The 72,089-nt window shown below is 39.0% G+C and overlaps 3 protein-coding genes across 4 annotated transcripts in view; 1 reads left to right on the forward strand and 2 right to left on the reverse strand.

Moving 5' to 3' along the window:
• Positions 1 to 749: 749 nt before the first annotated feature.
• On the forward strand, positions 750 to 45,446 carry LOC117290607 (glutamate receptor ionotropic, delta-2-like). 2 transcript variants are annotated; one of them, XM_033772067.1, is made up of 17 exons: positions 750 to 900; positions 25,700 to 25,957; positions 26,930 to 27,138; positions 28,141 to 28,194; positions 32,951 to 32,980; positions 36,061 to 36,111; positions 36,790 to 36,984; positions 37,298 to 37,459; positions 37,955 to 38,071; positions 38,332 to 38,442; positions 39,295 to 39,486; positions 40,168 to 40,492; positions 41,267 to 41,744; positions 42,549 to 42,810; positions 43,641 to 43,718; positions 44,071 to 44,143; positions 44,449 to 45,446. In XM_033772067.1, the coding sequence occupies exons 1-17, from the start codon at positions 753 to 755 to the stop codon at positions 44,466 to 44,468; spliced, it is 2,763 nt and encodes a 920-aa protein (XP_033627958.1). In that variant the 5' UTR covers positions 750 to 752; the 3' UTR covers positions 44,469 to 45,446. The 2 variants fall into 2 exon arrangements, with proteins under 2 accessions (XP_033627958.1, XP_033627959.1); XM_033772068.1 differs by lacking the exon at positions 32,951 to 32,980.
• Positions 45,447 to 51,310: 5,864 nt separating this feature from the next.
• LOC117290257 (tumor susceptibility gene 101 protein-like) lies at positions 51,311 to 69,745 on the reverse strand. Its single transcript, XM_033771551.1, has 12 exons — positions 69,454 to 69,745; positions 68,072 to 68,160; positions 66,779 to 66,863; positions 64,103 to 64,168; positions 62,930 to 63,093; positions 61,787 to 61,946; positions 60,985 to 61,218; positions 58,183 to 58,295; positions 56,867 to 56,959; positions 54,684 to 54,817; positions 53,048 to 53,150; positions 51,311 to 51,744 (listed from the first exon to the last, which is right to left on the reverse strand). The coding sequence occupies exons 2-12, from the start codon at positions 68,138 to 68,140 to the stop codon at positions 51,652 to 51,654; spliced, it is 1,314 nt and encodes a 437-aa protein (XP_033627442.1). The 5' UTR covers positions 68,141 to 68,160; positions 69,454 to 69,745; the 3' UTR covers positions 51,311 to 51,651.
• A 2,070-nt stretch (positions 69,746 to 71,815) lies between these two features.
• LOC117290256 overlaps positions 71,816 to 72,089 on the reverse strand; it is a 4,450-nt gene continuing 4,176 nt past the window's right edge. The window contains exon 7 of the mRNA XM_033771550.1: positions 71,816 to 72,089. This exon is cut by the window's right edge and continues 834 nt beyond it. The gene's annotated coding sequence lies outside the window, so the exon portion shown is untranslated.

Genomic DNA, 72,089 nt, shown 5'->3' on the forward strand with positions numbered 1-72,089 from the left:
ACGAGCTTTCAGAACAGTTTAAGTAAAAATTTGATTGCTCATCGTTTTCCGAGTTGAATTTCGCGTAAATTTTCGTAATTTCTCGCGGTCACTCTGGGAACTACTTTCTCAAATGTTGAGGGGTTATGTTGCCTTATCGTGGACTCTGGTGTCCATAGCTTCGCCTCCCTACTAAGTGCGTGGGTTCCCCACCCCATCACATTTCATGTTTGTTTTCTCCCACATCTAAGACAGAACATTTCTTTATCATCCTCTTTCCATCCTGCTATTTGGCACTTGCGTTGTTGGTGGACAAACAACAATTGGATACAATTTAAATACAGTGCTGTGTACTTTCCCCCACTCCCTCTTGCTGTGATATTTGATACCCGTTTTAAACCTTATTATATTATATCTGCTTCTAATGATATTCACGCTGATTACGTCACCTCGTTAGTTCGTGACGTCACCTCGTGACGTCACGTTCGCTTGTTAATGTCTGTGTTCTCATTAACCATCGTAAATTCCCAAACAAGTTACATACATTTCTAACAATTTAAATACAGTATTTTGTACTTTCCCCAAATAAGTGTTTCACCCTAAACCTATTTATATATCTACTTCTGATGATAGTCATGTCGATGACGCCATTGCATGACGTCACTTCATGAAATCACGTTAATGTATGTGTTCTCGTAAAACCATCTTTCTTCCACACAGTGCCATGATCTCAAGTCTCTTTTGTATTGTATTTCTTGTTTAAAGGTGTGATCATGGAGCAGCCGACCATTGTGGAAGAGGAAATGATCCGTCTTGCCTTTGACAATATAAACATTGATGACGTCATATTACCAGAGTCTCGCTTGGACTATACCATCTTTCGGATTACTTCTCCAGATCCGTTTGGTGCGGTAAAGTCAGGTAAAGTTAAACTTTGTTTTTTATTTGTTTTCATTGATAGGTAAGGTCAGGTAAAGTTTAAAATTCTTCGTTTCATTGCAGACATAGTGAGTGGCTCCACTCCTGGGTTCAGAGAAGCATTAATGGTTGCAATATGCGCATATAATATAAACGCAACTGTATGTATACGTACATGTATATTATATATGTGACCAGTTAATGAATAACAACTTATCTGTCTCTAAAGTTAAGTATGCTCAACATAATAATCAAATGTGACTTATAATTATAGGGGTTACAAACATTATAACATCTCAGGAAAGTGTTTTGGAGGGCATTGGTCAGCTAAAATTCACTTTAACGGTGTATCCAATTGACTTTCCCCAATGCACCGTCCCAAGTCCACATCCCTCAGTGCCCAAAACGGGCCGAAATGTCCGCAGTCTTGCGCTGAACTCCCACACATCATACTTGTCCGCAAAGTTGCATTAATTATTCACGACATTTAGACTGTAAACATTTGCAAATCACACAGAGATTCCCACACGTAAACTCCCGTAAGGCAAACGGATACCACGCAATGGCTCACTTAACCACTCCCCCACCAGCTACACGGCCATAAGTATACTCGATGTCTAAATACGGACCGGGTAGATGGTGATGGATGTGTGGAGACAGGAAGGAAGTCAGCTGAAGAGAACACGTCTTAATTGAGAAGTGCGGACAATATTTGAAGATATCATATTACGCAGGATGTTTCGATTGATGAAATGTACGTTGTGTGGACAGTCAAGTCCAGGTGCAATTTTTTGTTTTGTGTATAACAACAACCAACGCCGGATGAGTAGATTTTAGAAGTTCAAAATTAAGCAAATACAACATTTTTTAAAGACAGTACGATTACTCTTTGATTACAACCCGGTGTTAGAGCATGGAGGTATTTCTACCTCCATGGTTAGAGTCGAACCAAAGAATCACAAGTTCAACACACTTTTATCGCTGTATGGTGCGGGTATCCAATTTTTCTGATGTAGTTGATTTGTAAAGGATTTTATCACCTTTTGGTAATAGTCAATGACCAGTATTCTCACTCGGTGTATCCCAACATGTGCTCGAAGTTGCAAGGGGGAATAATTACAGAAAAAATAGACTTGTTGCACAACTTCGTGTAATGGTTAATAAAACGCTTCAGGCCTGAAAGTTTTTTTTCTTCTTAGTTTTTTGAGTGAGAAATAACTTCTTTAAATATTAAATATTCTTTCTTAAAAATATATTACTTCAGAGCAGCCATTTCTCACAACGTCTTATACTATCAACAGCTCTCCATTACTCGATACCAAAGTGTTATGCTAAACTAAAAATTATTTTGAGTAATAAGGGCCCACCAACAGTGTTCACTGCTTCTAAAGAAGCACCTACATCTTGGTACAACTAGATGCAAGCGTTCAATCAAATTTTAATACAAACACCCAACGCTCGGCCTTTGGCTATTTTTAATTGACCCAATTCACGTGACGTCATCGAATTATTGCTTGCGCCATTTTTGGATTTAGATTATACCCGGCCCACGTGTTTATGTGTAGGGTGGGTTTGTATTCGATCCCGTGCAGTTAGACACGTATACCACAATATCGTTCTTGAATCTTCACTTCCTTATGGCATAACTTGCCGCTGGGCAGTCCGCGAATTTTTTTTCCTGAACCTTTCGGGCAGTGTACGTGGAGTTTAGCCAATCATAGTACGAGGCTGTGTTGATTACGTCACTGAACCATTCGGTAAAGATTTGCTAAACTCCACGTACACTGCCCGAAAGGTTCAGGAAAAAAAGATTCGCGGGCAGCCCGTGTGTGACGTCTGTGCCGCACCATAATGTAGCCCTAAATGTAGCCCGGACCTAAATGTAGCCCAAACATGTCCGGGCTACATTTAGGTACATGTTTGGGGCTACATTTAGGTCCGGGCTACATTTAGGTACATGTTTTGGGCTACATTTAGGTCAGGCTACATTTAGGGCTCGGGCTACATTATGGTGCCGCACAGACGTCAGAGCAATGAGATGATGTGCTGCTTCTGATTAGAAACGTAGCCAACAATATCGGCCCGCATTTAAACAATGTGTGCTGTACACTACCGCGGTTGGTATCCTACGAAACTTTGGTCAGAAAAAGAAAAAGAAAAACCGTAATCAATATTTGGTGCTTGCAGCTTTATGAAATTGGCTTCCATAACTTGACGAAACAAGCAAACTTTAATCTAATCCTCCGAGGAGACCGTGCACCCGATCCATGAGCGGGACGCTGACGACTCAATCCATGGGTCTCTCAACGAAATGCCACCGGCATGAAATTATCGTCAGTTATAGGTATCCTCGGTGAATGCCCAAGAGGGGCCAACGAACAGCGAACAAAACATTGTCACCATTCATAACCTAGTGTGTTTGTGGTTTTTGAAACACAGCGCGGCAATTTATATCAGTCCGAAAGAAAAATTTTGAAGCAGTCTTGAGGATTTTCCAATCAAAGTCACTGTGGTTGCCTTGAGCTATGCCTAAATGAGACAATCTCTTAGTCACATGATTTGCTATTGTCAAACTCGCCGTTGGAGATCTTTAAGACTTGAGTGAGATAATGTCAGACTGACAAATTCGTTTCGAAACGCGAGCACAGTTTGGAGAACCAACTGTCGAGCTTTAGAGAGAGTCTGACGGAACAAAACCGCGAATACGGCTCGAGCTCAAAATACGTCTGCCCTTGATTCTATTTAAAGCGGATTGTTTCGGCTATTTATTCATTAAAAGGCAGTGGACAGTATTAATAATCACTCAAAATATAAATAATTAATAGCATAAAACCTCACTTGGTAACAAGTAATGGGGAGAGGTTGGTAGTATTAAACATTGTAAGAAACGGCTCCGTCTGAAGTGACTTAGTTTTCGAGAAAGAAGTAATTTTCCACGAGTTTGATTTCGAGACCTCGGATTTAGAATCTGAGGCCACGAAATCAAGCATTTGAAAGCACACAACTTCATGTTTTCTTTCATTATTATCTCACAACTTCGACGGCCAATTGAGATCAAGTTTTCACAGGTTTGTTATTTTATGCATATATTGAGATACACCAAGTGAGAAGACTGGTCTTTGACAATTACCAGTAGTGTCCACGTCTTTAACATCTTCGGACATAATTCATTGTTAGTAGCAGGGGCCGGCCAGAATAAGGCAAATAGTATTTAAAATAATGTCAAAGCAAAATAGTGCACTCCCAGCACCCGCCAAGAAATAACATACATAAACACAGGAAATAAAAGCCTGGAAGTGTAGATTCGTGACGAATCTACAGTTGTGAGTTGATTCGTAAAAATGATCTATACTTTCATCTTTAGAGTGACGTCACAGTTCAATTTCAAAAGCAAATAAGCTGTCACGTGGTCCATACACGAAGAAGTGACCACTGACTTCAATATTTATAAATAGATTAGATCAGTTACACGTCTTTTATGAAAAAAAGCAATATGAGATGTTTTAATTACAGTAGGCCTACACGAGAATGAATTCAGGTCTATTCAGGATTTATAGTTTACAAGAGTACCAATATGGCTGCCACTGGCTTCATTTCTTCCAGGCATTACCTATTACTATTAATGCAACAAAAGGAAAGCAAGATGTACCTATAGGACACGTTCTTTATATGAACTGCAACATAATAGTCCATTACAGTACAATAACATGAATTCAGGATTAGTTTATGAGAGCACCAATATGACTGCCACTCATTTCCAGGCATTACTTTTCAACCATCAATGGAAAAACAAGAAGTACCTAGAACGCGTTATGTGATCAGCAACATATGAAAGTTCATTACAGTATTCGAGAATGAATTCAGGATTAGTTTATGCGAGTACCAATATGGCTGCCACTGGCTTTATTTCCAGGCATTACTTATATTATTCAGCCGTCAATGGAAAAGCAAGACGTCCAAGCGCATAAGCCTACACACAAGAAAATAAATTTAGGATAAGTTTATGAGAGAGCAGCAAATATGGCTGCCACTGGCTTCACATCCAGCCATAGTTTTAACTTGTTATTATGCAGCCATTAATGGGAAAAGCAAGCTTGAAAGACATGAGGACGTTTTACTATAGTTGGTATCGTGGGCATTAGTGTTGAAAGTTCATATGAAAAGAATACGGAAATGAAATTACAACGGTGGCCATTGTTATCCTCCCAGGACAGAACGGAGACTAACGGCCACAGTGTATATAGCCCCCGTCCCCCTACGGGCTCACTGGGCCTACATGGGATGGAGGTAAAGGTCAATTATGCATAGTTTGCTCAGGGTGCCATCCTCAACTTCTCCCCCGTCTGTCTATCTCCCAGATGACTATGCCCCCATATTGTCCCGTTTATCAATATTTTTTCTTGGCTGTAGGTAAAGCTCAAACACTTTAAGACTGAAGGCATGGTTTATATTTGAGCTCGCTCGATCTCCTAAAAACGAGTATAGCAGAAAATCAAAAACAACGCTCTCATTTTCTCGAGAAAAAAATACGGGGCTCTAGCTCTGGAAGTGACATGTGACTTGTTCAGTTGTACTTGGCTAGGTAAAGCTCAAATACTTTAAGACTGAGGCAGGGTTTAGATTTGAGCTCGCTCGATCCCCTAAAAACGCGTATATCAGAACATCACAAAAAACACTCTTAAATAAGTTATACGGGGCTCTAGAAGTGTCATCCGAATTAATAATTGCATAGAGCTGCTTAAGCACAAACAGTAGCTAAGCACAACATAAGTATGCATCAGAATATGGTTACCAGCCAAACTACCATGTCACATGTACAATGTGTGACTGGTATTCTGCTGATAATTGCTAAGCAAAAATTTGTTATTTGAAATTGGGCACAGATCCTAAGACAGATTATGGGATGATAATATGACCACATCCCTAATAAAAGCAAAGAGCAAGGAACCTTGCTCTAAGATAAAAGCATGCTGTCCTAGAAAAAATACTATAAATAATTTAATGGCGGCCCACTTCAACTCAGAAAAACAGATACTTTTTCTCAATTCAAGACGCATCTGAAAACATATCTATTCGAAAACCATAGCTTTCGAACTTTGTCTTTGTGTATTAGCAAGGTTCTTGTTTTTGTGTGTGTTTTTTTTTTGCGCCAGGGGTGTCAGCATTGACATACATGGCACACTAGAAATGTTCCATGTTATTTGTTTACTAAACTTGCGTGACAAGCATGTTTCAAATCTCTTTTGCAAGTTTACTATAGTTTATTATTTCTTTTCACATAATGCAAAGATTCAAAAATCACTTGAACTGTCCTATTGATGGTGATCGACGTTCCAAATAGACAAAAACGGTCGCCATTCCGAGATAACATGATTTCAACAAGGATGGCACTTCGGGAACACCGTAAGTTTTGCACATATACAAAATGTCAAGTGGCGTTAGTGAAAATGAGATTTTGTTAAAGAAAGGTACTGGGTGGATGCTGAATGTGCTTTATTTCAATGATTCACCTACGACGGAAATGTTAAAGGTTGTGCGAGCTCAATGGGCTATAGTTTGAACTAGGGCTTGATTTCACAAAGAGCTCAGATTGATCTCAACTGCGAATCAATCTTAATTAATTTAAAACCACAATCTGATATTTATGTATTTATTAAATATTTTGTACATCTGTGAGACAAACTTCTTTGTTGACAGGGGCCGTCCAGGGTAAGGCAAAAGTACAGATCAAATCAATGTTCCCTCCCAGACAATACAAATCACTATGGTCATATATGAATCTTCAGTGCTTTGTAAAATCGCGCCACACAATCCCTCATCAATGATCATTGAATGGAGTTTCTTTAAAGACACTATTGGTAACTGTCAAAGACTAGCCTTCACACTTCTCAACATATGCATAAAATAACAAACATGTGAAAATTTGAGCTCAATTGGTCATCGAAGTTGCGAGATAACAATGAAAGAAAAAACACCCTTGTTACACGAAGTTGTGTGCATTCAAATGCTTGATTTCGAGACCTCAAATTCTAAACTTGAAGTCTCGAAATCAAATTCGCGGAAAATTACTTCTTTTTCGAAAACTACGTCACTTCAGAGGGAGCCGTTTCTCACAATGTTATATACTATCAACCTCTCCCCATTACTCGTTACCAAGTGAGGTTTTATGCTAATACGTGTTTTGAGTAATTACCAATAGTGTATACTGCCTTTAAATGGTGCTACATAGAAAAAAGGTCTCAAACTTCACAATATTGCTCCACATACCTGGAAGGAAAAACATACTGAGCGATTTGATACGCCCATATGGGAGATAAAGCCATTGAACTGAGCAGTGGATGCTCCTACTACAGAAGGCTCGTCCGTCTAGGACTATGAGTGAATGCATAAACGTATGTAAACAAACAAACAAACAAACAAACAAACAAACACACAAACAAACACACAAACAAACAAACACACAAACACACAAACACACAAACACACAAACACACAAACACACAAACAAACAAACAAACAAACAAACAAGCAAACAAACAAACAAACAAACAAACAAACAAACAAACAAACAAACAAACAAACAAACAAACAAACAAACAAACAAACAAACAAACAAACAAACAAACAAACAAACAAACAAACAAACAAACAAACAAACAAACAAACAAACAAACAAACAAACAAACAAACAAACAAACAAACACACAAACACACAAACACACAAACAAACAAACAAACAAACAAACAAACAAACAAACAAACAAACAAACAAACAAACAAACAAACAAACAAACAAACAAACAAACAAACAAACAAACAAACAAACAAACAAACAAACAAACAAACAAACAAACAAACAAACAAACAAACAAACAAACAAACACACACCCCAATAAACAAACAAGCACTCTTACTATTATAAATTGTTAACAAGAGGTTGCTGCGTACCGCGCCTGAACTAAACAAAATAACATGGAATCGCATACCAGCTCTAAAAGTCCTCATTAAAAACATGTATTGAAGGCAAATATATATGAATTTCAAAGTGGCACCAGACCCTTAAAGGTTGTCCGTAAAAAAGGCCTTCATGCTCAAAGATTCTTCGTTAATATTTGCCAAGAAGGGAAAGAAAAAAACCTGCCACTTGACACATGGGTTGCCCGAGGTGCCCTAATATGCAGCATTTGACTCGAACTTGTGTGGTTTGTTTCTTCAGCAATCTGCTAAATATTTACCTTACACTGACCGCACTAGTCTTGGTCTATCTCTTCCTCTTTATTTGAAGTGTTTCTAATATACGGAGTCTTAAAGGTCAAATTAAGGTTCGTGATGCACTCTTTTTCCAGTATACACTGTGTTGGACACCCGTCAAATCCAAAACGTTTTAAACCATCTAATGACGTCATCTCATGCGTCATCTTCTGACGTCGGATTTCTGCTATCATAAGAGCCGGTTTTTCGGTTTCTTCGCAGGGCCAGGAATTGCGCCATCATCGCATTGTTTTAATACTCGTGTAATAATTTTAATGGTAGCTCTACCCCCCCCGCCACACCCAAAAGGTACCTTAACACACACACACACCCCTATTGTACAGAAGGCTCAGTGAAATTCCTTTAAGGAATTCCTGAGATTTCTAAAATACAATAATACACAGTAAAGGTAGGGGTAGGCTAACACGATACCATAATGAGCACAAAATGTCTATATCAATATCAGTTAAACCATGGATGTATAAATATTTTAATAACTCCATTAAAGGTAACGGTCGTTTATAGGAATTCCTGAGATTCACAAGACACAAAAAGACACAATTATAGGAAGGGGATAATGAGCACAATGATATATACATCAGTCAAACCAATGGGCTATAATTAGTATACCTCCATGGTGAAACAAACGGGTTAAACCCAGGATTCTTCCAAACTTTCAACCTGTCTTAAATCAGAGACGATTTGACACAAATGCATTTTGACTCACACACGGGCGGTATTTCAGGCATGTCTCATTGAATACAGATGTCACTAAAGTACTGTATAATCTAAATGATCATTTTGATGAGATTGGGCTTAATCAATTGATGCCGGATATGACATTGATTTAAAGACAATGTCCTCATTAAGAAACCTGACATCAAGCTAATGTGAGTTGAAGAAGGAATCTGTCCTTGTACAGAAATACTGACGCTTTTATTCAAGCCGACGCTGGAATTGTGTGCAAAAGCAAATTCTTCGGGACAATATTTTGCAACAAAGACCAGTATCCACATAAATGACCCAATATGAAACAACAAACCATTGAAGTAAAATCTCAATCGGTCATCAGAACCACAAGAAAATAGTGAGGACAAAACCTTGTGTTTTTAACTCTTAATACTCAAACATCGTTTTTTTACTCACGGAATTAAAACTAACTGTTTTAAAGAGTTTCTCAAAGTAACAATTCAAGCAAACACATTTCATGGTAATTTTTGTTTGCATTGTATACTTTATACCATGGCCATGGTCATTTTTATACAATGTACAAGTCACGCGAAAATCTATGAACATTTACAATGACCTGCACACCCCCTTTAAATAGATACCAGTGTTCTAAAATGGTGTCATATTTCAAAAATAAAACCACTAAGTCACTGACAATTTTGTTTCTTGTGTTTTGCAAGGCAAAACAAAATATCCGCAATGAGTACGTCACAATGTATACAATAATAACATGTGGATTTCATTTTCAAGTTATCGGTGAAGCACTGCCCCAGACGAGTCTAATAAGGTAACTCAAAACGTTTCTTGGAGTTTAATCATCATTTTTGCCAGACCCCGTGCTTTTTTTTAAGAGAGGGTGACCTAGAGGTACAAAATCATAAGATTCAAGCGACAGCAATGGAGTTAATAATATTGTAGAGAATTCTTGAGTGGTTGACTGTGCACATTCAATAAAGATATGTGAAGGTTTGTGATCGTGGTTGTTGACACTTTTAGACTGCTGGGATTCACCTCTATGGGAACTCAATATTGTACCTCTCCTTAATGCATGGACGAAGACTTTTCAACATGTTTATTTTGCACAGTTCTTTTTTAATAGTGTCACCATTATTTGACTAAAGGATTTGGGTACGTTTCGAAACACAAAACACAATGTCCACAGATTTACATCAAACTTACACCGTTTGAAGATAATGATATATAGTAGAAAGCGTACCTGAAAATATTAGTTGCTGAGGTGCTGTAGTTTTTGAGAAATGAGTAAAACAATGTCATGAAAATACGTTTTTACATGCTAAAATAATTTTCGCCTCATGATCACTGAGACGAAAATTATTTTCATGACATTGTTTTTCTCATTTCTCAAAAACTACAGCACCTCAGCAAGTAATATTTTCAGGGAAGCTTTCTACCATTATTTTATTCAAACTGTGTAAGTTGAATGTAAATCTGTGGACATTGAGTTTTTCGTCCTACAAAAAGTACAAAGCCCTTTAACATGCCCCTGTGGCAGGACGGCTTAATAGAGGTTGCTGGTATCCTGCTCCTCCTCGCCACTCACTGGTTTTTTTTTTTTTAAGGGTTGTTTTTCTATTTTACTTCTTAGTATCTTAATGCATCGATTTGTATATTTATATCTTTATGCCAGTGTAAAGTCTAATAAAACTAAAACCAAACTAAAACAACCACAAAAGTTTCTTATAAACATAAGTCGACAAACTGTTTTGAAGTGAAGGTTTTTGAAACCAAATTTGAATCTGACACTTCTTGCCTGGACATTATTCAACCCACATTTTCGGTGAAATCTCAAAATTGCGAACACACACATTTGTACCAAAGTCCAATAAAATGTTTAAATCCATGGGGCACCAGTGATTGTCCATTCAAGTATACGGTGTTTTTAATATGGTCATTAAACTGCAACTCTGTTCATAGTTTCCCTTTAAAAAAAAACATCGGCTTCTTTTGTAAAATGTACACGACATATAAGGTCATAATTTTTCGCTAATGGCACATTCGGAATTTAATCTACACTTTCTTAACTCGGGACCTTAATCTGAAAGATTGCGAAATGAGATTCCACGCAGTTTCGCTCTACTATCAAACAATTGCGCACGTTACGGGGGCTCGAGTCTGGCCACTATGACGTAAACCCCGAATAACGTGCACGGGCACGTGTTGGTAGTCATGGGATGTGACACACAGAGGTCATTGCATCAGATACGTGATAAAACACCCTCTTGATCAATTTTGATCACAATCACACGCCACATGCGATGATAAAACACCGCTGCCGACAGCAAACCGATCAATTTCTATATATATTCCAGTGATTGTAAACGCTGATGGGGGGAAAAAATCTTGTTTACGTCTGAAAGAGAGGGAGAGAGTTATGATAATCAGTGGACTTATAATACATTTCCTTTTTCCATTCAACTGCAATGAATGCATCTGTACATAAGAGCCTGCGTTAGACAAACTTAAGTCAACAACCAGAAGGTGATTTGAAAACAAGTCGCAGACTTCTGAAATTGTTGAGTCAAAGGTTGGTTTTTTCCCTCTAACAAACACACTCTCTCTCTCTCTGAAAGGGCCATCACGCCAGCTGCCTGCTCTGTATCCTTCCGCGCTCTGGGCTATTTGAATAATTACCTGGTATTCGTGCGCCCAATAATAACGTCTGTTAAAAATCCCACGAAACCTCACCATCCCGAATATCCCTCAGGCAGTTTTGAAAATCTTTCGAATTTGAAATTAGAGCCTCTTTCAATGTCAATGTTCACTTTAGGGGAGGAAGTGCTGCATTTCAACTGACTTTTGAAAATGTAAACGGGGATAATTTCCATCAGGTATTATGCATGGATGCGACATGTCGTCTAAAGTCTGGCGTGGGTTCATCTTTATTTAGCATGCAGTAAATATTAAGGTGGTCAAGTTTGAAATTATCATTTTTAATCTTAAAGGGCGCGTGCATTTGGATGTTTAGAAAGTTTGTAATCACTTACTTTGCTTAAAGGCAGTGGACACTATTGGTAATTACTCAAAATTATTATTAGCATAAAACCTTACTTGGTAACGAGTAATGGGGAGAGGTTGTTAGTACAAAACATTGTGAGAAACGGCTCCCTCTGAATTGACGTAGTTTTCAAGAAAGAAGTAAATTTCCGCGAGTTTGATTTCGAGACGTCAGATTTAGAATTTGAGGTCTCGAAATCAAGCAAAATGAAAGCACACAACTTTGTGTGACAAGGGTGTTTTTTTCTTTCATTATTATCTCGCTCTTTCGATGACCAATTGAGCTCAAATTTTCACAGAATACTGGTCTTTGACAATTACCAGTAGTGTCCAGGGTCTTTAAAATAATTTGAATCTGAGAAGCGTTATTGTTATAATAAAATCACCATTTACACTTAGTCGACATCTGCTCTGTCAAGAACTTATAAATACAGTACGAGATGGGCAAACACTATGTGTCAGCCGAAGTATTTTAAGGAATCAAGTTAATAGGAGAAAGGCGCGACCCGCTTCTATGACCCAGGCACAAACTGGAGTCCGAGTATACCTTCGGGTGTGGGTACGACCAGCTATCACTTAACCATAGCATCTGCAGCCAACGGTCACAGCCAACGGTCGGTTTACTCTGACACACGGCCCAAAATGTTAAAGGGACTAGACACCATTGGTAATTACTCAAAATTATTGCATAAAAACTTACTTGTTAACGAACAATAGAGAGCTGTTGATAATTTAAAAAAACATTGTGAGAACAGCTTCCTCTGAAATAGCTTTTTTGAGAAAGGGGGGTTAATTTCCCACTTAATAAGAAAAGACTAAGGCCTGGAGCCCATTATTATGCATCTGAAAGCACACAACCTTGTTCAACAAGGGTGTTTTTCTTTCATTATTTTCTTGCATCTTTGATGACTAAGTGGAGTCCAAATGTTCACATAATATTTGCTATTTTATGCATGTTGTGGTACGCCAAGTGAAAATGCTGGGTTTATTTTAAAGGAACATTACAGAATTGGTTTTGCTAGCAAAAAAAAAATTGCTGGCAGTGTAAGCACTTTATGTAATCCAACATATACAACTGACAAACCTGTAGAAGTTCGAGATCGAACGGCCATCTGGGTCACGAGAGAATAGTGAAAAACCGATTACAATTTTTGCATTTTTTTTTTGCATTGCATCGATGCACAAAACAAAAATGAATAAAACGCTCGATTTCATACACAAATATTTCAAGTGATGTTTTACAACTATCATCATCATTAGACCATGTAAGTTTTATGTAAATCTGTGATATTCGAGATTTCAGTTTTTTGCCAATTCTGTAACGTTCCTTTAAGTTACCAATAATGTGTCCAGTGCCTTTAACAATAACTTGTAGATGTGTTACTGTTTATTTGGGTGATCCAGTACGGATAACCCCTGACTATAAAGCTCAGTTACCAATAACGAACCGTTTCGTGGGTCGATCTGAGTCAATAGAAAGTCCATTTGCCGGGAGGTTGCCCGTTCCAAGAAAGGTGTGATTGGTAGCCACCCCCCCCCCCCATCTTATATAGAAACCACAGAAGACCGGCATCCGGACTGTAATGAAATCAACCTTATTAAGAGTCAATCCTTGATCTGGCCACAGCCTCACGCTCCGTTCCATATCATAATTATAAGCACACCGCTCTTACTAATACATGAAACAAGATATAGAAGAAAAAAAGCGCCAAAATGTTGGCGGGAAATGTTGGCGCGCTTTTGGTGACAAACGAACACATCACTTCGGATCTGAGTAACTAGGGGCGATCGGGTAATACTAACACACCTGTGGGTTAAATTCAATTATGGGGACAACTTTTACACATCCCCTCTCGCGGATGAGCGCGTATCACGAGCGAATTTGCTCCAATTTTCTTGCAGCTGCTTAGCCTGGGCGTTACGTTTTTTTAAAGGCAGGGAATACACTTTCGCGGTAGTTCAAATCCGGAAATGCTAATGTGGGTAAATGAATTATAAATATGTATACGGAAACGGAAAAATTCAACGAAATTATTGTAACTTTATATTCTTTTTGAAGAGGCCAGACCTTGTACAAGCTTAGGCTTCTTGTCTGACCTCCCCATACAGTTATTAGGTTCCGATAAGTAGTTTCCCGTATAATGTACTGCATGATGGTATGGAAATAAACCTGAATCTGAAATGAATTCTTTCCGAGTGAGAGAGGGGTCCAACATTGGATTTTGGCGGGAAAAAACCCTACCAACTCAGTCATTTGTGTTGAATAATTCAATCGGAACAGCAACGTGAAGTCATCAGGATTTTTGTCCACTTCATTCTGCAATAAATTGCCATCGAGTTTATTCATTCAAATGCTGGTTTCACTTCACACCTCTTGACTGCCTAATATAAAGCGACCGGGTAAAGGGGAGTTAGTAATAATTTCGGCTTTGAAAAAAATGCTTCATTGAACCATATTGGACTGTCGTCGCGTGAAGCATTCATTGCACAAGGTGCCCAGACATGAGTGAACGCTACCAGAGATCCGTATGAAAAACAATATTAATTTTTGGTTTTTACCCATACACCGATGTGTGTTAGCACTGTATACTCAGTACTTTCCCGAGTCATGTGAACAAAATATCACAGGCGTGTTACTCGGGTGGGATTCGAACCCACGACCCTTGCAATTCTAGAGCAGTGTCTTACCAACTAGACATTTAACATCTATCGTATGAAAAACCTGAGTTTCTGAACATTTCACCGCCGTACATTATATTTTGTTCAAAGTGAATGTTAAGGTTAGTAAATGACAAGTGTCGTAAAGAGTTTGTGTTCATATGGGATTTAAGGCATTGCATGGCGAGGTATCAATATTTGGTTTGCGGTAACGCCATGTGTGGGTCTACTTGCCAGGTAGAGTTTGTTCTTTGAGAACTGTCTTGCTATATATTCTACTACCACGTAGTAGATTTTTCGGATTTGTCGGGAGACTTCTCATTTCTGAAAAGAACTGTCCTGCTTATTAACTATTACCTGGGCGGAAGGTTGAAATTCGGCTTAGACTACTACATGTACTTAAGCTTATCGTTAATAACTGCCCTGCCACGGAGTTTGGGTTCCTTTAGCAAGTATTAGCATAACGCAGAGAAGTGGTTAAGCAAACTTCAGCCGTCAGGTGACATTGAACCACTGTTAAATCATGGTTAACTGACATACTATATAGACACAGTAGTTTTGGCAACATGCAGTGTTGTACCTTATCTTGCTGCATGCAAGGCACTCGGACACTATTGGTAATAACTCAAAATTATCGTAAGCATAAAACGTACTTGATAACGAGCAATGGAGAGCTGTTGATATTAAGTATAAAACATTGTGAGAAAGGGCTCCCTCTGGAGTAAAGTAGTTAAAAAAAAAAAAGGGTAATTTCTTACTCTAATAATAAAAGACTTTAGCTGAAGCCGTTTATTATGCATCTGAAAGCACAAACATGATGTAAAAATTGTCTTTTCCTTTCATTATTAAAATTCTTGCAAATTCGATTACCAATTGAGCAAAATTTTCACAGGTTTGTTATTTTATGCATAATGTTGAGTTGCACCAAGTGGGAAAACTGGTCTTTGACAATACCAAAGATCTCCAGTCCCTTTAATTATGTGCATCTTGATTCGTGATGAGTTGGCACATCACCCGCAACAGCTATACCAACAATAACGTGCATTACAATTGATATAAAAATCCCAGCTCTCAAAAACCAATGTCCGCAAGAAGTTCAACTGAATACATTAACCAGACATTGTCCTTAGAAATAAATGGAGACAGCCCGACACCAAAGATGACGAAGCGATACGGAATTGAAAGCCGATCGATCCGGTGACTAAAGGTGGTCGGTTCCCGGACTCCCGGACCCGGACTTTGCAGTGATTGACGCACTTATAAATTATAATCACATACGGTGACACAATCGTTATTATCCCCACCACCATCCGGGCATCGATCGAGCGGAGCTTCCGGATTCGTCGTTAAAGGCAAGGTGCAAAAAGTGTGAATGGCTCAGCTGGTAAATTGTGTTGCTCATCACAAACAACACAAAATAGTCGTTTTTCAAACACACCTTTCTAAAGGTGGGTTTAAATTGGTGTGTGTCAACGTAATAATGACGTTTATTCCATATACTCTGATGAAGTGGCAACATTATTCCAGAAATTATACTAAAAGTCAAATGTGTAAATCGTTGTTGCTCGTCACAAACTACAAAAATTGTCATTGTACAAACACACCATTCAAAGACTGTGTGATTGGTTGGTGTTTGTCAACGTAATGATGACTTGGTGGAAAAAAAAATCAAAAGAAATTTACTGGCTTCTTGTATGTGCTCATATCCGTCAATCAGTGACGTTCGTGGCACTTCAACATTTAGTATTTTCCTGCGAGACCTACGACTTTTACATAGCTCACAAACAACAACAATGTTTAAGCAAGAGTGTGTGAAAGCTCAGTTGGTATTCGTGCTCATCACAAAAAAAAAAAAAAAAAAATCAAACACATATTCAACGGTATATATGGTTATAGATAGGTGTATGTCAACGTGGTGATGTTTTAGTGGCAACATTATCTAGAAAGATACCAGAAAGGTCACACGTGTGAATTTTGGCTGTCAATTGTTGTTGCTCATAACAAACAACAACAAGTAGTTGTTTTTCAAAACGTAGTGATGATTCAGAGCCAAAATTATCAAGAAACTATCAAGATAGAGCGCTCATATCCGTCACTCCGTGGCGCTTAAACATACAGTATTTTCTTGCGTTTTGAATTATGAGACCTACTCCTTTTACATAGCACCATGTAAAGGTTTACAAAGTGCTGCGGCAAACCAGCCAATCAAACCAGGAACACCAGGGCGAATCCCTTCTTTTTTTTTTATAAGTGCACTAGGTTACTTTACGTACGTTACACAACACACGGGACCAACGGCTTTACGTCCCATCCGAAGGACGAAACGTTTAAGTGCATTGGTTGAGGACACAGGTGTCACGACGGGGACTCGAACTCACACACCGCTGATCAGAAACACCATAGTTCGAGTCCGGTGCTCTTTTACGCTAGGCTAAGACACGTCAGATACAATAAAGGTCACTTATGAAAATGTCAGCTGTATTTGCTGAGATACAACATCAAAATTTCACGATATTTTGATTCATAAGAACGAAGAATCCGTCCACGCTTAGCGAGGTGACAGCGGGTACCAACCGTATAGCCGCAGAACAACGGGGTATTTTAGAAGAAATAACTTTGCAGGATGCCAATTACCATCTGTACAACAAGTAAGCTATGTAACTATCAAGTACAGTTCTAAACAAGATGTGTGTGTGTGTGGGGGGGGGGGGGTAGTGCGCCATTTGTCTGATGGGGCGATGGTTCTGTTTGAATAGTATTTTGTTTTGTTTATGTAGTACTTTACAGAAAACTAAAACTACCGGATTCTGCGTAAGTTTGACCTATTTTTGGGTCACTTTGAAACAGATTAAGGGATCAGAAATGGTTCAGGCCAAACGGAGACCGAAATCCAAGTCAAATCTGAAGAGTTTTTTGGTACGGGATGCTTTTTAGACATTGCGCAACATCGCCATTTTAAATACTATTTTAAATGGGTCTCAAACATTATTATTTGACGTAAAAAAGAGCTATTTGATAATTTGTATACGCATGTCAGGTGTGATGAAGTACAGTATTTCAGAACTGCGTGTCACAATCCTAGGCCCAATTTCCCAGCATAAAAAAAAGTAGCTGGGTAAAGCAAATGATGCTTACCACAATAAGGCCACCGTCTAATTAACTACTGTACCGTGTGTACAATTTGTGACTGGTATCATCCTAATTTCTTATTTGCTTATTTCTAAGCAACATTTTCTGCATAAGCAGCTTTATGAAATAAGGCTCTGGAACCAGACCCTGACTGTACATCTTTGTATGATTTAGTTATGTGTTAAGCAGAGGGGGTAGGGGGGGTAGGGGGTGTTCTAACCAGCAGGCTGCTATGCTGGGTATGACATTGGTCTCGGTCCTGACACTAGGGCATCACACATATTGCACTTTATACCCGTCATGTCAATTTTCGAATCCAGAAATCTAATTTGAAGTTACTTATTCAAGCTAAACGAGCGATTACTCTCGCTAGTCTCCATTCAGGCGTAAACCTTTTTGACAGCTTTTACCGAAGCGCCCGTCTGAATTATAACGGCTGGAAAAACGGCTCGGGATACGAGGGTTGGAGTAAGTGTAAGATCGGACACCTGGAATGGACCAGGTTGGACTGAAAATCAAAATTGAGTCCAATGGACGGTGCTATGTTATATATGAAGAAGCTTAAAGGTGCAGTTGTGCGGGTTTAACTCAAGTGACCTGCTTATTTGCTGGTGTATGATTATCAACGAGTGATAGCAATGCATGAATTAGGCCAGGGGTCGACAGGGCACGGAATGCCGTTGGGGACGAGGATAGAGCTTAAGACTGACTCAACCCCCCGGCTGTGTGGTCTAGTTCTTTTGAGAGGTTATTTGTGATCGCTCTGTGACGTAGCCACGGGTGTTCCAACACGGCGAACCCTTGGGGTGTTGGATAATTGCTGAGGAAACTTTTGATTGAGTTTAGGAAAAGCTAACCATTGCTGGAATACTGAGGGAAAGCAGTTTGATGTTAACAGCGTATTCGTGTCCCCCCCCCCCCCAAAAAAAAAAAAAAATCAAATTTTGCAAAATTAAATTGTCGTGCTTTTGAAAAAAAATAACAGTTGGGTGGTTTCGGTTTAGTTGAACGGTATCTAACGATATTTACAAAGTTATGATAAAAAAGTCGTCTATAGTTTTTTATTAATTAAGTTGAAAGACAAAACAAGACAACAAACTAAGAACCTGGAATTGCGCTTGCGTGAAATTTGTGACGAATTGTCGAATAAAAGCTCGTCCATTGGTATTTTTTTTTAAGACAGTGATGGGGCAGATGTAGGAATATTTTGGGAAGCTGCATACAGTCGGAGTATGCCACGACGAATAGTATTTTTCCGAAATTGGGCTGCCAGTGCATGTTACCCAAAATGTTTCAAATCTAAGATCAACCCGTAGCAAACTATCTGTCTCTAGAAATACAATGAATGCGTGTAAAATGAATGCATGAATGAATGCGTGTGCAAACAAAATTCATGCTCGTCTTCTCAGACTTTGGTGTGTGTTTTTTCTTGTACGTTTTATCGCATACAATTTGAACTTTTGGTCACAGGGTGATAGAATGTAAATAATAATAAAAAAAAAAAAAAAAAAAAATAAGAGTAACAACTTTAAAGGCAAAGTTACACCCTCCAGCATTTTTATTTATTTATTTATACTCATTCGACAGCACAATTAGCGCCAACAATAGGGGAAAAATGTTATAGGAAACGAGAAGAAATATGGGTGCCCCAAGGCCACCATAGTAGATTGGAATGAAATCTTAAAGGGGACTACCATTATCTAACTTGACGTCTATGCCCCCCCCTCCCCAATCAACCACTCATCATGTTCGACGTACTATTGAATGAAACAACTCGACCGGTTAGTGTGCTCTTCTAAAGAAGTGGAGGGGGGGGGGCGTGGGCAGTTTAATATTTCCAATCTGTAAATGATATTGTAAAATGATACCAACTCGATAATGGTAAAATGTCTACCTGGATATAATGGTTATGGTCTTCTGTGCCGATATCATTTCAAAAACGACTAGCTTTGAAATAATATCTGCTGAGTTGCAGCTACTTGGAGCGTCTGCCCTATGTATGCATTGGCTCAAAACATCTTATGCAATGAAGATCATCCGAACAGTGTAATCGAAACGTCCAGTGCAACGACCCCCATTCAGAAACTAATACAACTGTTACTACTATACAACTACAGCTTCTTGCTAGTTGCAGAGTGTCATAATATGCGTGCAACTGGCTCAAATTGTACTATAGACTGAATACCATCCTAGCAGTGTGATCGAAACGTCCAGACCAACGGCCCCAATTCAGAAACTAATACAACTACAGCTGCTACATGTTATAAAATGAAGACCATTAGAGCAATGTGATCGAAACGTCGAGCCCAATGGCCCCATTCAGATACTAATACAACAGTTTGTTGAAGAGTGTGCTATATGCATGCGTTGGCTCAAATTATATTGTATAATGAATACCATCAGAGCAGTGTGATCGAAACGTCCAGACCAACGGCCCCCCATTCAGAATCTAATACAACCCCAATCCAATCCACAATGCATTTATAGCGTTCCTTTAGTTTCCCCCGAGGTTTCCAGAAAGCAATTCAACTTTCATTCCCCGATTCAAATCAATCCGTTGAAGAGTACCACACTCATCTCGATAGCAACAACAAAAGTGTCAAGAAATAAAATAAATATATACCGAGGAAAATAAGCTGGACATACAACTACAACCTATTTCCAGAATTCATCTTCAACTACAATAATGATATTTTCATCAAGTTTTGACAGATGCTTTTCAAAGAAACACCAGTATAACCATCTAATTTAATACTGATAATCCTTAAAACCAAAATTCATTGTAAGATTATTGTTTTGACACTGTGGACTTCAGAGGTGGGCATTTAAATTATACTATAAATGGATCTAGGCACCACGAGACAATATCAAGAGTCTCTACTGCCTGGCCCAATTAAACTAAGACCGGTTATTGCCTTTGGGCGAGCTGCATTGTTTTCATGAATTTTTTAAAGGCAGTAAAAACAACTTCCAAAAAATCGATAGGTTGGCGGTCGTGAGGTTTTTTTGCAAGCAAAAAGAAAAATAGTCTTTAAGTACCGATCACGGTGCAAGATTCAAAGTAATGTTTATCCTTTAACCTAATTGCATACGTTATTTCATTTCTATTGATTGGCTTAAAAAACTACGGCATATAAAGAAGGACCCTGGTAGGTTTTTTTTTTTTTTTTTTTGCCGTGGACCGGGAGAGAGAGGGACGGCTAGCGTGAATCCCGATGAAGTTAAATGGGTCAATTGCGTCGCTAATCAGGCGATAAAATCGCAGCAACACACACCAAGTCGAGCGGAAGACAATTCCCGAATTCTTGTATCGCAATTATTGATCGAGCATGTCTCCTGGGAGTATGGCGTCTGATTTTGTGAGGTTTTTTTTTTATGTGAGGTTAAAAAGCTAAGATGGGACTCGTTGTCCAATGACTTCAGAAATCCCAAGACATAAATAGGAATTTTACAATTGTGTTTTAATTATGCATAAACTCTATTCACTGGATATAAACAATTACTGTTTTTAACTGTGCATGAACTCTATTTACTGGGTAGCATGAACTAAAGACAGTGCAAAAGTAATCACGAGTTCCAAAGATTTTTTTCTCAGGGGTTAGCTATAAAGTAAGCACTCGTTGTTCAATGGGTTTAAAAATCCCAAGACATGCAATATTTTCCCGTCTATGTATATATATGAATTATACAATACTTTAATTTAATCATGTATTACTCTATTCACCGAGTAAACGCTATGACAACAAGTAAGGTTAATGAAGAAATAAAGACAGGTGCAAAAGTAATCACAATTTCAATTTTGTTTTACGGGGTAAGCTAAGTAAGGACTCGTTGTACAATGGGTTCAGATATTTCAAGACATGCAATACTTTTCTCTCTTTCAAATATAGGAATTATACGAATGTATTTTAGTTCTGCATCACTCTATTCACCGGGTAGACCGTATGACAACACGTAAGCACAATGCAGAAATGAAGTACACGATTTCCAGATATTTCTTTTATGAAAAAGCACATGTGTGGCAGTGGTCATTATCAAAACAGAGAAAAGCAAATACCACTTTCTTAAGAAAATAGCATGTGCTAAATCCTAAATGGGTCGGTTTGATTTATCTCTAATTCCAAGTTTGCTTATTTCATCACTTCTATGGTCATTAGGCACCAAACCAAATCAAATCTGCAACCTGCAAAAACATTATCTTGACTGCATTTTCCATATACTAACAGCAGGTTTACCAACAGAACTCTGCTATTACACTGGTACAGTAGAGAGATCGTTTCAATGTTACATTTGAGACTGAATGTTGCGACATAATTTCCTTCACACGAGGTCAGAGATAGCCAGGAGCCTGTACTATTATATATGCCATAACTGACCATAGGTATTTCCGTCACCTATTAACAGCCTAGCGTGTGGGGGTTCGTGGCAATTCCATCCGATGATACCTTAATGGATTCGAACCCTCGACCTTCTAAAGGTCGCAAGGTTGTTCTCCCAAAACAAGAACCTCTGTAAGACACTTAGCCACGTCTGTCGGATTTGGGAGTCTAAGTGCACAAATCCCCCCTGAGCAGTCATGTTCACACGGCACATTAATGGTTTAGCAAACTTCAGGTTTTCCGCAAGTTCTAAAAAAAAAAAGTGCACGATCAAGGAAAATCCTTGGCCTTGAATAACTAGAAAATATATACAATTGAAAAGCTGAAGAAGAACAAGAAGAAGAAGAGCAAAGCTTACCAACCGATTTGTTATATATTTTGTTTAATTTCAATGCAAATCGCCAGACACACAAGGAAGGTCTGATATGAAAATCAAAATCAAACGAGTTTCTGCCCTTTTACTCTACGCGAGGTCACCTATTGTTTTCACAGGGGCTGTTGTCACCTACTCTGGCTGAAACAGGGTTACCCTCCTTTACAATCCATACGGATGCAGGCTTGGGTATCATCCATCAGAAGCCTGGCTGGCAGAGCAGAAAGTACTACATCCCCCAACTTAAAGACACTGGACACTATTGTCAAAGACCAGTCTTCTCACTTGGTGTATCTCAAGTTATATGCATAAAATAACAAACCTATGAAAATTCGAGCTCAATATTGGTCGTCGAAGTTGCGAGATAATAATGAAAGAAAAAACACCCTTGTCACACGAAGTTGTGTGCTTTCAAGATGCTTGATTTCGAGACCTCAAATTCTAAATCTGAGGTCTCAAAATCAAATTCGTGGAAAATAACTCCTTTCTCTTAAAACTACGTTACTTCAGAGGGAGCCGTTCCTCACAATGGTTTATACTATCAACAGCTCGCCACTACTCGCTACCAAATAAGTTTTTATGCTAAAAATTATTTTGAGTAATTACCAATAGTGTCCACTAAATAATGATGTTCATGGTTGTGTTAGGCATGTTTTAGTCTTCCTGGTTTTCTTAGCTAAGACGGTATAGAATGTATCCTCTACTGCATAAAGCAGCTGCGCCTGTGATAGTCCCATGGTGAAGCACAGATCACGTTTCAGATGCACCCACATTATAAGGAGATACCATCTAAAATATTAATTTAGAAATAGACGTACTCATGAGGAGACATTTACCCACCAGCGTGGATCGATAAACTGTTAACCCTCCTTAACCATAAAAACAAATTGCGCGAGCTAGAATTTATCTTAAGGTTCTCCTTTCCTGCCTTTTGACTTGTAATGTGATACCACAATGATTGTGGGAATATATAAAACTGACATGGAGAGATGAACGAGTGAAGGTGTTCAATAGGAGCCTACTAATAAACCTCAGAGATGTACAGGTGTCAACATAAAGTCCGGGATTACCTCGTCCTCGGGACATCCGCAGCTGGCCGTCCCAAGGGCCCTTCAGCCCCGGTGGTCGGAGCGAGGCCCACGCGGTAACGAACCGACCCACTGGATGCTGTGAGCGATGGTTAAAACGATCCTTGATTGTATTAAGATAATGTTTTTTTCTTCTTTAAAGCAACTGACATTTTAATCAATTTGGCTGATAGGATATCTTAACAGCTTTATGGATCACAGATCAATGTAAACAAAACGGGTTAGATCTCATAAACCACTGATATATAGGCTACATATAATTATGCATTGTTCTGTCTAAAATTGCTGACCGTTGTGCTACGTTCGAACTTGTTTGATACCAATAAGCAATAACATGAATAATTTCATAGCCATTTGACTCTACAACATTTTTTTCCTTAAAGGGTGTGCCCAACATTGGTAAAAGTGATAAATGGCCACCACTTTTATACAGTTTCCTCCATCGCAATTGTAAAATGAATATTATAGCAGCGTTGTGTGTTTTAGGGACGTGACGTCATGAAATTTGAAGTAGATTCAACATAATTCTTCTCCAGTGAAGTTTAAAACCCTTTTTTCACTTTCAAAAGCCTTTTTTTTCACTTTCAAAAATTTTCAATTGCCCAGAATTAAACAACCTTTTGTCAAAAAATAGTCGGTTAAACTTGATTCTAAGACAGGCTACAAAGAATAAGTAAATATCCATACAGTTGCACGCACTGTTAATAATGCAAAACTCAATGCAACCATTTTGGGCCGTCTTTAATATCCAAACGCCTTTTGACACAGAGCTCGCTTGCTTCGAAACGCTGACAGTGTCGGCAATTTAGTTTTTTTTTCTTTCTTCTTCTTTCTTTTGCACATCAGCGGTGATGTCTGGCGATAAACAGGCGGGGGGTTACAGTTCTTTCTCTCCCCCGTCGATGTTCCTGTCACTTTACCCTTCCGCCCCGCAGGGACGTATGGGCATCAATATTGAGGATCGGCCGACGAATCGGCCTATAGCGCTAATCCTTAATAGTGAGAGAGCACGTGATCTCGCTGATGACAGAATTCTATCTTTTTTCTTTCTTTTTTGACGTTTCTGTTTTTCATGTTTACTTGAATCAATTCTAAGACTGAAGTTATCGAGTTGACTGGCCCAGAGAGCGCTACGGGGTGACGTCATTGGAGATAACGATTAGCATATTCATGAGGATGTGCTCGATCAGTGCCAAGTCAACGCCTTCAATTGAGCTCTCACGGTGCGGCTGTGCTTTCCATCTGTGTCCAGCCCATTGTTGTAAACCAATATAGGCGAGAAGTAAACAAAGTCTGGTACATTTTTCTGTAAAATAAAGCTTATTGTAATGTGATTAGAGAAAGTTTGAAATTATGTGGTCTGAATCCAGATTCGGGTTTTTATATTCGATTTTAGTTTAAACACATAAGTGGTTTAAGATTGGCTTCTTCCGTTCTATGACGTCAGTGGTTATCAGAGACGTCACGGACGATCTCAACCATCCTACACGTCCGATGATGGCACCATTATTATTCATTTTAGAGTACACAAGTATATCACAATCATCCCGAAAGAATACTGAAAATAAAGCAGAAAAAAAGAATATCAGCGTTCCATGTGTTAATTTGCTTTTAACCGCCTAACATCACAATCCCATAACCACCCAGTTCAACTACCACCAGGGACACGCTGCCACCTACTCCTGGGGCTCAGAAACAGGGTTATAACCCACCTTCACAGTCCATAAGGATTTAGGCATCATACACCAGGAACCTAGCTGGTAAAGCACTACCTTCCAAACTCTTTATGAAGCAATATTGGTCAAGAGCCTTGATCAAGGGCACAAGTTAGTGCGATGACCGGGATACGAACACACACTCCGCTACTGAAAACACGTTGGCCCAATTTCAAAGAGGTGCTTAAGCAGAAAATATTGCTTAACAAATGTTTGCTTAGCAGAAATGAGAAGGATACCAGCCACAAATTGTACATGAGACATAGTAGTTTGGCTGGTAACCTTATCCTGGTAATCTAAACTGTTGAACTATTGTTTTGTGCTTAAGCAGCTCTATGAAATTTGGCCCAAAAAGTCGGCCATGACATGCCACAAAGCATACAAAACCAAATATTCGACCATTGTGCCCTACATTGAAAATGAACCAACCCAAACTAATGCCTTATCTTTTTCTTGTATCCTCAGCCTGCACAATGTTAAACTCAACCATGGTCGCAATGGTGTCTTCGACAGGCTGCGAGACAAGTCTCGCCCTCCAGTCGTTAACGAACTCTTTCGATGTGCCGCATATAATCGTGCCGAGCGAGGAGTGTCCAATAGAGAAACACAACAGTTTTACAGTCAACGTGCGGCCTAGTTTACTATACCTCAGCGAGGCAACATTGGAACTTGTATGGAGTCTAGCGTGGACTAAGATCTGCATATTCTACGATTCAGAAACAGGTATAAACTCACGGTACACAAACTCTTATAATTCTCCATAAGCATTTAACCGTGACACAAACGTAAATACATTACGTAATTAATTAACGTTACATACTTGGAATATCTAACAAACGTTTTACATGTAACGTACGTAACAAACGTAATACGTAGCAAACGTAATACATGTAATATTCGTACTACAAGTAGACGAACTTATGGGCCACCTCGTCACATTATCTAACAAAACGCCATATGACTTGTGACATACTGTGGTAAAAAAATAATGAAGCAACGAGTAAGCTATTTAGCTCCACCCATTTGATCTGCTGACAAACGAGAGCCGTAGTTTATGATTTACAAATCCTGGTTGGTTGTGCGATGGCAAATCAAAATCTTAACAGTGAGTGTATCAAACACACGCCTAGGGGCACGGGGTCTGTTTAAGGGCCCCGGAATTCAGGAAAAACGAGCAAAGCTCTCAATCAGCACGTCAGATCATTCGTATCTAATTGAATAGCATTGCAAAGATGAATGCTTTTAACATGTGGTTGCTGTTATAAGGGCCTGCAAATATCACAAAGACAATTACCTTATATCCACTATAACTATTTCCGCCAAGCTATATAGGATAACTAATAACCCATGCATTATTAATAACTCATCCTTAATTACCCACTCCGCAAAAAAATGAACAATTTTCTAAATAAATTGTCAGCTTTTTCCCACAAACAAAGTTAAACCTCACGAGCAGTAACCAACAGTTTCAAAGCTTTCTCTCTTCCCCCAAAAAAGCTTACACAAAATGTACAACAATTCCTGCACCTATCAGTGACAGTACCTTGTAGCAAGTCTAACAAAGACAAAGATCTGCATCTTCTACATTTCGCAAATTGTTCCTGCCAAAAAAAAAAGGGCCCCATGAGCAGCAACAACTAATTCAAATTCTTTTCTTTTTCCATTTCTCGCCAAAAAAACTTTCCCGCTAAAAAGCTTACAAAAATGTACAGCAGTTCCTGCACCTATCAACAGAGTCCGACGACAAAAAGCCACCGGAAGTGACGTTATTCCGGCTGGATGACACCGAGGATTCCAGCACCGTGATTGCCATCATCCGAGTCCTCCACAAGGCCAAAGACTCGGAAATTAAAAACATGATCACATTTTGTAACACAGCAAATAGTATGAAAATTATACGGCAGGTAGGAAAGATTTTACTAGCTCCAGTGCGCTATTTTGTGTGTGTCTTTTACGGCAGTTGATTAGTTTCATTCAAATGTTCACAAGATTACTAGCTCGAGTGTACAATGTTGTTTATCTTTTAAGGGTTCATTCCTAAAGTTCAAAGTTCATAGGATTACTATAGCTCCAGTGTGCTATGTTTTGTATCCTTTAGGCAGCGGATTAATGCCATCTTCTGAAAGTTCAAAGTTCATAAGATTACTAGGTCCAAGGCGCTATGTTGTGTATCCCTAAGGGTTTCAAAGCTCAAGTGCGCTATGTTGTTACCTTTAAAAAACAGTTTATTGGTTTCATTCTGAAAGTTCAAAGTTCATAATGATTACTAGCTCCAGTGCACTATGTTGTGTATCCTTTAAGGCAATTGATTAAATCCATATTTTTAAAGTTAAAAGTTCATAAGATTACTAGGTTCCAGTGTGCTAGTTGTGAATTCTTAAAGGCAGTTGATTGGTTCTACTCTGAAAGGTCCAAGTTCATAGAAATTACTAGCTCAAGTACGCGTATAGCCTTTAAGACAGTTTATTGGTTTCATTCTGAAAGGACAAAGTTCATTATCATTCAAAACTAGATCCTCAAGAGATATTATTATACCTTCGTCTGAAAACACTGTCCAAGTCGAGAACATCGAACTTGAAAAACCATTGAAACCATTGTCTGACCATTGCCTATTATTTCAATCGCTTGTAAACATACGTATTAACCAAATCAGTTCGCTGCTTTCACACTAAAACGGTTCTATACTACATTATGAAGATTTGCACACGTTTTTTACATAGTGTGTTTTGGGGACAACTATACACAAATGGATCTAGTTCTACTTTTTCAAAACTAATTATACTCCCACCATGTAAAGTTCAAATCCTACTTGAAATTACTAGTCTAATCCACGTACTAAACCTATTTGATTCCTCTTTTCCCCTCATCTGAATTATTAATATACTTTTCTCTCTCTACGTATCTAGGCTGCCCTTTTTGGGATGACTTGTGGCAAATTTAAGTGGATAGTCACTACACAGGTAGGATCCGACAATCGGATAATATGTAGACAGCTTTACGCTCTAAACAAAACACCTGATGGGTCAGAATTAACCAATGCTCCGGGTCCCATTGTGGCATGACCCATGCCTAGGTCAATGTGACCCGGAAAGTGGTCAACGCGATCAATTTTCTCTTAGTTTGACCCCTGTTTGGGTCATTTTGACTTAAACTCCGTGTCATATTGACCAAGAATGGGTCAGGCCCCATCAAATCCGGATCACTTAATTCTGATCCGGGAGTTTTGGAAGTGTCTTGTAAAATTATCTCACAAGTACTGGTTTGGGTATTATTGTTTAAACGAAAATCGGAATTCTTCACTCTACAACCTCCCGTGTCAAAGATGAACCGGACTGCGGGTCCAAGAGGGTCTGACCCTTTTTTAGTTCAGGCTGACTCGGAAACTGGTTTTGAAAATGCGATTTGAGCGTACTGTCGTTACGAGAAAAAAAAACACCTTTAAATTGTGCAAGCAAGAAACACTCCCATATAAGACCACTGCCAAAGCAGGGGTGTGCCATCGGGGTGTGGACAAACTATTTAAGGGTGTAAAAGCACTTTGGTGCAGCTTACTGAGATCAAGCTTTTCAGAGTGGTGCATAATAATTAAGCGTTGTAGTGTATTGTTGTGAATTGTGTCTTTGTTCTCATTTGCTTCCGCATAATTCTCAAAGCATCGCCCTTTCCCTCTTTATCTGTGCATATCATTTGCATAGTAAACCTATACTTTGCATATTATTTGCATATAAAATGTAAACTGAGTCAATTTTACTCGCTGCTAGCTGGCCCTTCATAATCATACTTTGGTTGCCTCTTATACTATATATCAGTTTCGTAAAAGGGAATCAGTCAAATTTCATGTCTCCATTTTCCCCTCTTGTTTGTTGGTTTTTTTTTTAAAGCAAACGGGAGTGGTACACAAGAAATTTGGGAAGATCTCTTATTTTAGAGACTTTTATAGAAGTCTGAATTCTTCGAAATAAATAAACTGATCCAAAAATAAGTCAGCTGACCAATAGTTGGATTTTGCGGTTATTTGTTATTTGTTCTACCCCCTAGTTTTAATTTTTTTTACAAAAACAATTATATTAGGGTTAACGAAATCGATTGTTTCTTCAAGACAAGTAGACGTCAGAATTTAAACGGAAACAGGATTTCGAAAAGGGGGACCTCATTTAGTTTTAATGCCATCATAAAACATCTGATTCCGAGCAGACATTTTAAAAAGTTCAAAACAAAATTGAAAGTTCCATTTGATTAACTTTCGTTTATTTCTTGATTACATTATATGATTGCAGACACGTCGTACAGACGCCCAAAAATCAAAATGAATGCAACATTTATGATTGAATGCACAAAACAAACGGACCGAAAATCTAAAACATTTTTCAATATTGGCGAGTATTCTTTCTGCCCCAATGAAGTTCCGTTTCTGCATCTACACCTTCAAATTAGTGCATTAGGGAATAAACAAACAGCCAAGAAGGCAGGCAATTTAGAAAATGTTATGAGGTTTCTGTGAAATGCAAATAGCCAAAGGCCCGTCGGTGAAAATCCTTATGGGAGAAATCTGTCGATTAAAGATGGAGTAGACATCCAGGCAAAGTCTGGCTAGGTTCCCTGTTACCTTAAGGGTTTTAACGACCATTTAACATCTAAGAAACCAGACTAATATTAACTCCAACCTCAGAGCAGACATCTTGATAAGTACCAACAAGAAAAGATTACATTATTTTTCAACCTAGAGTCTTGAGAAGCAATATACTGGAACAGGCTTTTGCCTAATGATCGCCTGGGAAATAGTACCGCAGCCATTTTGGAAAATGTTGTTGTTTCAGTAAAACATTTATGTATTATAAAAACACTCTCAAAGCTCCCGTGTCAGATTTAACCCGGTTTCTGAGTTCCAGGTAATTTGACCCACTAATGGGTCAGGCTGACCTGGAAGCTGGTTTAAATGGGATTACAAGTCGAAATCAGCGTCAGATTGACACTTTTATGGGTCATTTTGCCACGAAGTTCGTATCAATATTTGTATCCTGTTCTTCAAAGCGTAAGCAGAGAGCGATGAAAACTTTCCAAGCTTATTTTCTGACGTATAAACGTACACAAAAAACATTCACTTTAAAGGTAATCGTGCACGTACCATTCCCTTTAAATGGGTACATCCTTGTGTATAACTATTTTTTAACACGGATTATTGTTTTTATTTAAAACGTATCTTGTCAATAGCAAATTATGTCCATTGTCAAAGTTTCTATAATGAACGTGTAAAAATGATTTCTCAAATCATTATGCGGCTAGCAGTCAGTGTTTCATGTGATCAGCAACTGTGTCTGTGTATTTTGTACGCAATGCATTTGTTCTGGTAGCCATTGTGTGGCGTTCCCTCATCCCCGCGTATGTAAGTCAAGGACAGTGTTGTTAGTCTGTGTGGTTAGAAGGTAGTGTGCAGCATTCATAGAAAAATAACTTTGCAAGAAATCGAAGTTACGGCTTTTACGCATCTAAATTAATATACTTTTGTTGAGTAAATTGTTGAGCCCAAGTGCGGCCATGTAACCCACTTGGACTCCGTATTTGAAGTCCGTTTTCGCTGTGCTGTTTGAAAAGACATTGGAAGAAAATGGTGGTTGTATTAAAAAGAAACCATTAATGCTGCACAGTCCCTCTTAAGGCGTGTTCTCAAATCCCAATATCGCTACCGCCATCTTATACTTGGTCTCATTCTCTCTCCCAAAAAAAAACTATTCTGTTGATGCTCAAAAATGGGACCAGACTTATTTCATTTCCAGCCTCGATTTGGTTACAAGTATCCTAATGAGAAAGAAGAGAAAACAAGATGGTTGCACCATAAGAAACATCCATATACACATTTTGGTAGAAGTCGGTTTTTGTAAAACCATGCAATTGTGTTCTGGGCCTGATTTCCTAGAGCTGTTTGTAAGCACATCCAAAATCTTCACAATTTTCTAGGTTAATGATGTGACATGGCATCTTCCGCTGCAGGTAACCTTTTTTCTGGAGAGCACAGCTTTATTGTGCTTAATTGTACTTTTGTTTCTATAATAAGTAGCTCAATATGAAATTTGATATTGGTTAATTTCGACTGGTATTTTCCACGTATCTTTACACGCTCATGTTTTAAAAGCTAATCTTGAGAATAAGCACTAAAAGTAGCTGCAGTTTCAAGCATTGCTTCGTCCCTGTAAATTGACTCACAATCAATGCCCATGGACGGTGTAGTTGGTAGTTCAATACGATTACTTGGTGTGGTCCTTGTGGACCAACGCAGCCTCAGGCACGTTAGCAGCGTTCAATGACTTATCCTTCATTAAACACGCAAAGAGCGAATACACTCGAATGAACCTTGTACTAATGTGTGTAGGGAAGCAATTATGGTATTCTTCAATTTAAAACAAAGCTTAAAAGATGGCTTGTCTAATCAAATGGTGGAAAGTTTCGATGAACACCAAATGTGTTTATTGTTCCTAAATGTTTGACTGTTTCCTTGTATAAAGGCTATGTTGTTACTTTAAATTATTCAATCCTTTTTGAAGGGTGTAATTGGGTGCCTTTTTAGTTTGAAAGAAAGGTTTAACCTTGTTAGACCTACACTATGCAATTCTAATTTCCACTTTACTTTAAAATATGCATTTGCCAAGAAAATTGTAAGCTTTTGTGTTAAAGGCAGTGGACACTTTTGGTAATTACTCAAAAATAATTATGATCATAAAACCTAACTTGGTAACGAGTAATTGGGAGAGAATGATAGTATAAAACATTGTGAGAAACGGCTCCCTCTGAAGTGACGTAGTTTTCGAGGAAAGAAGTAATTTTCCACGAATTTGATTTCAAGACCTCAGATTTAGAATTTGAGGTCTCGAAATCAAGCATCTGAAAGCACACAACTTCGTGTGACAAGGGTGTTCTTTTCTTTCATATAGTTATCTCGCAACTTGGACGACCAATTGAGCTGAAGTGTCCAGTGTCTTTAAAGTAAAAATGCATCAAATTGTACGCAAAGTTATATGCATGGCCCATTGTACTAGCCATGCAGTTGTAAAGCGCCCAATCCCGCCCATTTCAAGCCTTCCTGTATACTTTCAAAACTTGTTGTTCAAAGTTGACCTGAATCTGACTTCAAGGGGTAAGCGAACTAGAATTGACATGTTTTTCGCATAAAATATACCAAGGAACGGGGTAACGCAGGGTCTTAGTACTGATTGATTGGAACCGACTCAAATACAGGTCAAATAGACCCAGACTCCGATCAAACCTGACCAATATTCAGTTCAAATTTACCCGGAATTGGGAATTTGGAGGGGAATTTTGTTAAAATTACCCAAACATAGACATAGATAGATAGATAGATAAAATGGTTTATTAAAAAAAACTGTCCTCGCAGCACAGAGGCTGAATAACGACACAGGGTGGTATCCGAAAACGATTCAACTCTACATTACAACTGACTCGAATGTGAGTAAACTCTGACTCGGATTGGAGTCAACTTTGTCCGAGATTCGTGTCAACTCTGACCCGGATTCGAATCAACTCTGACCCGGATTCGAGTCAATTCTGACCCGGATTCGAATCAGCTCTGATCCGGATTTGTGTCAACTGGGTAAGATTTGAAAGTGTACATTATCCCACACACCTACATGTAAGTGTTTTATGTGTTGTTTGCACCATGATACCACCTCAGTCTACTCGTTTCTCCTCTCATTTTGTATACAGATGAGCGTAGACAACGCTGTCGGATCGCTGGTTAGTTTGCTTGCTTGGCCTACTACTAACAATGCTTTCTTTGAACTAATCACAAATTCACCCTTGGATAAGAACCATGTCACATTTGAGCTGATGGGCAAACCAAGTTAAAAATAACAAATGGGCCTTTTGACTTTATCCTTGGTTTCCCTCACTCTCAGATGCTTAAAGGGAAGGTACACGTTTGGTAATTGTCAAAGACCAGTCTTCTCACTTGGTGTATCCCAACATATGCATACAATAACAAGCATGTGAAAATTTGGGTTCTATTGGTCATCAAAGTTGCGAGAAAATGATGAAAGAAAAACACCCTCGGTGGACGAATTTGTGTGCTTTCAGATAGGAATAAAAGACTTCTAGCTAGAAGTCTTTTTATTATTTTAGTGAGAAATTACCTCTTTCTCAAAAACTACATTATTTCAGAGGGAGTCGTTTCCCACAATGTTTTATACTATCAACAGCTCTCCAATGCTCGTTACCAAGTCAGCTTTTAAGTTAATATTTGTTTTGAGTAATTACCAAACGTGTACCTTCCCTTTAAAGTAGTATAAACAAGATTCCACTGGGGTGAAGGCTATGTACGTTTTAATAGCTTATGTTTTCAGGTTTCTTTAACATGAAACAAGTTAGAGCTGGGTTTATTTGCATCCCTCGTTATCGATAGCAACTTGGTGAAATCGGTGGATCACTTTGATAACGCTAGTATTGACCCATTTCACCCGACGTCATCAGCAGAAAAATCTTGAATGCGCCATACTGGTGGGCAACTTCAATGTGCGTTTTTATATTAACTCTATGCTGCGCGTTATGCAGTGAAACTGTGCATTTTAGGCGACGCGGCGTTAATACACGTAAACCTAACTGCCCACCAACATGGTGAGCGTGGCATTGGTCGCCGCGTGTGATACGCGTGCAAGGGGTCAATACTTAGTTGATTAAGTAACATCTTTAACATCTGACATTCACTCTGAAACTAATCTATTATACAAACTTCTTTGCACTGGTTTCAGGAGACTATAACCATTTTGATTTACGTTTACATTGGCACTTTGAAAGACAACCATTTTCACTTACATTTACCTCGGCATTAGTGTCCTTTGCTCTAGCTTAAAAAAACCTCCACTAATCCAACCACAAGAGGGAGGCCTGTGTTTTGTGTAATGACGATAACATTCTATTTTGGGTGCGTTCGTTTAGCTTTCCTGGGTCGACCCCGGTGTGTGGCGGTTTTTTTTCCAGGACGATAGTTATCTCCACACGTTCGTCCTATCCTGGAAAAAAAACACCACACACCGGGGTCGACCCAGGGAAGCTAAACGAACGCACCCTATGATTAATTTGTTGAACCACAATGTTCATTTTCCGTATCCATGAGTAAATTTCATAGAACTCGTTCATGATTCTCGTAACTGTCTGCCATAGATCAATGCTTAAGCAAGGCCTGCTTTATTGTAACTAAAATTCGAAATTCGTTCATGCTAAGCCAATTCATCAAAGTTCTCGCTATGAGCTTTGTAAAGCTATAAAAAAAATGAAAAAATCATGAAACTGAACCGGGATTTGATTGCGAACATTGTAGGTTTGTGTACTACAATAATTGTGCTTGGATATTTCGATTTGCTGTTGCATTGTACATCGGCATGGTCAGCATGACTTTTTGACTTATCATGTAAGTGATGGTATGGATATGTTCCGATGCATGTGCACGAAGTCCTGTTTATAATTGCCGTCCGGGCAATATACTCAACACACCCAAACGTTCCGAGTCGTAGAATGATTTTTCCATAACTATTATTACTATTATTATTTATTCGGCATTCAGACATGACAATTATACAATACAGAGCAAGACATTAATCAAAATGACAAGGGGAAATAGTAGAGCCAGCAAAACATGCCCAGAGGGGAAAAAAAGTTAACCTATTATAACTGTGGCCATGGGGCTTTTGTTTCCTTTGCTACTGGCAATAATGTTCCTAACGTACAAATTATGGGTGCGTTCGTTTAGCTTCCCTGGGTCGACCCGGTCTGCCCCGGTACGAATAGCTTTGACGGGCTCACCTGGGTCAGCCCCCAATGCCCTGCTTGTGGAGTGGGTCACTTGGGGGTGACCTGAGGTGCATGCCGTCTCCACGAGAGGGAGAGTGTGATCGTTCGATTAGCTCTTGTCAGGGGCTCACCCGAGTGAGCACCGAGGGGTACACCCAGTGAAGCTTAACTAAGGCCGTGTCCGAAACGGCGACTTCGGCTACAGCTACGGCTAGATCGCGCGCGTCTGCCTATTCTTCAACACTGGTAGACGCGCTGATCTAGACGTAGCTGTAGCCGAAGTCGTCGTTTCGGACACGGCCTAACGCACCCAATGTAAAGGACACATATTTACTACGGAGTTCTGTAAGTGCCTTCCACTTAATATCCATCCAGATACGAGATCATTCATCTGGCGAAATGGACGAAAACTAATTATGGGGCAAGGACATTTGTCGTGATAATTTATATCGCAAGACGTCGAGACACAATCTTAAGGTCATGTCCGAATTGATGGCTTCGGTAGTGGCTACGTACGTCAGCCATAGCCATAGCCATTGCTGGAGCGCTTAAGTCGGACACGGCTGTAGTTTCGGCAAGTAGTCCTGGTGAGATAAGTTATGACATTAAGTCGACAATAATGCTCAGCAGCCCCTCCTGGCGGCTCGTTTTCTGTAATGGAATGGCATTTCTAGAGCTCCGTTCAGAAACATAAAAAGACTCCTCGAAGTTTTATTTTATACAACCAGTAAGAACTGTCTGTCTTCGGTTTAGGTCAATGTTGTAAGCCATCCCAAAGTGCGATTTGACTCAAAATGTAACCCGACCTTACCCCCAAATGGTAATCTAGCCCAATATGTTTTACCAATTTGTAATTATTCTTTAACCTGATGCCGTTTTTAGATCAATGACGTTCACCCCGTTACTTTTCCTTTTTTGAAGTTATACAAGCTTCTGAGAATGTGAAAAAACTGGATCACGGATCACAAGGTTGATAAGAATTGCATTTATAATTAATTGGGTGTTGATAATGTTTCTTCTTCCGGCAACAGGACTGGGACACATTGGTGGATGACGAACCCGGAGGTTTCACAACTACCGGGGTAGGCTCACACTTTTAGAATGCCGCTCAGTTTAACTTGGTATATACATGTACAAGGAATCTAATTCCTAGTTTTGATTTTAAACTTACTTTCTGCTATTTTGAAACGTATCGTCTCTAGGACCTTTTCAAACAAGACTTGAATTTTGAAGCACTTCCGCAAAACAAAGATGTGTTATCCATTTAAGGTATTTTTGGTTTAAATTAGAAGGTGAGTTTTTGAGGACGCTAGGTGGCAGCAGATCTAATCTACAGCTCTCGGAAAAGTGTACAGACTCATAATAACGTACACGTTTAAGTGCTAGATAGCAGCAGACTCGCCAGGTTTTGCCTTTGTAAACGTCGCTCTAAGCGTGCTCACATTTCCAGGATGGATTTACCTGGTAAGTCCTCTACCACCTGTGCCCTTTACGAATCCACGGCTTCGACTTTAGGCTCCGTTCTCTGGTCTGAAGCCTTGGGCGCTTACGCAAAGCACGCGCAATTGCCACAAAACTGCGAGCGCCAAGCTAGCCTTTTCCGAAAAAGGCTCCTACGTCTGCTGCCACCTGGCGTTTAAAATCTCGCATTGGGTTTCAATGAAGACAAACTTAGTCAATCCTCATTGTATGGTACTGTGGTTTTGACTCAGAATTTCCGCCCTAACAACACCCTCTTTACCGCCTATCCCCTCCCCCAGGAAATCATCGAAGATGGCGGCATGAGGTTCCTAAACGGATCTACGGGGATCGTCACGCTCATTAAACAGCAGGTCAAAGTTCAAATACAACCTCAGGAGTTCTACAACGCTTGGCGGATACTGTACGAGGACGTCGACCGTGAGAACGACGTGAACGCCACGTACCTCTCCCCTGGGTACCTCAACACGGTTCAGGTCAGGCTAACAGTTTTGTATTTTCACATTTACGAATGTAAGTGACATCAACAGGATCTTCCTTTACAGGCAAACAAGTCTCAGATCTTGACACGTAGTTGACTAGAAAACACATAAACCTGCAGGTGACAGGGCCTTTTCCATTTCCGCTCCCCGATTATGGAATAGTTTACCTATCCAAACCAGGTACTCCAACAATGTCCAAGCCTTCGACGGGCTCTCAAGACCCACATTTCCCATTAGTCTTAGCTAGTCGACAGCGTCTTTTTTGTTTTGATTTATACTGTACCACTTCACTCAATTACACACACAGTTCAAAGCAGCCTACATGTACGACGCTGTGCGGGTCCTCGCGGTGGCCTTAGACGAGCTGGTAGAAAGAGACAAGTACATAGAACCCGAGAGTCAACAATGCTACGAGAGTAAGCCTCGAACGTGGAAAGGAGGCACCAGACTAAGAAAGCTCCTTCACAGGGTGAGAATAACGAACAACATACAACAATATCTAGAGTTGAAAGATTCGTAGTTAGGGAGGCACACAAAAAAAAAGTGTCAGTAAACAATCGAAGGTATCAGAGAATAATGGTAGAAAAAACCCTTGTAGCACCAATTTGTGTGCTTTTGTATTATAAGTGTACCTTTAATTACCTTTTTCTCAAAAAACTACATTAATTCAGGGGGAGCCGCTTCTCACATTTTGTTTAAACAATGACGGCTCAACCTTGCTCATTACCAAGTAACTTCAAATGCTAACAATTATTTTGAGTAATGGTTTTAGGTTTTAGGTTTATTTTTCATACCACTAGGTAGAACATGTACAATGTAAAGGACAACTAATTATCGGAACTTGATTATAGTATGGGGAGGTTGCAGACAAGAAGCCTAAGCTTGTCTGGCCTCTTCAGAAAGTGTACAGTGCCTTAAAGACAAGCTACTCGAAGTCAACTTCATTTTGTATTGCTGTTGACAGACGGAAACGAATGGACTGATGGGTAACATTCGATACAACCACACCAACCTGAATGATGAGATCGCTGTGGATATCATCACGGTCGAAAGTCGGCTGAATCAAACCAAGGCATGGAAGGTGAGGACGCAGAGACGGGGTCAAAGGTCATAAAATTGATCAGCAGAGTAATCTGTGAAAACAGTGAATGACCACTGACTATGGACCATGTCACCCTTGGTTTGTAACTTTACGTAGGCATGTTGAACCTCATGGCTCACATGTATAAATGAATGGTTGAACCTAATTGGTTGTTTCTTTTTACATGATGCAGAATAGAGACTTTTTAATTGTATTAAACTAGGTTTTCCCTTTATGACACTTTGTATGTTTCTTTTTAGATTGGATCATGGGACCCGGACAATCGACTGAATTTGGTCAAAACTCCCTTTACGCGGAGTTTCGAGCCTTTCATCAGTAACAATACAACCCTGCGTATTGTAACAGTAGTGGTAAGATATTGGGAGAATAGTTGTCTTCTAAACACCTTGCACTAAAAGTAAAAATGCATGTGAAGATTATGTTGCACGTCTATAACTGCACTTAAACAGCTTCCTGAGCGGAATGTTTTCAACGGAAATGGTATTTTAACTTGTTTATAATGCACTTGTTCACAATTTTTCGTAATTATCGATTACAAAATCCACGCTGCAACAAAACGGCTTTACAAATTGCAGCTCCCAACTATGACGTTTTGAGAGTGATTACGACACGGGGCTTTTCGCAAATCTTTCAGAAAAGCGCTAGATAAGGGCATACGAAATGGTTGTTTTTTTATACAATAAAAGTAAATTTATCAACATATGACTCGATTTCCTTATTCATTGAAAACATTTTAAGTGAAATTCAGCAAAGTGCACGACTTGGCATTTTCGTTCAAGCAGGTCTTTAAGTCACACTGTCTGATGGTTTAGCATTTTGGGGAGTCAAAATAATTGTATGCATTGTTTGCGTCAGTCTGCATATCGGCACTGCACAGCACTAAAGCACCCTATTTCGTAGCCACCCTCACTTATAAGTAAAGGCTTTCAAGCAATAATTTTCATCAATTGATATGCAAACGATACATTAAAATATCTAAAAGATTTGCAAGTTTATCTTGCAAACTTCTTTATTTGTTAATAATCTAATCTGAAAACGTCATCATTATTACCCATGAATTTAATCATTTAATGCATGAGTAACGTCTTATTGTACACATCGTCTTGAATAGATACGCTTACCTCATAATTATTGCTATGCATTCTTCATCATTTGGTATGAACACATATGGATGAGATATTTGTCCTTTGATATTTATTCAGGAGGCACCCTTTGTCAGCCGGGATGAGACAGTGAACGGCCACAAGTATTCTGGTTTCTGCATCGACATGCTGGATTTTATTGCAAGGGAGCTGAACATTAAATACGAACTGTACCTTGTACCCGACGGGCTCTACGGTGGAAAGACTGAAGATGGGACGTGGAATGGGCTGATTGGAGAAGTGTACTACCGTGTAAGTACATGTCCTTAAAACTATAATAAACTCAACTCGCGGAGTATATTGTAAATAGACCGTATTGAGTTAAATACGGTTGGAATTAATATAGTGCGCCACCAAGTACTCGTTGCGGAGAGGTCATAATCGTAGTGCATTCTGTGGTAAATTGGCACTTCGCATGAAAACTAAATCAATGCGCTAAGCTTCTTAATTATTTTGCAATATCTCATGTATGTACATATAATAGGGCTCTTATATTTTTTACTATGCCAGATGTGAGTTGATTAAAGTGCACATGTCTTAAAGATTTTGGTACTTTTTGTACAACACAAAACCAAAACGTCACAGATTTACATTACTTTACACGGTTTAAATGTAATGATGGTACAAAGCTTCCCTTAGAATATTACTTGCCGAGGTGCTGTAGTTTTTGAGAAATTAGTAAAACAATATCACGAAGAAAATTGTTTTATGTCCTGAAAACAAAGATCTGTGCTTTTTTCCCTTTTTTTCTTCTTAATAATAACTTGAAAATTAGTTAAGCTAAAACTTGTACACGTAAATTAATATATACATCTTCATTCACAGTGAGCAGGCATGTCATGGCCAAAAACTTAATCTACAGAAGGTATCAAACCATCTAACTGCGGAACAATTTATCGACGAAATTCTCCCCTCACTTGTTTTTCTTTGCAGCGAGCTGAGCTTGCCGTGGCCGGCATGGTCATCAATTCTGACCGGGAGGCAGTAGTAGACTTCACCAAGCCCTACATGAACTACGGTGTGGGAATTCTCATGCGTAAACCACAGAAGAAGACCAACATCTTTGCCTTCCTGGAGCCGTTGGATTTCAACGTGTGGGGCTGCGTCCTTGCCTCGCTCTTTGTGGTCGGGATATTGATCTATATCGTAGACCGACTCAGTCCGTACAGTAGTTTTAGGCGGGAAAACTCCAATAACCAAGACGCATTTGACTTGAAAAACAGCATGTGGTTTGCCTTCGCGTCTTGCATGCAGCAGGGTAAGTATTTTAAAGATCGGATATTTTTAACTATCGAAATAGGCTTCACATAGAATAACCATTTTTACTCCATCCTCTGTGTTTATTATTTTGCTTATCTATGTAGTATTTTGTATACAGTATTTATCTTAATAAGATGATTATGAAATAAATATTGACTTGAATTGAATCTGAGAGCTCACGTTGTATGAAGTTTAAACAAGAGTGTCACTTCTCCATGAAATTGAAAATCACACCCGCTTGAAGTTTGGTCAAGTTCAAGAAAATAGCATACCGTTGCTTATTTCGATGACAGCAAGCAAAAAACACAAAAACCATTGTTGTTTTCACTGGTTTGTCACAGTGTGTAGTTCGGTCTATAAATACATCACAGGTCAGAATTGATCGTGGTGACAGTGGTCCATACCGATTTCAGGGTCAGGCTGATCTGATTGTCTTCTGATAGATCAAAGGTTCACATCCACAATTGACCTTGATTCCGGGTTGCAGTGGTCTTTTTCTGGGTCAGGCTGACCTGATTATTTTCCGGAAGAACAAAGTTTCACATTCTGTTTTGTGGTGTCTGTTTCACTACAGGTGGCAATACCTCTCCCCTGTCCATCTAAGTATAATAAGTAATAAGCATAATTCACACTCTAAAACATTTCAGGTCATATTGATCTGGACTCAGGGTCGTAGTGGTCCTGACCACTGTCAGGGTCAGGCTGACCTAAATATCTTCCGGGAGATCAAAAGGTTTAACATCCTGTTTTTGTTGTGTTTGTTTAACCGTAGGTGGTGATACCTCTCCTCTGTCCATCTCTGGCCGTGTCCTGAGCGCCTTCTGGTGGTTCTTCGCCCTCATCATAACAGCCACCTACACGGCCAACCTTGCCGCCTTCCTGACCGTCACCCGCATGGAGAACCCCATCAACTCCCTGGAGGACCTGGCCATGCAGAAGACCGTCGTCTACGGAACCATCGTCAACAGCAGCCTGGCCCGCTTCTTCGAGAAGCGGAAAAACCAGCCCACATACGAGCGGATGTGGAGCTTCATGTCCGACTCGGATGTCAACCCCTGGGTGCCCAACGCAGAGGCGGGGTACAAAAGGGTACAGAACGAGGAGTACGCATTTTTCTGGGACGCACCCATCCTGGACTATATCAAGCAGAAGGAATGTAATGTCATGACAGTTGGCAAGCCGTTTAACCTGAAAGGGTACGGCATCGCTACACCACAACACGCTCCATGGAGAGACAAGATATCACTGGTGTAAGTGCGTTTATACCACAAAATCCTCCAACTTCAACATTATACGAATTGATGGGTTCAGGAGAGATAAACTTAAATTCCCTTATACCACAAAACCCTCCATATTCCACCGCATGAGCCTGAAAGTTTCAGTTGTCTAGCCAAAACCAAAACATCCACTGTTTTGCCTTTTTAAAAACTGTTTTTAGGCTATTTTGGAGCGACCTGTCCGCACACCGGATTCGAGTAGCTCTGTCAGAGCTTGGGTTTGGGTTCCACTCGAGGCATTTGTGTCCTTCAGTATCAAATAATGTTATTCCTGTCGTTCGGCGGGACGTAAAGCTGTAGGTCCAGTGTGCTGTTCACTGCCATAAGAACAACCCAGCATCGGTACACTTACACTATCTTGAAAACAAGGGTTATCCTGGTGTTTTTGGCAATGGCGAAAGCAGATTCTGTCCTGCCTCCGTACAGTAGTGCTGTTATAGGTCCCGATATCCAAAACTGTCAATACCTGTCGTTTAAAGGCACTTGACACCTCTGGTAATAGTAAAATACTAACATCTCCCTTGGTGTATCCAAACATATGCATAAACAAAAAAAAATCTGTGAAAAACTTTACTTCAGAGAGGGAGCCGTTTCTCACAATGTTTTATACTGTCATCAGCTATCCATTGCTCGTTACCAAGTAAGTTTTATGCTAACATTTGTTTTGAGTATTATTACCAATAGTGTCCATAATATACAGTGCCTGTCAACACCAACTGATTTGAGGCACCCATATTATATATAAGAACTCAGTTTTGCTATTATTTCCTATAACAGAATTCTAAAAATGCAGGAGGAGGGCCATATAGCGGAGCTACGGAAGAAGTGGTTCGATCGGGAGTCCAGCTGCCCCGAGGAGATGGACAACATGAACGCCCAATCCCGGGCCACGGACATCAATCTGGACCAGATAGCAGGGGCCTTCTATGTCTTAATACTCGGGGCGGTGCTGTCCTTCGTCGTGGTCATTGTGGAACACATCTGGCACAAGCCTTCGTTTTACAAGAAGCGGCAGAAAGAGACGGGCAGGATAACACTGGTGAGTAAAAGTCGGACACGGGGTGTACCTCAATAGTATTTCAATCAATAGTTTATGTTTCTGGATATGAAACAAAATGACACTAAACAGCGACTAGCACTGTGACTCGGAGGCCTGAAGACATCGGTGTTGAGACAATGGGGGAATGCCAGTTGTATGCAAATTTATAAAAACCTAGATACCTATAGATACTGAAAACCCAATACACTCTTAAAGCTCTGGTCCGCAGCAGGATTCGAACTGGTGACTACAGAGGGTGACGTGCAGGGAAGAAGCCACTGAGCTAACCGACTACCCTCAAAGATTGGGGATTCGTCAGCAGAATAAAGACCGATGGCCCACGTCAAGGATCAACGATAACGTTCATTCATTTCCACAGTTTCTAAACCAAAGCTCTCATTTTTAACATAATACAAAATGAATGTGTAAGGCCCGATGACCCCCGGAAATGGGTAAGGCCTTTGGGACCCTGTGTCCCAGGGGTTTCTGTCCGCCGGATATTCCACCCCATATTGGATATAAACATGGGCTGAAAGAGGATGTTTCAAAAGAGGGCGCTTTCAGAAGAAGATTGTACACGTATGCAATGTGGGGGCGGGGGACATCGAATCTCCGGGGGACAGAATCTCATACCACACCGGAACCCAGGTCAATTCTGACCTGTTTGAATTTGATTGATTGGTTTATTGACTGACTGATTGACTGATTGATTGGTTGATTGGTTGATTGATTGATTGATTGATCCTGCAAGGCATGCTTGGTGAATAGCAGAACATGTCAACCTCAAGATATAATTGTATTAATTTGTTCCCCCCCCCCCCTTTCCTTAGGACTGGTCTGAGAAACTTCCACCTCGAGAGATAAGAAATAACGGTCTTTCCAACATTGACAATTGTTCTTCCAGTAAGGTAAGTAAGCACAGTGAGAGGTTGAGCCACTCCTATCTGCATGAGCAAGAGTTTTCCCCACCATAACATTTAAGACAGCTACTTACTTATTGGTAATTATCAAACGACAAAATACCAGTCTTCCAAAATTATGCCAACGTATTTCGTGCACAAAATACCCGACAAAGACAAAAATAAGTTGACGTTGTTTGCATTGAAATGGGACCTTATGATTGTTGCTACATTTTGTATCGATCAAGTATCTTTATTGTATCTGTACATCCAAATATGGAATGGAATTAAATTTACAAACACACCCCTACTGATTGCTTGATTTCTTACACTTGTGTATGTTTACTTCGATTTAATACAGCATTTAGTTGTTCAGGAAAACGACTCTTTAGCATTAACACCATTACGGCCAAACCCATGGAGTACAACAAGCAGTAAGTACCAAAGTTACAATAAAGTTTAACAGATAATACGGAGACATTGATAGGTGATCAAAATCGGAGCACGAAATCTCCATAAAATATATTCAGATTTAATGTTTTCTTCGTTTGAGATGTATAACAATCGTGCCTGCCCATGTCAATGTTCTTTGGCTCTTTTGTAAACATTATGATTACGCAGGTTTATGGTTGATACTCCCCTCAGTGATCCTAACACAAAATAGGATTGCGATCAATATGCTCTCAAGTATAATGTGGATGAACTGTTCTAAATATATTCTTGTGTTCTCGTTTTCAAGTGCCAGAGAGTGCGTGCTAGTAACTATTAGTAGTACCACACCCCCAACTAGACACAGCTACCGGGGGACAAGCCTCAAATCCACGGGGGCACTACTTTACTCACACACGGTCAAGAAGTTTAAGAAAGAGTACACCCAGCTTCCACATCAGACACAACCAGACGTCTTCCTCAAACAATCTGCACCCCAACAGCCATCTTGGCTTTGCTCAAATGCATGGCAACCAACCCGAGATTATAGCAGAAGATAAGTCTGGGATCCCTTTTGAGTACATTGTGAAACAAAGCGGGAAGAAGTATAGTCTGTTCCCGTTTAACATTACAGTGATATATAACATTGATCTCACATAGGAATGCTAACTAAATATAACAACGAACTCTCTTCAATCCAATGTCACAAAAGTTGAGAATAAAATCGTTTACAAACCAAGCCATCCAATGCAAGGCTGAATTGTAAATAACTATATAATTATATCTGTTTAAAGTAGGTGCCGGAAGGGTAATAGTAGGCAATGCTTTCAACACATTACAATTCCATAGGAGAAACTTTGGCCGCTCCTCTCTATACCCCTCTCGCCTTTCAAAGCTCTGACTGAGTTCAAGTAATTTGACAGGTATAGACAACTAATATTTTACATAGGGCCTAAATTGTTTATGTTCAACTTCCAAAGTTTCTTTCATGTCAACATCAACTTTAAAATTAGAATTGGAATGGTTTATTTGCCAATGCTTAAAAACAATCACAGAAATTTCTTACAGCATCAAACACTCTAAACATACGATACAACATAAAAACAGACTTTAGAACTACCATGCTCAGTGGCAGAGTGTGCCCCACCCCCTCCCCCCTCTCGTACAGAAGTACCAACCAACACCAACCCCACCTCTTCTAAAAAAAAAAAAAAAAAAAAAAAAACACGACACTAACACACAAATGAACGAATCCTCTTGAGAATTTCTGGGGCTACAGAGAGGGGGGAGCAACACCATGTCTTATATCAAGCAACAAATAAGGATTGAAACACATCAAGCACCAAGTAAGGACTGACCTGGAGAAGGATCCCAGATTGAAAATGTTTCCGGGTCACACTATAACCCGGAAATAGATATGGCACCTAGTGGGTCCTTCATCTGGAGTCAAAGGTAAATTTTTACCCCGGTTCTTTTAGACATGAAGATTAACTAAAAAGATATATATGTCAGGTCAAGGTCGTATCCGAATGGCAGACTTTGAAACGCGAGGTGGCAGCAGACTTACTTTCCATAGACCTTTTCGCAAATACCGGGGCGCGCGCGTAAAGCTTGGAATTAGGTGCATTGTGGTCTTGCTGGTATCCAAATTTGATCCATATATATCCCACAATGCACCTCATTCAACAGTCTGCGCTTGCGCATTGGTATTTGCGATAAGGTCTATTGTTGTTCTGAGCTTGCACACATAAACAAGAACAATGAATTTTAACCGTAAGTCCGTCCCTAAAGTCACCCATTAGCGGTTGCGGCTTAGTCGTTACATCAAGACATGCGGTCATGCGTGAAAAAACCCTTCGATTATAATATTGAACCTTTGAGACTCCAGTATTAAAACCAACTTTATTAGGCTATTAAGTTGTTAAATTTAGCCGGGAGAGAATGACGTGTAATGCTAAGACAAATCATAAATTCATAATGTGCTGTTTTTATACAACATGTAAATAACTCTACTGTAAGTACAGTTGAAACGCATAGAAACGTGCTGGGCATGCTATAAAACAACTAACATTTGTAATAACTATGTATACATATTATTGTCGGGGTGTTTTATGTACATGACAACTAACTGAGAATCCTTTACTCATTCATTTAAAGCGGTTTTAGTTGTGGTGCTGTCATTTGTAAAATCTTAAGATGCTTTAGATTGTTTAATAAGAGTTGAACATTGTATTAACTTGAAGGTGCTATTGCTAGCTGCTCATTCCACGAACAATGGCGTCATAGGCCTAAATATTCCACTACGAGTTGGCTTACAAATATTGTGTCAAACTATTCTATTATTATCACTATAGGCAAAAAGCCATTCGCATTATTCAGTGCATCTACATCTCAAACTAAACGCGCGCTTCACAAACAAGTTACAAATTTGCGTGTCTCGCCAAACTTCCCTTAATTTTGCATTTGGATATCACATCAAGGTCAAGGATAAAAGGTCATAACTCGATGGTACGGGTGTTGATTGTTCAGGGAAGATACGACGTGATAGCACCTTTAAGCATGTTTTAATTGTCAAGATGGTGTAGGCTTTGAACTATAAGGGGATGATTAATTAAGAGGAGACAACTTTGTTGAGTACGATTTGCCTATGCTTACCAAATTCATGTGCTTTACCAGTTTCATGAAATTGGGTGCCTGCCCTGATATCAAGTAGATGACACCAAAAATTATATCCTTTAAAATGTTATCATAAAAACCTCTTCAAATTGGATCTTGACCAGGGGCCAGTCATTGTATCATGCCTTTTGACATCCCAACGTTTAGAGTGAAATAACTTCAAACTTAAGCTTCGGGAAGTATTGTTCGTATAAAAAACAAATCCCCGATTGTGCTTTCATTCAGCCAGCAATTTCGGAAACTTAAAATTCAAGTGCCAGATCACGTGTTGGCAAGTGAGCAATTTATGTGATTACATGTCAGATTTGTTGAATTTGGTGCGCAATGACGTAAGGGAGGCTACACTACTCATGTGCATTGCCTTTAATAATTCATAATCATAGACCAATGTTAAACCAATGTTTGTGTGACAGAGAGATTGGCCTTGTGGGAGTTTGCCGAGTTCCCTTGATGGGAAGATCATTCAACCAAACATTCAAAACATAATATACGCGTATTTCAACTACAAGGTGTACACAACTATAGTCTTTGGTTCGAAACGTTTGTATGATGATTTCAGCTGACAACTACCGCGTATGTGCATAAAATAAAGTATTGGGACCTGAAGTGACAAAATGTCATTTCTTGTGATTAACATGTTACGTTTTCACACATTAACAGTATTAATAAGATTCTGAATTAACTCTTTAGTTTTACCGCCCAATTTTCCCCCTTTATTGTAAACACCTTTGTCCGTAAATGTATAGTGTCCGAATTGTCTTTAGTATTTAAAACAAATTATTGATAATGTGAGAATTAAGAACAATATTGGAATAAACTCAACACGTTCATTTCTATTTCCTACAGTTTACGTGTGTGAGACTGGCTTCTTTAATGTGGCCCTTTACGAAGTTAGGGCTTCTGCTCACAGGCTCCAACTTACTTGGTGCACGTCCGCTATTTTGAAAACGTGTGATTTCGGAAGGCTTCAACCAGTTGGATGGAGGCTAAGCCATAGTTTCGAAAGGGCCATATATGAAGTGTCTTGTGACACGTTCCTTTAGATCGGACGAGTGAAAAGCGTTTGAGATGCATTATGTTTAGAAAGATGTTTTAAAAGTAGAATATAAAAATTCCACACAAACATGGCTCGAAATTGTATTCCTTATACGTCGTAAACTAATACGACCTACGGTAAAATAAATTACTCTGGTAATTTCTGGTAATTTTTAAAACAAAAGGTCCAGATTTCCGAAATGAGGGGGCCAGGGTGCGTCCCCAAGGTGGGGACACGGACATCAGATGTAGTGCATGTTCGGTGCCGCGCGCGTGTTTACATTGTATCATACTTTTTTTACATAATCATTGCACAAATTCCACCAGAGCCACGGCTCTCATTTTCAGTTTGTGCTCATTGGCTGAGCATACAAGTGTCGATATTTTATTTTCCGATAATCAAGACCCCATAATATTTGCTAAATATTTATAAAATATGCAATTATAATAATAATATGAAAAGGGGTCAGTTATGCATACAGGGCAATTTAAAAAAAAAATTAACAAAACATTTCTACTGGTTTTTTTTTAAGGAAAAGTTCAGATACCAAACCAACTACTTGATTGTCCAAATAGCCGAACTGGGTATTGATTAGTTTATTCAACAAAATGAACTAGTTATCATCACTGGAACTAAATCCTAGATGGAGAGAAGCAATCATGGTTTATAAATCGCTCTAGAAATCAACCCAAGACATAGTGTGAAGTCTGGTTTGGGGAAAAGGAAAGATCAGATACCACCAACTACATGTACTGGATTGTCCCATTATAGCCGGACTGAGCATTGGTAAGTTTATTCAACAATCTTCACTGAAACCCATCCTAGGTGGAGAGAAGCAATCATGGTTTATAAATCGCTCTCAAAAACAACCAAGACATAGTGTGAAGTCTGGTTTTGGAAAAAGGAAAGATCAGATACCAACCACTACTTGTACTGGATCGCCCATTATAGCCGGACTGAGCATTGGTAAGTTTACTCAACAAAATAAACATAAAAATAAACTATCTTCACTGAAACCCATCCTAGGTGGAGCGAAGCAATCATGGTTTATAAATCGCTCTCGAAAACAACCCAAGACATAGTGTGAAGTCTGTGTGAATTAAGTCAAATCAGCATGGCTGCTTATCGATCTTGCTCTTTCTCAAACAACAACAACGCCAAATGAAGCGAAGGAACCGAGGATCAAAGACAAAACACATTTCAATGTTAAATGTAACAGACATGACATTTTGGACATTCGAAAAAGTAGGAATATTTTGTTGAGTACAAGGCTTACCTACATGTACACTTGGAATAGGCTTTGGAATACTCTTCAGGCTATTGTTTTTTCTTCAATTTTCCTTTTTCGATTTTTTAATTGCAAAGAAATCCGAAATTAGACTTAAAGTCATTGTACACTTTCGGTACAGAATTTTTTTTTCACAGTTCACAGATTTACAAATAACAGGGTTTACAAAAGGTAATGATGGAAAGACTTTTCCATGAAATGCTTTCTTTTTGAGAAAACATTAAAACAATATCAATTCTTTTTTAAACACATGTCATGACACGGCGCAACGTGCGGAAACTGATTGAGCCTAAATTTGTTATTTGTTATAAGGTTTGTTATTTTATATATAAGTTGTGATACACGAAGTGTGGGCCTTGGACAATACTGTTTACCGAAAGTGTCCAGTGGCTTTTAAGTAGGAAGAATATCTTGCCTGAAAGATAACAGGTAGACTTGATTCAAGTCTTAGATTGCGGTTATTCTTCTGCATCTCAGCCACGAAAACCCCCCACATTATTAGCTATCACGCAATCTAACCGAAGGCTAAATGATGAAGAAAGATCACAAGAGGGCGCTGTTTGTAGCGACTAAAAAGCCACGATCGAAGACTTGGAACCAAGTCTAGATACTGTAACACGGTACAAGGCAACCAATGATTTGTATTTGCTTATTTATCTATTTATTCATTATTTGTCGTCTGCTAAGCAAAACTTGTCAATGCTATAAAGCAAACTGACCTGGAACCAACACATAATGCACATGATTGAATGATCAGTTGCATACTTATTATAATAACAATAATAAAATTATTTACAATGCATATGTACAGTATTAAGCGTTTATACATCCATCTTATACAAGCCTCTGTGAAATTTAAACTAAAATCTAAAAGAATCAAATCCTTATCCGGGTCCCAAAAGGATATCCACCTTGTCGAGAAATATGTTTTGCTCATTACACACATAGCTGCAAAAGTTAAATCTTTTTCGCAAAAAATAATTTTTGGATACAGAAATGGCTCCAACAAAAACTATTGAAAAAATTACTATACTTTTGTACAGGTATTTGGCGTTCAGTTCAAAGCCACTGCCGTAACCATTTACATGTATGTGGACATGGTCTTATTTTTGGACAATTTACTACAGTACACTTGGATAAAATATCCTTTCCTGAGCCGAACACTTGGTATGGCACTATATTGTGATTTGCCCAAATTAAAAAAAAGAATTCCCCGTCCAACAACACTTATGGTTAAGCGACTGCAAAAATGAGCCACTATCTGATGAGACTTAAACGATCCAACAAAGCCATGGATAAGGTATGTTTTGGGTTATCAATGTAAAGATAATAATATATAAATACGAGCAACTGCATGAATGAGGGCATTCATATGACCGAAATATTGGATGTATGTTGGAACGCTTGCATGTCCACCTTTCAGCAACCAATGGAGTTTAATATTCCAAGGATTTTTTTGGAACAGTATCCTTAGCATAATTTAAAAGCAGAATTTCTTGTATAATCTGAAGAAGACCTTCTTGTTTTCATCAGGCAAGACATACATCAGTACATACGTAAAAAGTCTGAATTCCGATAAAACTCTGAAATTTCCAATCCGGAGAATAATTGGAGTCCATGTGCACTTAAGGGACTGTTATGACTTATCCGACAAAAACAAAATTGATAGCGCCCTCTATTGAAGAAATTAACAACTGCGGTGTCTTTTTGTGCAAATGGCGCGCGGTGCTCAACTCTTGTGCGCCCGGATTGGTGTATACGTTTGGTAATTGGAACCCACTGTTTGTTTTAATCCTACATAGTTGAAGACATACTATAAAGCTAACTGGTGAAAATTAGGTGGTCGCAGCCTAGAGATCCATGTATTGTCAAAGGCCTGGAAGCGGTTATGTCCACACAGGAAGAATAAGCTTAATAAATGAATTTTTTATGAAAGGAAGAATAAGTCTTGACACTCATGGTGACAGGTCTATTTCTTCAGCTGCACCACGCATCTGGAACTCTCTACCATTTAATCTTCGATCTTGTCTTTGTACCACAAAATTCAAACCTCTTCTCAAAACTAATCTTATGTCACAGGTTTTCAAGGACTTATTTTGTTGTGTCTGTTTTTCTTTTTTTGTTTTTGTTTAGTTTTTTGGTTTTACTGCGCCTTGAACACCCAGCGGGGTGGATACATGCGCATTACAAGTCTTATTATTATTATTATTATTATTATTATTATTATCATCTGCAATTGGAATACACCATCTGAGAAACACTATTGTCTGTAACGCTCCTTGGGAGATAAAAAAGGGAAATCTTTTCCCTCAACTGCAGTACTTCGAAGTGAAAAGTTTCTCAAAAATACATCATACTATATAATGCCGTTTTACCTCTTCCCAAGTAAGTTTTTTTATTGGCACTAATGTGCAGAGTCATTACCAAACGTATACAGACCCTTTATTCACCAAAGTGTTTTTTTCATTGATCCAAAGTGCTGTTTTTTTCATCTTTTATTACCTGCTTCTTGTTCACATGACTAGGTCTCGCAATCCAGCCGTTTGCCGTACCTTCTGAATGTGTGCCCGTAGTAGGAACTGCTTCCGAGAAAGCTCTCGGACATGCTGTTGATAAAAAAATCAAATAAAAAAACACAACCAGTATTAAGGGTTGATCATTTGAAAATAAAAAATAATACGTTAATTTAAACACCTCAACAACTCTCTCGAGAAGCTAGATCATTAGTTAGGTTATGGGGCCCAAGTTTCCAACCTGTCTATTTTTCTGTCGGACACTCTTGCTCGAGCTTCAGAGGACCTTGGGACAGTGGATCCCAAACTCCTGCCAGTAATGTTCAGATTTCTTGCATCTGCCTCGGGTCTGCCTCGGTTCTATCTACATTGCTACCAGTTCTGCTATGGCGACTTCCATAGGTCGCTTATCCTCGATCAGCTCTACTGGTCCTCACAGGGCTCTAGAGAACGTATGGAAGATCTACCTCTCCTTGGGAGTGATCTCTTCGCAATAAAAAAATTTGACGTGGTTATGCTTCAAGAGGCTAAGCGTCTAAATACTGATGAGTAAATCAACCTGCGTTGACCCTCCAATATATCTTCTTCACTGCCCTTCCGCACCAACGACGAAGGCAGGAAAAGCAACCAGGGGTCTTTTTGTCGCTCCTACCAGTCCGATTTCCGTCGCCCCAGGACCAACTTTACTCGCTCGACAGCCAAGCCCAGTTATCGCTCCTAACCCTCTACATCCAACACAACATCCTCTAGCTCAACCCACTCCTTCAAGACGCAGTGGCCTAGAGGACCCAAGAAACATTGACTCCACATGTCATTTACCACATATCGGTTTTTAGACTTTGCTCAGAAATGGACTTCAATCACAACAGATTCTTGGGTCCTTCAAACCCTCTCCTCAGGTTACCAACTCGAGTTTACAAGTCCTCGAGTTTACAAGTCCTCCACCTCAACCTCTCTGCTTGGCGAAGCGTTTTAGAGAAAGAGATCGCCCTCCTACTAGAAAAGAAGGCTTTACTCCCTCTTCCTCCTCGCAGTACTGGTCCAGGTTTCATCTCGACCTGCTTTCTGGCTCCCAAGAAACTCAACCAGTGGTGACTGATCATCAACCTTCGGCCCCTCAATGCCTTCATTCGACCCAAACGTTTCCTAATGGAAACACTAAGAACTGTCCTAGTCCCGGATATGTGTCACGCGAACACACAAAGTTTCATCGTACTGGTATCTGTATGTATATCCCTAGACTTGCGAAACCTCTCTAATGTGATAACCATCAGGCAGATATGGTCCATAGAATTGTGTACATGTATCAAACAGTCTAACACAATTTGCATGGAATGTACTGTGTAATTGACAAAGCGATTCATTCCTGGGGTCAAAGGTCATAAAATAGTCTCACCTTCAAGAAGGCTTCCAATTCTATAGTGTTCTTCCTTAGGGCTTCCATGAGATAATAATAAGTGTCTTCAATTGTCATCTCCTCAGCAAAGAGATTAAGCAACCTGCAAAGAAACAAATAAACATTACACAAATAAACATTAATCTACACTGACATTATACATACATGTGAACTAAGACGTTAAGCACTTTATATTCAGTACTTTCCCCAAGTCATGTGAAAAGAATCAATAGACATAAATGCTACTCAAATTAAATCAATCTAATCTAGGTTGCCCTTCTACTATTTTAAAGTTGTATACTATTCTAGTCTCTTATTTTAATGCAAATGTGCAATAATTTGTACACCTTTCTTATATACATGTATAGTCAACTCTCATTTTAACAAGATTACTGGGACTGGCCAAATTGCCTCCTTATGTATAACAAGAATTTGGATAAAAAACAACACCCGAATAAGGCCAAATAAAAAAAAATACCAGTTGATCGTACCCGCCCGCATCCTTTTTTTTTTACTATTTAGTATTTTTTCGATTTTTGTAAAAAAAAAACTTTAAAAAAACACCTTAAATCCATCTTTTCAAAAGGACTGGCCTAGGAGCTTTTCCCGAGTCTAACTTGATGCTCTCGAACACTTGTAACCGTCTGTTTCATAAAACAATATTAGTGAATGCCTACCAGCAAATCGTTATCCGACCCTGTTGTGTTAGTGTTAACACAGGTCCTCATGCAACTAATAGGTATAAATAAGTTTGCGGTTGATTCAAACTGATGAATTGGTGGCCTGTTTGATTTGAAATACTTAGCGGCCATCTTGAAAAAAAATAGTAAATAGTCAGGCCCTCATCCTCCTCTTTTTTGAAAAATCCGGGCGATCAACTGGTATTTTTTGTTATTTGGCCTAATATGCTTGTGATATTTTTCAAAGAACTCGGGAAAGTACTGAGTATACAGTGCTAACACACATCAGTATACAGTATGGGTAACAACCAGAATTAATATTCTTTATCCCGATGCAAATTTAACATCTATATAAGACAACAGCAAAACAAAGAAACAGAAGCATAATTAGTGCCGACTGTACTATCTTTTCTCAACTATTTGAGTTGTTTGTGATATCAATATTATTTTCATAATTGTAACCCAAATGGTTTGAAGTCTTATAGTCTTACATAGCGCACGTATCTACCAAACAAGGTACTCAAGGCGGTTAGTGTTATACAGAAAGATTGGTTATAAGGTTATTAATTATGAGATCCAATTATGTAGCACCTTATAAGGAGTTACAAGGTGCTATGGCGCATACAGCAGCCACGGCCAGGAACACCGGGGTGAACCCCTTCTCTTTTCCATAAGTGCACTGGGTTCTTTTACATGAGTTACACAACACATGGGACCAAGGCTTTATGTCCCATCCGAAGGACGAAGCAATGGTTAAGTGTTTTGCTTAAGGACACAAGTGTCACGGCTGGGGATTTGAACCCACACTCTGCTGATCAGAAACACCAGAGTTTGAATTTGGTGCTCTTAACCGCTCGGCCACGACACTTCTTGTTTGTAGTCTTCCGACTTTTTGTTTGATTGAAAAAACCGAGATGAAATGAAATAAGGAAAGCAAGTAAATGTTTCAGACTTACTGTTTGTACAGTGGAGTTGTTGGTATGATTGCTTCGTCTATATCCATTTGGTCTTGCCCATCCAATTTACTTAAGGCTAGCCTGATTTCTTCATCTTTTTGTTTTAATAAATGGATGTCCTTCTCAAGATCCACCTTCATCAAATACAAAAAATCAATCATTCAATTAATAATTGTTTGTCGACACTGTGTTTTTTAAATTTGGAATAATCTACTAGGCCAAGCTACAAATTAACTGAGAATTTAATTTCTTTAAAGACACTGGACACTGTTGGTAATTGTCAAAGACCAATCTTCTCACTTTGTGTGTCTCAACAAATGCATAGAATAACAAACCTGTGAAAATTTGAGCTCAATTAGTCATCGAAAGAGCGAGATATTAATGAAAGAAAAAAACACCCTTGTCACATGAAGTTGTGTGCTTTCAACTGCTTGATTTCGGACCTCAAAATCTAATTCTAAGGTCTTGAAATCAAATTCGTGGAAAATTACTTCTTTCTTGAAAACTATATCACTTCAGAGGAAGCCGTTTCTCACAATGTTTTATGCTTCCAACAGCTCCCCATTACTCGTTACCAAGTATGGTTTTATGCTAATAATTATTTTGAGTAATAACCAATAGTGTCCACTGCCTTTAACTCAACGACTGGTTTTGAATGATAGATAATCTAGGCCAACCTGCAACATGTATTATCATGTGATGAATGCATCTACACAGTACACACATTAAAAGTTAGATCAGGCACCATTGTGTCATCAAAATCTAGGCAATTGAATGGTTTCAATTAGTTGGTCAACTAGCTAAAATAAATGTTTACCACAAGTGAAAGTAACGCAAAGAGCTTTCCAAGTGGTTTCCATAAAAACTCTATGACAAAATATGTTGGAAGATATTTACAGATCTATTTCGGGTGACGGTTATAGATTCCTACAACTACCTGGCATAAAAATATATTTGATAATATAATAACATTCACTAGGCCTACATGTTCAGGACGTTTACTTAAGACAATATCAATCTAAGTTTCAATATCATCATATAAGATTTCAGTTAGTATAATCGTTCACAGAGATACATTAACCAAAGTATTTAAGCAAAAATCTAAACCATTAAAGTTAGTTCAACTTAACAAATACAATCAAAATCCAAATCACAATCAATTTTGTTTATGAATGTAAAGTAAAAATGTTTAGCACTGAAGCTGAAACGAGAAAGAGGAAAGAATATTAAATACAAATGAAGGAAAAGGATGATTATCAAGAAATACATTGAAATATTGCAATCGCACCAATTTATGGTGCTGGTGGAGATGAGAAAAATGCAAATGCAAAGAACAATACAAAAAACAAACTGAGAATGATGAAATATTTATATTGTGAGAAAATAATATTAATAACAATGTGTTTATATGATGCTTTTCCAGACCTATTAGGACTTTTAGAGTGCCTTACAATTTTATTAAAACTGTTCATCCGGCCTTCAGCATTTCTGAGACAATCTCAAAATCTTAGGAGAATGCTGCAACAATAGCCAAATGGACACACAGGTTGCTGATCATTCACATCAAAATGGTCTACCATTCCACTCACCATTTTACTGATAAGAAGCAAGTATGGTGAGTGTCTGGCTCAAGTAGACATGTGCTGTTACATGTACCAGGCCCCGAACCCACACTCTAATAACGCAAGGACTTGAAATCAGTCCCCCCAAAAAACGCTCAGCTACAAAACTCCACAAGGGAGCAAGTTGCACATCAGTGCACATTAAAAGACAGAATCAATAGCATGTAAACATTACTATAATATACACAAATGTACGTGTAAATGGTTCACATGGAATAAAACACAAAGGGTAGAGAAAAAATGATCATCAATGCACATTAAAAGATCAAATCGATATATCAAGTAAACAAGAATTCACATCAATGCATCACATGAAATAGACAAAGAAAGGTACACATAAAATGATCATTAATGCACAAAGACAAAATCAATATCATAAAACATTATAAGAATGCACATAAATGTAATGCAAAACAGATTAATGAGCAAAATGGAGCCAGACTAGTTTCCTCTTCCAGCCTCTCTTTGGTTTCATAGATATCTATGGGGAAAACCACCAATATGGCTGCTCTATAGCACGTCTAGATCCCAGACTCATCATTTTGAGATAGATTGACCTACCTGCTCTGTTTCCAGTTTACTGATAATATCTTCCAGCTTTTGCTGACCAGTCTTCAGTTTTTCCTTTGTGACAGCCAGGGAGTCAATTTCAGCCTGAAGAGGTGAGGGGAGGTAAAACAACAAAGTTTTATGGGGAAGGAAATGGTGCTCAATAAACAGATCAGCCTCTATTGGGACCAATTTCATAGTGCTGCTTGATGGTAAGCAAATTTTCATGCTTGATGGTAAGCAAATTTTCATGCTTGATGGTGAGCAAATTTTCATGCTTAAATAAATGTCATAAGGTGTAAGCGTATTTCACAGGCTATCAAGAAAATTATTCGGCCACTTTGCACATTCACCATCAGACTGGGCCCCTGTCTTTATCCGCAAGGATAAAGACAGGGGCCCAGTCTCTCAGATCCAGTGATTCCATTGGATACTATGATAATGGACATTATGGATAAATGTGCACAGTGACATGAGCTTTCCATTGATGCCCAAACAGTTCATTCCCGACACGTCCGCAATAGAATTGGACTGCGTATCTCTATCTGAAATGTATGGGGTCAAAGGTCAAAACAAACGCCGGTTTTGATGCCGATCTCTTATTCACTAGCCTCGAAGTGTGATGTTAGATGTTCAGGCTAATTCACCATTGACTTGCATTGTGACATCATTAATCTTCATGCAGTAAGCATCAGAAGGTTAGCATGCCTTTTTGTGTGCTTTCGGTTAGCAGCTTTATGAAATGGAAATCGCACAGTAAGCACAAAATCATTGGTTAAGCAGCTCCATAAAATTGGGCCCTGAAAAGGATAAGTTGAATAAATCAGAAATTTCTCTTTGTTTTAAAAAATATCTGAGGTTTAGGAATTGGACCAATTTTATTGAGCAGGATAACATCAATTTGTTTATGCTCACTGTGCAAAATCCATTTTCTAGTGCCGCTCACCCTACCACAAGTCAAAAATAACCTTTCAGCATTTATGATGGTCAATTTCAGCAAATGAGCAGCCAATTTAACCACCAAATCGAATGCTATTGAAAAGGGTCATTCGACTCAACTCAAAACGAAATTGAATGGTCTAATTCTGAATTTAAAACACAGTAAAAACTAGAGAGGCAAAACAGCTTTAATTCCAACGCATGCAAATGAAATTGGCTGCTCATTTGTTGAAATTGACCCGAGAAAAGCTATATTACCAAATGGCCAACAAGTAAATCTAATGTGAATGCTCAAGCTCATTTCCTAATTTATTTGGCTAAATGTGAAAAATATGCTAACTCGGGCCTGTGTTTCATTGTATACTTTGAGCACAGGTCCCCATCCTTACCTGTAGACCATCATACGTATCTTGGAGCCGTCGTTTCAGTTTATCCTCGACAGCCGACCGGATCGAAGCCTTAATATCATCTTCAGATATTTCAGAGTTTTTATGACTCGTTCCTACGCAAAAACAAACAACCAAGTGTCTTCAACTAATAGTCATGAAATATATATATTATAAAGTAACAATTTCACACCCTATTAATGAATACCTTATGCACAAAGTATAAAGTCAAAGAAAGAGAATGCATGTGTTCAAGTAATTTCAGTGATTTCATTTGAATCAATTCAACTTGCATAAAATTTGAAAGTTGTTTCATCACATGAAATAGACACAGAAAGGTACACATAAAGCAATCATCAATAAACATTCCAAAAACAAAAAAATTCAATGTATACATTTAACCAAAACATTGGTAGATTCATTTAGAATACCCATCAATGCAATACAAAAAAACAAGATATTGTTCAACATTGTATTCATCACATAAAATATACAAAGAAAGGTACACATAAAAATGATTATCAATGCATATAAAAAGACAAAAAAAGTATCTTGTGTATACATTTTGGGCGCCTTGTCAAAACCTCCCGAGCGTTCCTCCGCGGAGAGTCTGCGGACTGGACAGAAAATACCGCCGTTACCAAGGACCCCGGACAGCGTTGAAGCGCGGCGAAGTTAATGAGCTATCCATGTCGGGCGCTACTGTTAGTATAACAATAAGTCTCATGAATAAACAAGTTGTATGTTCAGGTCATGAATATCAGCGCCTTGGACGCGGACCAGCCGTGCTCTCCCAGAACAATACATTTTCTACTCACGAATACCATCCTCCTGGAAGCGGACAGGCCGCACCGACAAGACAATTACACCATCCAGCGCATGTGATAATCAGGGAACGATTTCGCCTGTATCACATCGCAATTTGCGATGCAATTTTGATGATTTGCTATGCAATTGTAAAAAGTGCTTCGCAAATGTTGCGATCCAATTTGCGAAGCATAATTTGCAACATTTATGCTTGATACAAAAATATCGATTTTTAACTTGAAACCATTCACATTTAATCAATTTTCCCGCAAGAAAAACAATGCTAAATTAATAAGAAATCACCGCCGCCGCGACTACTAAACGTTTTCTTCCATGATGTTGAACACAATATGCTGCTCTGGCAGTAGGGCAAAATCGACCAATGAAAACATTCGTTACGCGCTATATGGAAATTCAACAGCCAATAGAAACACCGGTCTCTGAAACTGTGGCTTCCCCCCCTCAGACATTTGACAAATCAGACTATTTGGTTGTTTTGACATGGAGACACACTCGCATAGGTGTGTAGATCCGTTATTGGTGACGGTGACTTGGGATTTTATAAATAAGAAACTAATGTTTTCCGCTTGGAAAGTAAGAACGAACAGTTAAAATTGTCCCCTGGATACTCTGACCCACTTGAAACGGAGTTTGCACGTAGCCTGGAACTTTTGTCAGTCGAAGCCGGCAATAAAGACAACCATTTTTGAAATTCATGTTTTGGTTATGTAGGCCCAACCAAGTCTTAAAAGTCACACATTGGAGGAAATGGATTTTAGTTACACATCCACCCTTACTTTGCTTTTTAATCTGCAAAGGTAAAACCATTGTTAACCACCTACGTTCCTCCGCGGTTCCGCCGGTCAGCTCATAAGCTGGACCTTACAATGGCCGACCGGTCGCTCCGCGGAGCCCCCGGAATATTCATGTTTATTGACATGTAAATGAGCCGTCGTGGCCGTGGACATGCCCGGTTGCTACGGGTTCTTTTGTTACAAAAATCCGCGGACTCCCGCAGAATGCACGCGGAATGGAACGCCTTGGTAAGATACAATTATAAGAATACACATCAATGCAATGCAAAACAAGATATATTTATAAACGGTTCAACATTATAAACAAACAGTCATCATATGAAATAGACAAAGAAATCTATACATCATTAAATGTTTTGGTCATGTAAACATGACCAAAACATTTAAAGATACCATTGCAAGAATGAACATCAATACAATGCAAAACAAGATATGGAAATTGTTTACATCTAACATCATAAAAACTTGATTTTGGGGGTTGAACAAAGAATTTACTAGAGTGGGATTCGAACCAACAACCTCAAGATTAACGTGCTGAGCTATCTAGCCCTATATTGGCGGTGTCCCTATTTTGTCAATATCTTTGTTCGGGGAAGCCAGTCAGAAGCCATACAACGGTTAACTGCCGTGTAGCCAGGGATCACACCCAAATTACGATACAACCTGGGAAGCGGCAGCCAGGGGATCACCTTAAGGGGATGCGACTTTTTGTTTCAGATATCAATATCAACCAATCATAAATCAATATATATATTGATATTATAAAAACCTTATGACCAAAAAATTGTACTTCATGAAAGTACAAGAATGCACATTAATAAAAAAAAGCACAAGATAAAGAAATCAACTTCAGTACACTCAACGCTCCCATCAAATCAACAACACAATGTCTGAAGTAAGGTATAAATGTCAATTACACCACGTCTGATAAAATGAAATTCCTGGCAAAAGAGAGATGCAAATAACAAGAAAATGACAATACACCAAAGTATAAAACAATGCAGAATACAAAGTAAAAACATTCTGGTAGCGGTTCGGTTATAAATTCTGGAAGCGATTCAAGAAAATAGTAAAAAGAAAACCATTTACTGGTATATAATCAAGGACACAGAATACACAAGAACACACATTTCACGAGAAAGGTCCCAGAAGATTTGTTTCTAGCCTCCTTAGTTTTACTCACCAGTTGGTAGGTCAGATGTGGTAGGATAAGCCTGGCCCCCTTGGGGTGGCTGGGAGGGTGGGTAGGGGTACGAGGGTGGCTGTGATGACCCTTGGTATTGCCCAGCGTTGGGGTAGCTACCGGGGTACTGGGCGGGGGGTTGATAGGAGGATGAAGGGGGGTAGTTTGCGTTAAAGCCCGGCTGGCTGCTGCCTTGGGGTGTAGGCATCGGCATGGGCATGTTGTAACCACCACCTGAAAAAGCACATTGAAAATAAAGGAACCAAATTAAAAGAAGGAAGTGTCAGATTTGTGATCATCTCAAACACAAATTGGATTTGTTTCAATATGCGAGCTCACTAAATCTAAAGGCAGGGTTAAATTCAAAAGGGTGGGTTCACAAGGGGTTATGGCCAGCATGCAAGAATGGCTTGTATTTCAATGTTGTTGACACTACCAACTGTCATATAGCCGTAGCAGAAGTTGATTGATCAGACACAGTCAATTGTTTACACCAGTACAGTGCCACTCCTTCAGAGAAATATTTCCAACAAAATTACTGTCAGAGTCGAGAAGACTGCACTTAACCCCCAAGCTAAAACTGAGAAAACAATTACTTGTATGGCATTCTTTTACTCATTTCTAAAGAACTACAGCACCTCAGTGAGTAATGTTCTAAGGGAAGCTTTCTACTATCATTATCTTCAAACTGTGTACATGTAGGTTTAATGTCAATCTGTGGACATTGTGTTTTGTGTTAGAAAAAGTACATAGATCCTTTAAGAGGAACTTTACATGTATGTTATTAGCAACTTGCTGGTACCTGCAGGGTATGGTGGTTGGGATGCAGCTGGCTGGTGCCCTGCGGGCGGGTAGCTCGTCCTCGCTGGGTTGCTCTGTGCAGCAGCACGACTGAACACCGGGGAACAATCGCCAAATACGGCCGCCATGACTTGAATCAAACCAACCAGATCTGAAGATGGCTGGAGACGGAAGGGAAAGGAGAACATTATTTGAGACAAAAGAATTCAATTTTGTGGCGCGTTGCGGCCGAGTAGTCTACACGTGTAGGTCACTGAGCCCAAGCTTTGGCGTTGTCAGCAGCAGAGTGTGGGTTCGAAAAACCGGTCATGAAACTTGTGCCCTTGAGCAAGGCACTCAAAGGTAGTGGACACCTTTGGTAATTTGCCAAAGACCAGTGTAACCTAACATATGTATAAAATAATAAACCTGTGAGTCAGTAAGTCATTGAATTTGCAAGAAAATAATGAAAGAAAAAACACCCTTTCATGAAATCTACTTCCGAGGGAGTTGTTTTTCACGACGTTTTATCAGCTCTCCATTGATTGTTACTTTACCAAGTTTTTATGCCAACTATTATTTTGAGTAATTACCAATAGTGTCCGTTCCCTTTAACCATAATTGCTTTGGGAATGTAGTGCATCTGCTCTACCAGCACGGGTAATAATGGATGATGCCCATGCCAACATCTTACAGACTATGAATAGGTGACCCTTTTTAGCCCCAGTAGGTGGCAACTTGCCCCTTTTGACATATTCGACAGTTAATTAAGTCCACAGTTAAAGCCATTGGACACTTTCGGTAAACAGTATTGTCCAAAGGACCACACTTCGTGTGTTACAAATTATATATAAAATAACAAACCTGGGAAAATTTAGGCTCAATCGGTCATCAGAGTCGGGAGAAAATAATGGGAAAAACCCACCCTTGTTTTCGCACGTTTCGCCGTGTCATGACATGTGTTTAAAATAAATCCGTAATTCTCGATATCGAGAATTGATAATTGTTTTAATGTTTTCTCAAAAAGTAAAGCATTTCATGGAATAATATTTCAAAAGAAGTCTTTTTTTTGTCTGTTCCGAAAGTGTCCAATGGCTTTAAGGTAAATCATTGAGAAAGACACCTTATTTACATGTACGCAAAAAATAGGAGGCTTAAGACTCACATATTTCCAGTCGTGTAGGTAGGGCAGGTACACCTTCCCATTCGGGTCCACAAACTTGGATGGCTTGATCATCATTTCTTTTGTCGGTTTGACGAAGCACAGCGGGGGGTTGTAAGGATGTGTGTCCATCACCCAAATACAGATGGGAATGTTATAACTGATACCTTGATGGGGGAAGGAGGAGGATAAAGTGAGTAAAACAAATAAGGCCAAGCAAATGTAAACAAGGAAAGGTACACAGTCACCTGTGTCGAGACATTGAGACTAGCCTGGGCGACTAGTGCGCCTGGTGTTGTAGTCAAGACTATTGATTGCTTAAGTCAAGTCATGACTAAGTCAAGACTATTGATTGCTTAAGTCAAGTCATGACTAAGTCAAGACTATTGATTGCTTAAGTCAAGTCATGACTAAGTCAAGACTATTAATTGCTTAAGTCAAGTCATGACTAAGTCAAGACTATTGATTGCTTAAGTCAAGTCATGACTAAGTCAAGACTATTGATTGCTTAAGTCAAGTCATGACTAAGTCAAGACTATTGATTGCTTAAGTCAAGTCATGACTAAGTCAAGACTATTGATTGCTTAAGTCAAGTCATGACTACCGTTTTTCAACTACTTGATTAATCGTGCCATATTATTATTGCGCCTGCGGCAAACATTGCCTCACTGCATCTTGAGAATCAAAAAGGGGTCAATTTCACAAAGAGTTTAATAGGACTAGTCTTATCTTGAGTAAGGACAAGATACTGGACTAGCCTTGAGTATTTAATATCTCCAAACTCTTTATGAAATCGACCCCAGGGGACATTGAGACAGTTGCCTTCGTTGCCTCCATGAAGTATCAGGCCTGATAGCAAGAAATTCATCAGCCAAGGGATATGAACAAGGGGACAATGTAACATGTAAATGTACAGAAAGTGAAGCATATATCCTGAGATTCAACAATTTAAAACGTTGCAACAAAGCACATCAGATGGATTGCACATAGCGACATCGACCGCTATATTTGATGAAACATTACAACTCTGAGCCAATGATAGATGCAATCCATCAATACGAGTTAAATGACGTGAGAAGAAAAACTGCTGCAAGAGAAAAGACAAGATATCCAGCAACACAGCTTAAAACATTTTCAATTTGCTGCTGCATTTTCACAATACATAGAATTCTTTACCTTTGTAGTAAACTGGGATCGTTCCATCAATGCAAAGGAGATTCTTGTTCTGTCCATCGTTGAAAACTAAACACGGGGGAAAAATAGAGAATCGATGACCATCTGTGTATTTGGTTGGCGATAACAACATGTGATTATAAATACATATATCTGGTTTGCGGTAACACCATGTGTGTATCTACTTGCCAGGTAGAGTTTGTTCTCAGAGAACTGTCTTTCTTTATTCTACTACCGCGGAGTAGATTTATTAGATGTTCAGGAGACTTCTCAGTTCTGAAAAGAAAGTCTGTACAACTTTTTAACTACCACCCTGGCGGAAGGTATAGAAAATTGGCTGGGATACAGTGTGTATAGAGAAGTGTCTTGCTATAGATATATTCTTTGACTACTGCGAAGTAAATTTATCAGATTTGTTCTGGAGACTTCTAGCTAGAAATTCATCAGACAAGAATATGAACAAGGGAAAACATACAATAAATGTACAAAGAGTGAGCATACAATATCCTGAGACTCAACAATTTCAAAATGTTGCAACAAAGCACAACCCGAAAAATCTGATAAATCTACTCCGCGGTAGTAGAGTATACATTTGTAGCAAGACAGTTCTCTAAAGAACACACTCTACCTGGCAAGTAGACACACACACATGCTGTTACCACAAACCAATATATATATTGATACCTCACCATGCAATGCCTCAAATCATGTACATGTATAATGAAAATCTGATTATTAATAAAGATTTTCTAAGTGCAAAACTTAATTTTCTAAGAGTGTACATCACTTTGACGAACTTCATACATGCCTTCTTTCAGAGAGGGAAATACATTACACATTCCAATCAGAGACTGGGTCAGACGCAGGGAAAAGACCGAGAAAAACTGGAGATTTAGAAAAGACTTTATAGGGACAGTAAAACAAGCGAAATAGAGATAACAATAGTTCTTATAGAGCGCAAGTCCAAATGCCCAATCATTAGTGCCCTGATCAGTGAGCCACAATAACATTCTTCTAATCTTTCTCGTGAATAACGCCAGAGACCGGCCAAAAACCGGCGTGTGGTTTGACCTTTGACCTCTCATGGAGATACGCACAAATTCTACAACAACGTTTTTATCAAGCAAGTACCGTATCCACCGACCAAGCATGTACATATGTACTGTACATGTATACTAGTACCACACACGTGGACGTCCACACACGTGCAGACGACCAACAGTAAGCTTTCCATACCTGTGTTTTGATTGGCCAACCGAGGTGACCTCAGACCAATCAAAACAAACCCAGCTACGGTAGCTTTCAGTCACTGCATTTACATGTATCCAATGGTATCATTATACCCACTGGATCTGAATAGCTGGTACAAAGACTTGACATACACGAAATCAACCTCTACCCTCTTATACATGTACCCATTTACACCCCTGGGTGAAGAGAAGCAATTTTAGTAAAGCATCTTGCTCAAGGACACAAGTGTCATGCCCGGGATTCGAACCCACACTCCATTGACTTAACCACCCATTAAAAATAGGTAACTGCGACGGTAGAGTTTGATTTTTTTGTATGAAAATCCTCTGGAGCGCTACTGCAGCTCAGGGTTGTTTACTCCCCAGGGAACTGGGAGAAATTAGCGGAATGTTATTAGCCCAATGACCAAGGCACAATGCACATTGTATTGAGACATTCTTGTGAAATGCGCTATAAAATAGTTATTATTATCTTGTTAGTATTTTCTTATCCAGTATTTTTGAGGCAGAGCATGTAGCTATAATTTCTGATAATATACATTGTAGACCTGAATGGGGACGATTTTCCAAGGAAGCCAAGGAAAACCAGTCCTAAGCAGCTAAGAAGTATATGTAACTAAGTAAGTAAGTAAATAATTACCTGTAATTACCTAATATGCCTCGGGGAACCTAACACTCGGGGAAGTACTGAGTATACAGTGCTAAGACACATCGGTGTATGGGTAAAAACCAAAATAAATATTCTTTATCCCCCGATGCAAATTTAACATCTACATGTATTATATCGTTGCGGTACCCGCTGCCAAAACATAGGATTCGAACTGCTTCTAGCTACCGGGCAATCTCGGTAGTCTAGTTGGTAAGACACTGCTTCAGAATTGCAAGGGTCGCAGGTTCGAATTCCATGCACCCGAGTAATATGCCAGTGATGACTCGGGGAAGTACCGAGTATACAGTGCTAACACACATTGGTGTATGGGTAAAAACCAAAATTAATATTCTTTATCCCCGATGCAGGGTTAACATCTCTTATTATCATTGCAGTACCCGCTGCTAAAACATAGGATTCGAACTGCCTCTAGCTACTGGGCAATCTCGGTAGTCTAGTTGGTAAGACAATGCTCTAGAATTGCAAGGGACATGGGTTCGAATCCCACCCGAGTAATACGTGCCTGTGATATTTTTTCACAGGATTCGGGGGAAGTACTGAGTATACAGTGCTAACACACATCGGTGTATGGGTAAAAAACCCAAATTAATATGATTTATCCCTGATGCAAATTTAACATCTATATTATAAGTAAGTAGTTGTTGAGCCACAAGCACTGTGCCCCAGTGTTGAGGATTTTCCTCCTGAATTCGAGCCCTGACTGTATGCCTGATATGAACAAAGCCTTATTGAATGATGCTGTCAAGGTTTTTTTCATACCATATGAGTCCATCCTCGGTCTGAGATCCTTGAAGGATGCAAAGACTTGCATGACATCACGCTGCGTTTCTTCAGGCTTCTGATACTGTTTGATGGAAAGGTAACAACAACATTTGGTTAGAAGCCTACAGCAGCTATCGATAGTATGAAACATTTTGAGAAACATCACTTCAAAGTAATGTGGTTACATGAATATATAAGGGAATGAATGTGTGGTGAAGAGGTTTTCAACTAGTGGTTTAATCCCAACGAGGCCTGGTTCTTGATAATTTTACCGAGACGAAGTCGAGGTAAATTATCAAGAACCAGGCCTCGACGGGTTTAAACCACTAGTTGAAAACCGATTCAACACATTTTGATTCCCATTCAATACCTTTTCGGTCAAAAACATCATCACCTTTTGGTCAAAAAGTAAAATAAATGCAAAAATTATAATTGTTAAATGATTTCTTTTAACACAACACCCCTCCAGCTATGAAATGGTAAAGCCCTCCGCCGCCCTCGGGTAAACAACTCCTTATAGGGAATGCTGTGTGCGTCATGCGTATCGCGTGATGTGGCACAACTGTTTCAGCTGTTGCTCTCGACCAAAAGGAATGAAGAAACTGTCTTAAAAGAACAGGTGCAAGGTCGCGTGTCACGCCCATGAATTAACACTTTTTACCGGTCATTTGTAAACAAAGGTTTATACACACCCACGTGCACGCTCTCCACCAATAGGAATAGCAAAACTGTCCGAGGCATTTATGAATAAAGATTAAAATTTGAATCAGAGAAGCGTATACCGTCAGTAACGTTTCTCTGCTTACTGTTTGCAAGACGGCTCAATTAGGGAAGACATTGTGATACTTCATCAAAACCAATGTTTGCCGATAATTCGATTACGGGTTACAAAAAAAAACAAGATGATATGATAATCATTTCAGAAATGGTATCGCGATTTTCGATAATATCAAAATTAGTGAAATTCATTCCAAGTTGGAGTGAATTTTGAACAGTCCTTGGCTATACATTGTACAGTACACTGCTTTCCACAATGAGGTGCTAGTGTATCTACAATGTACATGTACTGTGTCCAGCCGTCGATTTCACAAAACTCTTCCTAGCTTAAGACTAATCTTAGGACTTAAGACGAGTCCCAACCCTGCGCTGTAGCATGCAGACCTTAAGATTAATCCTAAGTTAGGAAGAGTTACTCGTCCTAACTCAAGATAAGACGAGTCCTAACTCTTTGTGAAATCGACGGCAGGTGTCATACATTATATGATGTAACTGCCATGCAGAGTGACATACCGTAGGCCTGGCGGATGCTAAACTGCTCTTCACGATTGAAGCATACTGAGCCCCCGAACCTGTCGCCATGACAAGAGCGTCTTTGATGTCTGAACGAGAAAAAAAAGAAATCCATGGTGATGGAGAAAGTGATGTATTGTAAATGGAGATCATTCAATGTTGGTTTTTGGAAGAGAAAATTGGAATAAGTACTATACAATAAGATGAAAGAAAGTGTAGTTCTGATGACTGTATCTTAAACTGGGCCCAACATTACAGAGCTGCTTCAACTCAAGCACGCAAAGTAGAAGCACAAATGCTTACCAGAATAAGGTTACCAGACAACAGTTGCGCCCGTCTCCTACTTACAATTACGTGTTTTTCTGCTAACCAGAAAAATTGTTAAGCAATATTTTTATTTAGCTGTAACCTGTATGAAAATCGGCCCAAAACCCAAGGAAAAAAAGGAACTATGAATGAGGATCATTGAACAAATGCAAAACCAACATCCCTGATCCTTACGAAAAAGGTGTTCAGACAACTTGTCTGTCGGACAATTCAATAGTTCTGACAACTCAGTTCGGACAGTTCACTCAACGGTTCAGACAATTTGTTTAAATAGCCAAACTGCGTTACTGACATGTTCTGGAGTAATTACACCATGTTTTTACACAAATTCAGTCGATTTGTTGAGCTGTCGAAACCGTTGAGTTGTCTCTTCTTCTTTTTCCAAGTAAAGTGCAGAGTTCACGGTATGAATATAACCGACAAGTACTCCGCGCTGCCATCAGAGCAATGCAGCCTCTGCATGGCAATATTGTCCTTTAAATTCTTTCCTTTTTTTCCCTTTTTTCTTGCACTGTAAAAAGTGCACCTTCTTTAATCTTTTTCTTTTGGCACCTTTTCCACCTGGCTGTTGACGTCACTTTCCCACAATCCCAGTTTAGCCCAAATGGGGCTGTAAGTAAAGGGATTAATTAACCAAGTACCAAGTACCGTTAAAGAGTTTGTCTCAACCGTGGAGTCTCCCCCTCCATGTCCGACAGTGACATCCCTGACCCTGGGAAAAGTTTCCGTAAGGCACCACCACTTTTTCATTCGACATGAAATAATAACACTCAGTATCTAATTTACCTAAATGAGATATCCCTTTTTGTAAAAATGAGTGAAGAAGTGGGGGGGGGGGGGGGGCCATACGCAAAGTTATCCTGACCCTGTCCCTGATAAAACATTGATGATCTGTTGTTGATGTCCCTTAATTATTATTATTATAAATAAATAATTAAATGTGTTTCCACTACTAGAAAATAATATTAAGAAACATCTTCGCGATATACTTTAGTTGAGTATATTTCCAATGAATTAGATTAATGTATTTCGTTCATTCGGATTTAATTACTTACCCTATTTTGGTGACTGTGTGTTTGTGGGTGGTGTGTGTTAACAACAGTTCCGCTGGTGCTGTGCTGTGCAGAGCACAGAGGACTTGCTTTTCTAATTCGATAAAATAATTTAATAATAAAAGTTAAAACGATGTTTTTTCCTGCCGTACTCCACTATTAAACAAAGTTAACAACTCCTCACTAGTCAGTGTGAACTCAGACCTTCTGAAAAGAATGACGAGCAGCAAAAACACAACTTGTATTACTCATTCTTGAAATTAACAAGGAGAAATTCGTGACATAAATGACATCACCTTTTCACGTAGCCGCTGTAACCGCAAAGGAATGCGCGCACGCGCAGCAAATACGTCATATGACGCGGTCATTATCTCCTCATGCATATGTATTTTTTTCTTCTTAAAAACAAAGTTATGACTCATCGACTTGGAGGCGGGTTTAAGAAGGCAGAGGTGGAGTCTAAGCTTTTTTAATGAATATGCATTAGTAGGGGCTTGTTCGATGTTTACGTTGTGATTTAATTTTCATTCACAAGTTACTGTGTTTAGATTTTACCGTCGTTTCAAAAATGGTGTAATTATGGTGGTAAAAATACGATTTTCATACTTATTTGGAGGATTTTTCATATATTTAAAAAACGGCTTTTTTGAGAGGGTATATAATCTATCATTTTGTGAACGAGGATGATTGCAACGATCCTGTCCGCCGTAGAACAGAGCTTAAATTTTTTTTTCAACTTAAAATTTGTTCATGAATATGCCATTTTTTGGCAGTTTTTTGACCAAAATAGTAATTTTATACGTAAATAGGATTGTTTAGATTTCCTTGAAGTCAATTTTTCAACCAGAACTCGGCACATTTGTCCAAGATTCTGTTCGTCCGGCAGTCTGTGCTTGGTGTGGTCAGTCATGGATTGCTCCATGGGTCAGTGCATGGTCAGCAACCAGCATGGGTGCCACCACACAACACAGCTTCCTTGAATGCATTGTAATCTGACACCGCGACCTCACGATGTATGCACAAAGGATTGGAAAAGATTATTAAGAAAACATGTGGAGAGAGGCTCAATTCTTTCACTTTCAGGTAATATTTGTCTGCTATTTAATTTATTGAATACACCATACAAGTTTAATGACAATAAATGATGAAAGACCATGCACAATACTGACGTACAATAAATTATAATTCACCAATAATGTTATCAGTCGTCAAGATCATATAGTTGTTATACTAAACCTCGTTGCATTTTTAGTATTTTTTACATGTAAGAATAAACGACCCACGTGTGAGAAGCTGAAGGATCATGGAAGGAGAAAAAAACATGTTGATTGATCATAAAAACCATGTGGAAACGAACGGGATCTGTTTGTTGACATTTTTAAATACTGTTTTCGGTGAATTTAGGAAAGAATATACCCAATTGTACATACTGATATTTCTTCCAATTTTCATCATCTGATTGCATCTTTGTGGGGTAAAAAACCAGGTAAAAACTCATGTTGAGAAAAAAAAAGACCTGGAAAACCCTACAACTTAATTTTGAAACTTAGCGACAATCTATGATAATTATACGCTCAAACTAGATTATTGTTTTTGCACAAACAATTGACGTGTATTTTTATCTATGTTTAGAGAAATGCATACATATTGTTTTAAAATTGTATTTTTTCAAACAATTTTTGGTTTAGACTTATTTATTTCCTACAATATTTTGAAGCGAACTAGGTGGCCAATAAGTAGGCCTGTGCTGTTTTTAAAATTTTGACACACAAGGAAAGATCACTTCACATTCGCAATTTGTGTGATGTATATGAACCAGGATTTTAGTGTGTTTGACGAGCCAATTTTTAAATACCTGCTTTAATTATTTATGTTTGTCTATAGATGCTTATGAATTTCACAAATTAAGAAATTGTGAGTTCAGAAACAAGACAATTTGTTCTAGTCATTGTGAAATCAGCGGTTAGCTTGGTAGGATGGACCAACAACCATGAGATTGCAGGTCCTGCAATCTAACCACTGGACCACGGTGACATAATGTGACGTTCAATTGAAAATTAACCTCTCCCCCCACCCCCACCCCCTTCCCCCACCCTCCCCAGTTCAGTGGCCGTCAGCTTCTACAGATTGCGGTGAAAGAAAATACCTCTGAGGACAGCTATGTAGTGTTTACTTAATCACCTGGTAAGTGCATAAATAATAAATTGAGAACTAAATTAATCACTTACACTCTAAATTAATCTTGCCTAAAAGAATTCAATAAAAGTGAAAGAGCAATGCGGCTTAAACCCCAAAGATTAAGACCTGTACATTTTTAAATTATTATTTACACACCCTGAATTCCTATGAGTTTATGTACATTTTGTTAATAGGAGAAATACTTACACCTGTTTTTTGTACCACATTCTTGGGCATATAAGAGAAATACTTACGTTTGTTTACTTACACGTTTGTTTACTTACACGTTTCTTGTACCACAATTTTAGGCATTGTAAGCCACGGATGAAATTGAATTTGATCCTCAAATCTTTGGGATCATACGCTTAAAGATTAAGGGCCATTTACAAATTTGTAATTTACACATCATGAATTCATATGATTTTATGTAAAATTCTTCAAAAGGATACATACTTACACAT

This window comes from Asterias rubens, chromosome 5, assembly GCF_902459465.1.
Source record: "Asterias rubens chromosome 5, eAstRub1.3, whole genome shotgun sequence".
Lineage (NCBI taxonomy): Eukaryota > Metazoa > Echinodermata > Asteroidea > Forcipulatida > Asteriidae > Asterias > Asterias rubens.

What these genes read in the sequence shown, in the direction of transcription:
- LOC117290607 (XM_033772067.1), top strand. Translation starts at nt 753, where the DNA reads ATGGAGCAGCCGACCATTGTGGAAGAGGAAATGATCCGTCTTGCCTTT. An exon ending in ATCAAACCAAGGCATGGAAG is followed by an intron (nt 38,072 to 38,331) that starts GTGAGGACGCAG and finishes GTTTCTTTTTAG; the next exon opens with ATTGGATCATGGGACCCGGA. An exon ending in AGACGGGCAGGATAACACTG is followed by an intron (nt 42,811 to 43,640) that starts GTGAGTAAAAGT and finishes CCCTTTCCTTAG; the next exon opens with GACTGGTCTGAGAAACTTCC.
- LOC117290257 (XM_033771551.1), bottom strand. Translation starts at nt 68,140, where the DNA reads ATGGCGACAGGTTCGGGGGCTCAGTATGCTTCAATCGTGAAGAGCAGT. An exon ending in ACCTACACGACTGGAAATAT is followed by an intron (nt 61,947 to 62,929) that starts GTGAGTCTTAAG and finishes TTCCGTCTCCAG; the next exon opens with CCATCTTCAGATCTGGTTGG. An exon ending in ACAACTCCACTGTACAAACA is followed by an intron (nt 53,151 to 54,683) that starts GTAAGTCTGAAA and finishes GTTTCTTTGCAG; the next exon opens with GTTGCTTAATCTCTTTGCTG.